We start from the raw sequence: 72,089 nt of genomic DNA on the forward strand, positions 1-72,089 counted from the left end.
GTACACTCCTGTCATGTCTCCCCTCACTTGCTTTTTCCCTGAGTTAAACAGTCCTAGATGTTGTGGTGGAGTTGCTCCAGCCATTGATCATTTTGGTTTTCCTCCTCCGCACTTTTTCCAGATCTACAATCTCATCTTCCAGGTGTGGTGACCAGAGCCTCACATGGTGACAATTCCTAACATGGAATTTGCCTTTTTCACAGCAGCTGCACACTGGGTTGGCATTTTCGTTGAGCTGTCCCACCCAGAATCAACACACAGCCAGCCCCCAACAGATTATTCCTCCAGGAATGTGGCCCTTCACAAGACAGAAAAAAGGGATGTGCAGCCCTGATATAGCTAGCTAGTCATTCTGGAGAAGTCTAGAAAGACTAAAATGATGGGGGTGGGGGATGAAGATGACATCCTCTGCTAAATTTGTGGTTTAACTATTTTTAATTAATGCTATTCACATAATGCTGTTTAAAAGTTGGTTGGTTGAAGTTTGTTTATATCCCACCTTTTTGCAATACACACACAGGGGGAGGGGGAGAGAGAGAGAGAGAGAGAGAGAGAGAGCATAAGGCAGCTAACAATACTTCATAAAAAAAGAAACAAGGCCAATGTTTGCGATGTCAGGGCACAAAGGCCAAATTCACTGAAGAGAAAACCACTGACAACAACACCATTTTGCCCTCAATAACCCCCTGTCCCCGAAGAACTGAGGCTACAGGACAGTGGATTACCACCAACTGTGGAAGCTTCATTTGAAGGAACAGCATGAAGTCATTACTGTCTACTAAAAACAGATGCAAAGAGGACGACTTGAGGGCTTGCAAGCTTCCCAGACTGGGTGAAAATTTCACTACATATTCACAGTTTGGGGTGACTATATATACCATTGGTTAAAAACAGATGAAGAGAGCTATACTCCAGTATTCCTAAGGTTACTCTGGGGAATCCCTAAATGGGAGGAAGAAAAGGATGCTGAACTGTGTCGATGCCTCAAACATGCAGTGCGGCAGTGTGCACCTCAGGAAGATGAACAAGGTATCTCCAATGGCTTGTAGAAGACAGAGCTGGACAAGTCCCAAATATTTTGCTAGTGGAAAAAAGTTGTAGTGCGTAGAGAGGCACACCTCAGGATGGCTTGCAGTGCTATCTGGATCATGGGGTTTATGTTTGAACTGGGGAATGCACTGTGGAATGCAGCACACAATGTGCTGCTGTGAATCCATGCTGTGGGCTGTGAATCCATTCTGGGTTGTAGTCAGAACCAACCAGAACTCTAAAGGAGCTATCCAAGGTGCTGAACCCTATCTCCAAAATAGGTCCAGCACCATTAGAGTTCTGGCTGGTTCTGACTAAAACCCAGAATAGAATCACAGCCCCACCAAAATTGGAGCCTCCAGCCTCCACTGACAGAAACCCAGTAGTGCACCCAGCCAGTTCACTCTAGCACGGGGAGGGGGGGGTGTCCACTAGATGTTGTTGGACTTCAACTCCCACCAGCCCCTGCCAGCATGGCAAATGTTCAAGGGAAGATGAGAATTGTAATCCAACAGCATCTGGAGGGCCAAAGTTTCCCCACCTCTGTTCTAGGATGTTTGGCCATGCCACAGACGGAGTCTGGCATTGGTTGCAGTACACAGTGCTAGAGCTGTGACTCAGCACCTTTGTGACATCACAGTGGGTGCTGGACACACCTCTCAGGCTTAGGTGCAGCTCATCATGAACCCTGAGGCACACCCCAGCTTCCCTTGTGGGGAGGCACAGGATGCCACCACACATTGTTTAAAATCCTTTACATTTACTAGCTATAGACTGACATGGTTCAGGTGTCAGAAACTCACAATAATGCCTGCTAAATTGATATCCTTTGAAGATAACCAAAGTGTGAAGCTTACTGGAACCTCAAGTTACCCATCCACAGGGATGTTTCAGGATCCACAAATAATACTGAACATTCCTTCATAGCTGTCCTTCCCTGAAGTAACCAAAAAGAATATGATCAATGGGCAACATTCTGTCATTAGACAACAGTGTGTGTGTGTGTGTGCGGGGGTCCTTTTCATACTGAAAAACTGTATTCCTAAAGAATTCTATGGAACAATTGATAATTATAAATGATCTACCTGACTTGGTCCTAATATTGCCTCATATGAATACATAAAATAAATATATATGAATACATGCTGAGTAAGAGAAGAATCAGAAGGGGAGGGGCTCTGGTTGATCTCAGAACAGATATGGAAGTCTTCAGGTGAGAAAGGCTGATGTAGATGTTTATTTACAAAAGAAAGCTAGAGAAAGACATCAGTAAATATATTCCAATGGGATCTTCTGCAACTTATCTGACCTATAAGCTCACATTCAGTAATAATATATAGTACAAACAGAGCTTATATACATCATAATCCCCACTCTACAACCGAGAGAAATAAGTGTTTTTTATTTATCCAGACTCTCTTGGATAGCCTCCCAGAGCCAAACAATAGGAGCTTTCCACTGTATTTGTTATGGCAATAATGAGCAGGTAGCAGGCAGATCTATGTGGCTTTTTCCCAAGTGTGTTTTACAACGGGTGCCATTCTTTTTACTTTGTTCTTTAAGAATACCAGAACTGCCTTATTTGATTGAAACAAGGTCCGTCTAGTCCAGCATTTTGTGTCCAAACAGTATCAGCCAGCCATAGCTAGACTGAAACTCACCAGCAGGGCACAACAGTGATGGGTGGCCCTTTCTGTTTCTGGACTTCCGCTCAGCATGGCAAGCTCAACAGTTTTGTCGCACAGTCAACAGGGAAACTCTAAATCAGCTGTGATGAACCCAAAGCTTTTTGTGGAAGAGCTATTAGAATCTCAGGAAGCCCATCTGCCTCTCGGAGTTTCCCTGAAACTGTACCTTCTGCTTTGGCTGTCGTTCCTCCTCCATGCGTGACTGGGGGCATCACATTGTGGTATTGGAACAGTGGGCTTCCATTAAAGTGGAGCATGCTCAGTTTGTTCTAGAATCAGGTGAGACATCAGACTGCAAACAATTCCCAAGGTTTCTTAGGAAGGAGATTGGGGGCCCATCTACATGGAGACGGTTTCTGAGGCGATTCTGTTTAAATTCGGTTTTTCATGAAATCGGGTTTGCTTCTCCCGTGCCAAATGTAGCCAGTAAAGCAGTGCATATATTTCTTTAAAAAAAAAAAAAAACACTTTCATGGGGCAAAAGGCACCTGAAGCTGCGTTATTTGGGTGTTGGGTAGAGAGAGTCCCACGATTAGAACTGAATGTCAATGACTACATACGTAGATGGGGGCGGCGAATGAGTGGAGGTTTGCTCCCCTTCCCTCTCCCCCCACTTGTGCTCAGTGAAGTGCAATGGAGGATGAGTTACTTCCAAGTAGATATGTTAAGCCAACATCTCTCCTCCATGTCCACCCTCTCTCAGCAGGACTAGGGGTCATTTGGGGGCAATCAGCTTTTTAAATCAGTAAGGTTCTGATTCTGAGTAACTTTGCACTTCCATAAGAGTGAGTTTTAAAATGACAGACTTGTTCCCTGCCAGTCCCCCCACCCCCCGCAGTGAAGTGCAATGGAGGACAAGTTACTTCCAAGTAGGCATGACACCTCTCTTCCATGTCCACCCTTCCTCTGCAGAAGTAAGGGTCACTTTTTAAACTCATTTGCTGGTCTGGGGATTTAAGAAAGAGCAGGCAAAGGAATCCTCCAGACCTCGCTCTCTGTTCGTACTTGGTAAAGTGCAACTGAAGACAAATGAGATTTGAAGACAAATAAGCTGCCTTGAGTCCCAGTATTGGGGAACAGGTGGGATATAACTATAATAATAATAATAACAATAATAGTTCCTTCTGAGTAGACATGTTTAGCCCCATTCCTCCCTTGTCCACCCTTTCAAGATGGAACTTTCCACTGATCAGGCTGCTCCCCCCCCAGCCCACACTGAAAGCAGTTGAGGTCACATAGACTCCCAAACCACACTGAACCCATTGCAACAGGAAAATCCATCACAAAACAACTTTGCAATAAAGCGGTTTTTATTAAGCATGAAAAACCGTGCTTGCTCTGGAGAGGGATATATGTCATGTGCCATGATGATCTTGGAGGCGCAATAGAACCAGAGTAAATGTACCATGTGGATGGGGCCTGGGTGTGTTTTTTAACCTAGACTTATGTCTCTAAGGCTGCAATGCTATGCATGTTTAAACAGAAAAAACTCCTAAAACTCCTGGCATGCCCCACCCAGTCATGCTGGCTATGGAATGCTGGGAATTTTTTTCTGTCTAAACATGCATAGGATTGCAGCCTAAACCTCCAAGGTATGAGGTTTGCCGAAAATCCAGAAAAGTTTGCGCTGAACTTCTGGAACCATTCTAATAGAGCCCTGATCAGTAATAGCTACTTTTTTTTATAGTGGGTTTATGCATACATACAGTGCTGGGGGAATGGTTATTCCTTAACCACCCTCCCCCGACCTAGTGTTGTCCAGATGCTTTGGACTGCAGCTCTCATCAGCCCCAGCTAGCATGGGCAATGGTCAGGAATCCTGGGAGCGGTAGCTCAAAACATCTGGAGGGCACCAAGTTAGAAGATATTAGCACAACCTTTCCTAACCTGGGTTCCCTAGAAGCTGTTGGACTACAATTCCCATCATCCCTGACCATTCACTATGCAGGGTTGAGATGATGGGAACTGAAGTCCCATATCATCTGGGGACCCCAGGTTGGAAAAGCCTGGGTTAAGATCTTCTACCAAGGCCCTTCTCCAGTTACCCTAACCATCAGAGATAAAGTGAAAAGTGACCAGGGATAAGGCCTTTTCAGCTATGGTAACCTATTTATGGATAACTCACTCCCCAAAGAAGCATGCCTGGCACCTACTTTATTATCCTTTAGATGCCAAGCAAAAAGGTTTCTGTTCCCACAGACATTTTAACTATCTTTTATTTACTGTGTGGTGTGTTTTGGTCATTTTTGAGAGTTCTGAGTGCTTTTGTCTTCCAACTTGTTTCTGTCTTGTATTTATTCTTGATGGGTTAGATCCAGGATCTGCCTTCTGTGAGAGGAAGGGCTCCACTTGTGGGAAGTCCCTCCACCTGGTTTTGGGGGATCCCCCTCTCCCATGCTAAACAATTTATCCCATTTAGCAGGGTCTCCTGACCCTCTAAGGGCTGGAGGGGCTGCCATGGGAAGGAGGAGACAGGGAAGTCCAGTTCCATCAGTGCAGTTGATTCAGCATAAATCCTTATCCAACTCTTAATGTATATTGTAAGCCACCCCGAGTATATATTCTGAAGGGCCGAAAAGAAATCTTAAACAAAAAATGGAGATGAAAAGCATGATGTGTGCCCACACACTTCCTGTGGCTTTCTGACTGTCTGAATGTATAGCCTAAGGACCAAACCAGATGAGATGTGATTCACTCAAGCAGCAATTGTGTGAATGGTTTTAAACAGCAGGCCCAGTAGGCCCAGTCAAGTTTGGGACCCTGAGGTGTGGAGGCAGGGGGTGTTAGTCCTTTGTCCCCCGTTGCAGTCTCAGTCCAGATCAGGCTGCATATGGTTGTTATTTTTATTGAAATCAGTGTTTCCACTGGTACAAATTGGAGCTTTTCTTCTGATACAGAGGTGCAGACTGAGACCACAGTGCGGGGAAGAGGATTAAAGCCCCACCAGGGTCCCAATCCAGAATGTTTCTCTGATTTACTTTTTTCAAGCCATTCATTCAGTTGCTGAGCCCATGAATGGTGTCTTGTCTAGTTTGGCCCTAAGCCAAATAGAAACCCCGCTCATTTACAGATGTTCTGAAATTAATGGCCAAAGAACTGCTTTAGTGCAAAAACAATAGGTAGTTCAGGGGAGGAGAATGCGTACTGGAAACACAGCAATCTCCCATGGTGACTGGTAATAGATGACCATGTGTCGTCTTCCCACCTAATGAGCTAAAAAGAACATATTCTTTTCTCTTTTAGATACTATCACAGAATGCCTGGAAATAGTTTTCATAACAAAAACATAATAAATTAAATTTTTCTAAGATTCATGAACCATAGCATTCTGGGCACCTGACAAACTGAAGCATAAGAATGGTAAAGCACACAAACAGGTAAAATGTTACGAGTTAGTGGCAAATAAATATTTAAAAAGCAAGTCATTGTGCCTTCCCAAAAATGTTTTCACATTAAAAAAAAAACCCACCTCTTTTATTGCCTGATCTTAAGTGCTGCTTATCATATGACATCATACTCATGTCAAGTGTCACTTAAGAATGTGTATATGTCATCTCTTTTAATACCAAAATGGTCCCTGGGTTTTATGGCAGGGGGAAGATTACGCTTAGGGAGAGGAGTATGTTCTGAACTAAGTGAAATAGATTAGGGATGGACAGATAGATCAGATCTCTGGGTGATTTGCAGTAGATCACCAAGGGTTTCTGACTCCCAATTGTCTAACAATAGGAACAATTAAAAAGCTTTGTGCGCACACACATACACACACAAAGAAAATTGCGGGAAAAGAATGCTTGTGCCGAAGCCAGCCGAAGCCAGGGGTGGATTTTTATGTGAAAGGACTTGTGGAGTTGATCACAAATTTCTGAGCTGATCATGTGTTCAAAGGCACCCTGTTCCTTAATTCTAAGCATATGTCTGCTCTGCTCTCCTGAGACAGTATTTTGCACCTGGCTCAGGCAGGTAGACCTCAGGGTTCTAGTAAAACACAAAGTAGACCCTGCAAGCCTAAAGTGTGGCCATCCCTGAAATAGATGCATGTATGCTCATTCTTAAGGGACACTGACAGACATCTTAAGATGTGGAATTAAGAGTCATGTTGGTGAAATGTAATACTGGTAACTGTCCTATGAGTTTGCAGTGCAACATCCCAATGGCTGTTACATTGCAGATGCAGATAAATTTGTCAGTGCAACTATTTAAGACGTTAGTGCCAAATATACTGCAATGAGCCATATGGTCCTATTGTTCCCTTTGGCCCTGGCGTGACATAATCCAGTCCTCAAAAGTACCTAAATGGCTTGAGACTTTCACCCCATTTTGATTTATAACCAGAGGCTGGGAAAACTGAATCCATAACAGTTTTTCAACTATTTGTAACCAACCAGAAAGTGAAATCCTTGGGATTCCCCTTGCTATGAAGCCAGGGGACCGTCTATATGGGAGGTTTCCCTGATGCTGCTGTGGCATAAAGTCATTAGGGACACATGACATTGTGGCCACTCTGCAGCCATCCCAGAGTTTACATGTGGGGAAGCTGCATTTTTGCAGAGTACTTTTACTCCATTGTTTTCCTTTAATTCAGCTCCCCTGCAGTTTAGCTGCTGTGTGCCCATCCCTCTGCTTTAAATCTGCTATAATCTGGGTGTTCCTAGGGTTGTGTCTTTCATCTGGCCATGCCTTTGGTAACTAAATTGTGGTCATGGGATGCTCTCGTAGGGCGCCTTCAGATGCTGTACTGGATAATTAGGTTGTTTCTAGCTATCAAAATGGTGAATTAGTTACTCTCCATTCATAATAATGTAGTAGCAGGGGGGAGCCCGGACATGGGCCAGGAAACAAACATCTCTCATTGGTTGAGGAGCCCCTGCCCAGTTCATGACGTTCAGTCCTCCTCCCCCAACCCCACCTGGAAGTATGTTCCTTTCAAGTGCTGTGTGACCCCTGAAAACCAGATTTGAAAGGTACGGCACACTCGGCTTTTCTTGCTTCATGTGTCTGTGATAGACCAAAGCCAATTCCATGAAAATCCGAATACTACTCTGACATGCTTCTCATTCCATTGTTGTGAAGATCCACCCATGCCTGGGTAACGATAACAGCTTATGCTCCATGTCTTTTCCTTTCCTGCCCTAAACCTATCCATTTCTGCCTCTGCGGCCCATCATTCCCACCAGCACTCAAGCTTCTTATGGACATGTAACCTCCCAACCCCTTGCCTTGCCATTTCCCTAGTGCCTCCTTCCATGCCTTATTTGGCAAATGCTAATTTCCCCCAATACTTTCTCTGTATTAGGCCTTTTAGAACTAGCATACTGGCTTATATGTGCTTGGGCAGGGGTGGGTAATGTTTGGCCCATAGACCGCATGTGGCCCTCCATAGCCAATTGTGCAGGCCCCCATGCGTTCCATCCCACTGCTGCTTTTACTCCTGAAAAGCCTCATCTCTGCAGAAAGCACCAACCTGGACCACTGGGCTCCCAGAAGCTGTCCAAACAGCTGTTTGGAAGGCTGCTGGGAGCCTGATGCTGCAGAGAAAGAGGGCACATAAGGAATCCTTCCAGCACACCCCCTTCCCCTGGAGAATTGCTGCAGTGGGGACGAGGCTAAAGCTTCCTCCCCACTGTAGCGATCTTGAGCAGCATTGCTGGAATGGGGGAGGGGAGGCTTTCACTTTGCCCCATCCCAGCAATACTAATACTTATCACTGGGAAGGGGAAGGTTAAAGCCTCCCGCCACCCCAGCAATCTGCATTAGGATTGTGGGGGGGAGTGTGCGTGTGAGAGATGTGTGCACATATGTGTGAGCATGCATGTGTGCACATGCAAGTGTGCTGGCCCCAGTCAGCATCTCAACACCCTATGTGGCCCTCAGCCCAAGGAAAGTTGCCCACCCCTGTGATTTGGTAGATGGAGGGCGCAATCCTATGGGGATAGGCGGCCCGCCTCCGAACTCAGAAGCAACTGCCTATCCAATGCAGGGCAGGAGAAGCGCGGAGGGGATCGTCCCCTCCGCACTTCAGCTGCCCTGCATTTGTGACTAGACAGCCGACTTCTAGCCGTGGGAAGGCGCAGTGAGGAAGCGGCTGCCAGACGACACATAGGATGTGTCGTACTGGCATTTCCACCTTCCCTGCCCTGGAGTGCCCCCAGGAATGCCCTGTTTTTGCTGCTCCACACTCCTCTTCTGAACACGGAGCATGGGGCTGTTCCGAGCTGCCTGCGAAGCAGCTTGTGTGTGGGGGGGGAAGGTCAGTTCTCAGGGAACCAACCTCGGAGTGTGGGCTCCAAGATCGGTTCCTGGAAATCGACATACCCTGTGGCTGTCTAGCCACTGACTAGTGGCCATAGGATTGCTCCCTAAGCTGTTTTTCTGTTTTGTAATGTGAGTGTGTGTGTGTGTGTGTAGAACATAATCTGTAAAAATAAAGTCTGTACTTCGGGACTTTAATGGCTTTGAGCTAATTTCCCCACTTTGTTGCTGTTCCCCACTTTGTTGAAACACCCTCTGTACATCTGCTGCGCGTGCACTATGCTCTGGCAAAGGCCTCTCCTCCATTAGCTCTTACACACATATACATGTGTATTCAGGTGAGCCTTGAGCAAGGCTGTGCAGCAACATTACGAAGGAGCTGCCATGCTACTTTCTGGCTGCCCATATGGTGGCACTGATACATACCAGAGAACATTCCAGTAACTTCCTTATCTGGCAAACGAACATGTGCCACCTGGGTCCCTCTGCTGAAATTCTTAGGTCTGAGCCCCCTGGCACCGGACACTTCCTCCCCGGACATAAATATCAGCACAAACCATCTCCCAGCCGCATTGCAACTTTCCAAGGAGTTTTGGCAGCTGCAAAACTGTAACATACACATGCCAAAAATATCTCTGGCAAAATCAGAGAGATCTTGTAGATGAAAATTTGGCTGTTCACATCCCTTTGATTCAATGGGTATGGTCTTTATGGGGAAGCCTCAGGTCTGCTCCAGCAAACTTCTAATGGCATTGCCTTGTGTGCAGCAAGGACATTTTTACAAGTCTTAATTGGCAGTGTCTCTACAAACAGTGAATGTGTCCAATAAGTAGGAATGGGCTGACAGCTGGAGGGAATGTAATTAAATACATTCTTCTGTAGAACTGAGATTCATTCATCTGCCTTGGTGATCACTGCAAAACAATTTGGCAGATCTCTCCCTCCACCCCACCACCCCTCTCCCATTCTCCAAAATAATTAATCAGAACTTAGGATTCTATAAATAATTTCTACAAATCACCTTTAATTTGTTCAGGTTGTAGCTTATTCTTGCCAACACTCCACCTGTTGTTCTTCACTGATTATTTTTAATATGGTGAAGTTATTCAAGCTTTCCAGAAGATTTTGTTTCTGTATTTAGGGATATGGTTAATTGCACTTTTTTTATCTGTTTGCAAGCCTCTAAGAGATGCAGCTATGGGGCTGCGGTGGGGAAGCAGGACATGCTTCAGTGACCAGCAGACATTCAAATCTGGGTGAGGGAAGGCTAAAATCCAGGGTTGGCCCAACTGAACTGGTAAGATTTATTGACAGGTGGCAATGGTTTAGGGCACCAATGAAGCAGCGCACCATCTTAGAGATCTTGGGGCCATGATGGACAACTCTATGTGCCGCAGCAGCGAAAAAACAGAGAGCTTCGGCTATTGGGTGGTATAGAAATGTAATAAATAAATAAACAAACAAATAAATAAATAAGGCAAATTCTGCAATGGGGCTTGTCAGGAAAGGAGCTGAAAACAGAACAGCCACTATCATGAAGACTTCATGTGAATCTACAATGTGGCCAGATTTGGAATATCATGTACAGTGCTGGTCACCTTATCTCAAAAAGGATATTGTAATGCTGGAAAGGGTATAGAAAAAAAATGGAAAACAAAATGATCAAGGAGCACCTTCCCTAGGATGAAAAGTGAAAGCATTGGGGGGCTTTAGACTAGAAAAAGTGTCATATTGTTTCCCAATCTTGGGTACAGGATGCTGTATGACTACAGTGCCCATAATCCCCAGCCAGTGGTCACATGTGATGGGAGCTGTAGTCCAACAACACCTGTGGACCCAAGGTTGGGAGACCAATAACGTCATTCCACAAACTCAAATAGCACTAGTGGAGCCCTGCTGAATCTTTCCATTGCACAAATGGTTGTGCATTACACTTGTGCAACTGGCTGCACAAGAGGTTGTGCAAGTGGAATGTGCAACTGGTCACACAATGAATTATGGGTTGTGCAACCATGTTTGTACAAACATAACTTTAGTTGGATTCTCCTCTTGCACATAGTCTCGAATCTAGTTTCCCACTAGTGCAATGTCATTTGCGCTAATGGAATGATACACTTGGATGCTGCCCACTGTAAGTGGTTTATGAAAGGAGAGGGAGAACTTTTTCTTACTCTCCCATAATGCTAGAACTTGGGGTCATCTAATGAAATTGATGTAAAGTAGATTCAAGTCAGACAAAAAGAACTGCTTCTTCACAAAAAGTAAAATTAACATATGGAAGTTGGTAACCATAGTTTCCCAGGTGGGATGAAAACTGGTCAGTTAGAGGCTTTAACCGAGGCATGCTATGAGGGGAGGAGGGGAGGGTTGGTGTGTGCAGGCACAACACTAATTTATATCTTTGCTTATTAAGTCAAGATATATTGTTGCAACCTGGCTCATTGCCTTACTACTGGTCACATACAACCCCTTGCAGGACTATGTTTGTACTATGACTTCAGTGTAGCAGAATATAATGCTACAAAATGAAAATCCCATAGCCACAATCCAGCATGTAGTTAGGAGCAATTAAATCAATAATTTCAGTGCTGGGTAATGGTCCGTATTTCAATTTTTTTCTTTCTTTTTTTGGTTCTAAGATAGCTCTAAGAATAAAGTGAAAAGACTAATAAAAAATTCTGGCTGATTTAAAGGTAAGCATTTTGCTAGTAGCTTTCCCAATCTCACCTTAGGAAATACTGGCATGGTCATCTGTAAAATATTGTTCATGTCATGTCACAGACCAGTACACATTACATCATCTGCTTGCAAAAGACAAGTCCTATTTACATTTCCTGCACATCTTTCCTGCAATGGATTTTTTTACTGCTTTCTAAAATATTCTGAAGGACAGAACACAGAGGTCTTCATTAGGCTTCACCTTAGGGCATTCTTATAATAGAAGCCTGTCCATATAAATGCTTATCATAGGATATTATTGATTTTCACCACTTCTGAACTACCTGAATAAATATAATAGCAATGATTTATCTTGTACAATACTTATATAAGAGAGTCATGGCTCCTATTCAGTTATATACTCATGCCTTTTATCTCCATTCTATAGGTATACATCTAAAACATGCATGTATAGGTCTAATTCCCATGACTACTCTACCTTGAAAAGAAGTGGAGGTGTTGTGAGAATCAGGCCGACTGGTGGATCTGTATGGGTGGAGGTGCTGCAGCCTGGTAACTGGAGCTACCCATATAGTGCAATTGTATAGAAAGTCTCCTAAGAATTAAGTTCCACTGAGTACAGTCAGGCTTATTCCTGGGTAAGTGGGTATAGGATTGGAGCCTTAAAAGGAATATCCTAGAAGAAGTTATAAATAATTGAGATTAAATCTCTGCTTCCTGAATTCAAAGTATTAACAGGTTATCAAAAAGTGTCAGTTGTCTTATTGTATGAACCAAACCATCTTCTGAGTAATTAATTTAAGCTAATGGACGAATCCGATGTTCTAAAGATCAACACACCATAGGAACCTGGAATGTAAGATCTATGAGCCAGGGCAAATTGGATGTGGTTATTGGGGAGATGTCAAGATTAAATATAGACATTTTGGGTGTCAATGAACTGAAATGGACTGGAATGGGCCACTTCACATCAAATGACCACCAGATCTACTACTGTGGACAAGAGGACTACAGAAGAAATGGAGTAGCCTTCATAATTAATAATAAAGTGGCTAAAGCAGTGCTTGGATACAATCCAAAAAATGACAGAATGATCTCAGTTCGAATTCAGGGTAAGCCATTTAACATCACAGTGATCCAAATATACACCCCAACCACAGATGCTGAAAAAGCAGAAGTAGATCAGTTCTATGAGGATCTGCAGCACCTACTGGATAGTACGCCAAAAAAAGATGTTATTTTCATTACAGGAGACTGGAATGCTAAGGTGGGTAGTCAAATGACACCTGGAATTACAGGCAAGCATGGTCTGGGAGAACAAAATGAAGCAGGACATAGGCTGATAGAATTTTCCAAGACAACTCACTGTGCATAACAAACACTCTCTTCCAACAACCTAAGAGATGACTTTATACATGGACTTCACCAGACAGTCGACACCGAAATCAGATTGACTACATCCTTTGTAGCCAAAGGTGGCGGGCATCTATGCAGTCAGTAAAAACAAGACCTGGAGCTGACTGTAGTTCAAATCACGAACTTCTTATTGCACAATTTAGAATCAGACTAAAGAGAATAGGGAAGACCCACAGATCAGTTAGATATGAGCTCACGAATATTCCTAATGAATATGCAGTGGAGGTGAAGAATAGATTTAAGGGACTAGATTTAGTAGATAGGGTCCCGGAAGAACTATGGACAGAAGTTCGCAATATTGTTCAGGAGGCAGCAACAAAAAACGTCCCAAAGAAAAAGAAAACCAAGAAGGCAAGATGGCTGTCTGCTGAGACACTGGAAGCAGCCCAAGAAAGAAGGAAAGCAAAAGGCAACAGTGATAGGGGGAGATATGCCCAATTAAATGCAAAATTCCAGAGGTTAGCCAGAAGAGATAAGGAATTATTTTTAAACAAGCAATGCGCAGAAGCGGAAGAAGATAATAGAATAGGAAGGACAAGAGACCTCTTCCAGAAAATTAGAAACATTGGAGGTAAATTCCAGGCAAAAATGGATATGATCAAAAACAAAGATGGCAAGGACCTAACAGAAGCAGAAGAGATCAAGAAAAAGTGGCAAGAATATACAGAAGATCTGTATAGGAAGGATAATAATATTGGGGATAGATTTGACGGTGTGGTCAGTGAGCTAGAGCCAGACATCCTGAAGAGTGAGGTTGAATGGGCCTTAAGAAGCATTGCTAATAACAAGGCAGCAGGAGATGACGGTATCCCAGCTGAACTGTTTAAAATCTTGCAAGATGATGCTGTCAAGGTGATGCATGCCATATGCCAGCAAATTTGGAAAACACAAGAATGGCCAACAGATTGGAAAAAATCAACTTATATCCCCATACCAAAAAAGGGAAGCACCAAAGAATGTTCAAACTGTCGAACAGTGGCACTTATTTCACATGCCAGTAAGGTAATGCTCAAGATCTTGCAAGGTAGACTCCAGCAATTCATAGAACGAGAATTGCCAGATGTACAAGCTGGGTTTAGAAAAGGCAGAGGAACTAGAGACCAAATTGCCAATATCCGCTGGATAATGGAGAAAGCCAGGGAGTTTCAGAAAAACATCTGTTTCTGTTTTATTGACTATTCTAAAGCCTTTGACTGTGTGTATCATAACAAACTGTGGCAAGTTCTTGGTGGGCTGGGGATACCAAGTCATCTTGTCTGCCTCCTGAGGAATCTGTATAACGACCAAGTAGCAACCGTAAGAACAGACCATGGAACAACAGACTTGTTTAAGATTGGGAAAGGAGTACGGCAGGGTTGTATACTCTCACCCTACCTATTCAACATGTACGCAGAACACATCATGCGACGTGCTGGGCTTGATGAAGCCAAGGCTGGAGTTAAAATCGCTGGAAGAAACATTAACCATCTCCGATATGCAGATGATACCACTTTGATGGCTGAAAGCGAGGAGGAGCTGAGAAACCTCATGACGAGGGTGAAAGAAGAAAGTGCAAAAGCTGGGTTGCAGTTAAACCTCAAAAAAATCAAGATTATGGAAACCAGCTTGATTGATAACTGGCAAAGAGAGGGAGAAAACGTGGAGGCAGTGACAGACTTTGTCTTTCTAGGCGCAAAGATTACTGCAGATGCTGACTGCAGCCAGGAAATCAGAAGATGTTTACTTCTTGGGAGGACAGCAATGACAAATCTTGATAAAATAGTGAAGAGCAGAGACATCACACTGACAACAAACGTCCACATAGTTCAAGCAATGGTATTCCCCATAGTAACCTATTGCTGTGAGAGCTGGACCATAAGGAAGGCTGAGCGAAGGAAGATAGATGCTTTTGAACTGTGGTGCTGGAGGAAAATTCTGAGAGTGCCTTGGACTGCAAGAAGATCAAACCAGTCCATACTCCAGGAAATAAAGCCAGACTGCTGACTTGAGGGAATGATATTAAAGGCAAAACTGAAGTACTTTGGCCACATCATAAGAAGACAGGATACCCTGGAGAAGGTGCTGATGCTAGGGAAAGTGGAAGACCAAAGGAAGAGGGGCCAACCAAGGGCAGGATGGATGGATGATATTCTGGAGGTGACGGACTCGGCCTTGGGGGAGCTGGGGGTGGCGACGGCCGACAGGAAGCTCTGGCGTGGGCTGGTCCATGAAGTCACGAAGAGTCGGAAGCGACTGAATGAATAAACAACAACAACAAATGGAGGGAGCAATCCTATGGCTGCTAGGCGGTGGCTAGATGGCCATAGGATATCCTGTTTTCCAGAACCCGACCTCAGAGCCCGTGCTCCGAGGTCGGTTCCTGGAAAACTGACCTCCCCCCATGTCTGCGCTGCCTTGGAGGCAGTGTGGAGAAGCCCTGTCCTCCGTGCTCAGAAGAGGAGTGAGGAGCGGCTGAAAAGGGGCAGGGCTGGGGGCGTTCCAGGGCGGGGAGAGCGGATCTGCCTGTACAACACATCTTATGCATCATACAGCAGCCTCCTCTCCCACTTGGTCCCCCTGTGGCTAGACAGCCGAAAATGGCTGTCTAGCAGAAAAAGCAGGACAGGAGAGATGAGGAGGAAATGATTCCCCCCCCCCTATGCTTCTCCTGCCTTGCTTTGGATGGCAGTCACCTCCGAGTTTGGAGGTGGCCACCTATCTAGATAGGATTGCACCCTAAATAACTAATAGTTCCTTAGAAGTCTCATTAATTACAATTTCCAGAGAGGTAGCCATGTTAGTCTGTTGCAGCAAAAGCATTAAAGAGTCTTGTGGAATCTTAAGGACTAACACATTAATTCTGGCAAATGCTTTTGTGGACACCATCCACTTCATCAAATCCAAGTTCAATATGCTTCTACAAAGCTTGGGGATTGCAGCCTAACTCGGTTTAAGCCTACCTAAGAGTTGATTTCAACACATCTTTTTCCTACATGGAAGAATACCCTAGATGGGGGGGGGACAACTTGTGGCCTACAACTCCCATCAGCCCTAGCCAGCATAGCCAATGGTGAGGGAATGTGGCAGTTGTAGGCTAAAACATCTGGAGGACTACAAGTTGGCCACCCCTGCCCTAGACCAATAAATATGAAAACATCTTATGGCAAAATGTAATACAGTGGGATTTTTTTAAAGGAAAGATCTTTGATTTGCGCTTTCCTACTGTGCAGCTGTCCAGAACCAATCAAGTCAAGCAATTAGTATTCCATATACATCACAAGTGCTGGGCTTAAATCCCACAAAGTTTGGGTTTCCTGATTCAGCCATTCTGCTGCCAGTTCTTTATAATAATCAAGGTTACATTAAGTTTGGGAAGGGGAGTAATAAATTGTCAGCAGACAACTAAAATGAAGGAGCTCAATCCTGCTCTGCATCTAGAAATCATGCTACTATCCATCAAAATGTGGCTTATGCATGCTGTGCAGTTAAGATGGCATTGCCCCCCTGCCTATTAATCAGGCACAAGTACTTACCAGGCATTCTAAAAACAATATAGTAAAGGTACATATACATTTTAGGAGCTTACTTGTGTTCCCAGCAATTAAAGATAGCAGAATGATCAAAAGAACATGAGCAATAAGCAGAGTGATAGAAACTAGTCCGTGGGTGTGGGTGTGTGTACAATTAATGAACTTCTCATTAGAGACATAAACTCTCCTGTTGCATCAAACCTTTTGGGGTGGGTGGGTGTGGGACAAAAAAAAATGCATCTGGAACAGACTAATTTTGTATAGCGTAATAATTTTGCTAAATTTATACTGCAGAATTCCAGTTTTTGTGTGTTATAAAGTCTGTAAGTGGAAGATGGTAATGTCTGGACCCCCATAACATTCTATGAATAAGGCAAGATAAGGATGCTATAAAAGCCTCACCTGGAAGCATCCAGGGATTGAATAAGGACTGAGCCAAATGTTGATAACAAATTTATTTGGCATGAGGGGCCTTGGGGGGCCTACAGTGTTCACCAATCCCTCTCCCAAATGCTTACCTCTTTTGTGCTTCTGTCCTTGTGCCTGTATTTGTACTTGTATTTGCAGCCCCAACCAGCTGTTTGCAGCTTTGGTGTCCATGCTCATTTGATTGTTATTGTTTTCAAATTGGCCTTCTCCTACATGATGTTGGCACTGAAGGCAAATGAAGTTAGTTTGGAGTGAGGGAATTGATCTCTCTCTAAAATAGCTTTAACACATTTAATTACTGTAAATCTCACTGGTTGCATGACTACTTCAATATTCTGGGAAGAGAAAACCAATTTGAAGGAAGGAAGGAAGGAAGGAAGGAAGGAAGGAAGGAAGGAAGGACAGACAGAACATGAGGTCTTCAAAGGGGCTTTCTCTAGGATCACTGCCACTGAAATGATGGGATTTGCAGAGCTGCTGCCCAAATGTTACTATGGAAGAGCACCATCAAAGCAATGCATATCAGCAGGTAGCACATGAATGTGGTGTTGTGGGTGCCTCCTTTAAAGCCACATGTGCAAATAATGGACAAAAATAGAAGGCATACTTTGCGAGGGGTAAAATTGTTCTTTAAATGCATCCCCTCCTAGTTTGGTTCAGTCCAAGATTGAACCTGGGGCCTTCTACAATGGAAAGCATGTGCTTTCAAGTTGAGCTACAGCCCCTCCAGCCCATGAGGTATTTCAGAATTAGGAAACTAAGATCATTACCAAGAGACACAAAGACTGACATTATCAGTCTTCTGCCCTGTGTCAGCCTAGAACATAAATACTGTATGTAGTGAATACATCTCCTTGCCAGAAACAGCACTAATTTTGACCACAGCTTTAAGAATCTAAGGTCAGTGTTTGCACTGAGAAAGAAAGGGACATGAGATGGTTAGACCAGGTTCAGTTATGTCCACCTGAAAAGAAGTGACTGTTAATAGGTCCATCTGAAAAGAAGTGGAGTGGCACCCCAATCCACTCCACCTTTAGGTTGCCTAAGGCTGCAATCTCAAGCACATTAATAGGGAGCAAGTCCCACTGAACACAGCGCAGCTTACTTCTGTGTGAACATGCACAGGATTGCCACACAGGCATGCCCCATTGCCTAATGCCATGGTGCAATCCAGCCACCACTTGGGCTGGCATATGTGTGCCCAAGTGACTCCAGTCCTGCATGGATACCAAGTATAGTAGCTTAAAAAGTTTGAGAACCATAGATTCCAGGATCATAAAATCCTTTCTGGTGATGAGATTTGATTAAACTGGAGAACCATGATACTGAAAGTAGATCTTGTATTCAAAAATAGAGAAAATACCACACGACATGAACCTGGTGTCTTCCAGATGTTTGGAACTTCAACTCCCGTCAGACCCAGCCTGCATGGCCAATGGTCAGAAATGGTGGGAGCTGTGGTTCAAAACATCTGGAGAGCACTAGTTGGTCAAGGCTGACATAAATAGTCATGTTTCCTATCAAAAAATCATGGAAACTATGATCTGGAAAGGACTGGGCTCTCACTTCTTACTGCTTGAAGGGATGACATACATCAAATTTTACATGTGTGCTTGTTTCAGATTTTAGTGCCTTCATATTCAGATATTCAATAATCCCTTAATTGTAAATAACTTGCTCTTGATTGAGCCGTTACATCAGTGGAAACTCAGCACTGACCCATAATAATAATAAACAGAGGTGGCCATAGTAGTAAAACAGGTTTTGCTCTGAGCACTACAACAGAGCATGAATAGCAGAATCCACACAGTAATATTCTTTTTTGCAGTTCAGTAGCTCTGCTCCTTTTTCTGACATAAAATGGTCTTGCCAATCAGAAGAAGCAGGCTACAAATCAAAGCAATAAATAAAAATGAGACAAATTAAGCTGCTGCCCCCTTTTCAAGGAGAAATATGGAACATGTGCATTTTTGGAATCTCTCAAGAATGTGAGAAAAATTTCAGAGCCATGAAATATCACCTCCTTAGCAACCCCTTTTGTTCGGTTATTTTACAGCCAGCAGGAGGGATCTGTCAGAACATACTCAGAAAACTGATGACTGGGGGTGGAGGCAGGGTGGGGGCAGGGGGTTAGGGAGATCAAATAGTGGTGGGATCTCTTTGCATTATAAAAAGTTATTGTTCTAGTCACTGTTGCTACTCATTTCAGAATGCAAGTTTTGCAAGTATCCGAGATGGAGGACCTATGCAATGTTTGTCTAACCTCTAGTTTAGCATGTATATTTCTTCAAGTGAATAACAGTGATAATGAGGAGTGCAGACAATCACAGAGGAATTCCAGAAACATTTGAAGGAGAATATTTGAGAAGATCTTTATCTATTGCAAGGTTTAGTGATTTTCAGGCACAGTCTGAAGAATATGGGTAGCACTGGAGAAGCACCTTTAGCTAATAAAGCTAAAGGCCACAGCTCAATGGGAGAGAAGAGGCATGCATGCAAAAGGTTACAGGTTCAATCCCTGGCATCTCCAGGTAGGGCTGGGAAAGACTCCTGTCCAGAACCCTGGAGGGCTGCTGTCAGGGGTGAACAGAAAGTAGCTCTCCAGATGTTTTGGACTTCAACTCCTGGAACCCTTGCCAGCATGGCCAATGGTCAAGAATGTTGGGAATTGACATCCAAAACATCTGGAGATCTACCTTCTGCCCACCCCTGCTGTAGACAATACTGAGCTAGATGGACCTCTGGTCTGAGTATCATAAGGCAGCTTCCTATGTTCTATGTTAACTTTCTGAACAAATTACAGAGAAGAGGATTCTTCCAACACATCTGGAGGGCACCAGGTTGGGGAGGGCTGCTCTGTTGTTATACTCAGTTCACCTATCTCTTGAAACCATGTCTTGTGAGGGGGAGGGCCTTTGAAGGCCAAGGTGCCCTCATCCTTACCCACCTCCTTAGCCATGCTCTCTGCCACATTTAGTTTGCTCTCTCCGGATGACCAAATGACCTATTTAAAGAAATCCTTGCATTGCAATCTTATTTTAGTGTTTTTATTTAATGCCACCAGGGCCAGCCCTACCATTAGGCAGGGTGAGGCAGTCACCTCAGGCGGCAGATGCTGGGAGGCAGCAGCAAGGTGTTCAAGGAGAGTCCTGTGTGCATTGCAGCCTATTCTGCACCCTCGAAGTTACCCTGCTGCCTTCACATTCAGTGGAGAACATTGTCCCAATGTCAGTGATGAAGACAGATTCATCTGCCAGTCCATTCAGCTTTTGTACATGGAATGGGAGGGGGCACCATCTTGTCCTTTGCCTCAGGCAGAAAAATGTCTTGGGCCAGACCTGAATGCCACTGTTGCTTTTTAAAATTATTTTTAATGGGGATTAAGGTAAATAAATATTAAGACTTGAATCCTTCCACGAATGGAACAGAGTTTGCATTTCCCACCTCTGCACCGGATGAAAATCTCCTAGGAGTTGGGGGATCCTTGGGAATGGTTTGGTGGAGGCGGAGTTGGAAGAAATGAAATCCTCATTACATCAGTGGAGGAACAACTTAAGATCCAAGCCAAAGTTCTTGAACAGGTGGATAGAGTTAATTGTACACACCCAACCAGCAATTTGAGAGACTCATTTGTTTTTATAGAAGCTGTACAATGTGTAACAGCTAGGCATACTAATAGATCTGATTGGCATATTACACTGTATTTTCAGTTGCAAAGCAATGAAAATCCCATGGAAACAGAGAAAATGGGGCACTACACTAATAAAAGGATGGTGCCAAGGGAATTTCTTTTTCAGAGAGGAAAACTGTGTTTATATTCACGGTGGGCAATCCTCCCTTCTTTCACCCTAAAATATGTCATAGTTCACTATTAGCCATTTCCCAGAGGGTGGCAGCAGGATTCTCTCATCTGGCAGACATTCTCAGAGATAGTAACTTTTTTATGGGTACGGTTTGCAAAATTATGTAACTGATACAATTTACGGTTGTTGAGTGGCATTAGGCTCAGCTATCAAATGTATGTATCACCTCTTTTATTGCGGTGTGAAATGAAGTGCCCATTCTTCAACGAACAGCAACGCTTTGCCTTAACTGTCATCATGCAAGAAAACTCAATAATTAACTGCCCCTGGAGATTAGAAACTGGTCCACGTTCACTAGGACTGCAGAACCGAGCAGAAGTTTCGCATAACCGTAAGATGGCCATGTTCTATTTGTTTTATAATTTTTTTTGGCTAGACTTTTCTTTTTAAAGGAAGAAAAAAGAAAAGAAAAATGACCGGAGATTGGTCCCCCATGATGAAAAGTCACAGCTCATTCCCCTCTTTAAAAAATCCTGAGTGTTCACATTACAGAGGAAGCTGGGGGGAGAGGCATTCCCCCTAATCTGTTTAGCGTTCTCTCACTATTTTAGGGCAGTGTTTTCAAAACAGCAGATTGAGACCAAATGTGGGTCACTGGAACCTTGCAGGGACATTTGCCTCATTGCCAACTGTAGTTATGCAGGACAGTGGCTCAAGGAACTTATACACAATGGCTCTGGACATTAGTGATATGTGTAAATACCCAAAGTGTGTGCTTTCTATATTTGGACATGTTTTTAATGTCTAAAGCAAGGACTCATGCATCTCTCCTGTCCTGTGGAGAGTTGCATGTAGTCCAGCAGTAAGCACAGCACATGCATCTTCTGCAAGTCCCCATTAATGGCATGTACAAATATTTAAACTCTTTTAACTGAGTACAATCAAAAGTATTAAGTTGTCAAAGCTGGATATTCCCATAGGTAATGGGAAAACTGAGGAGGAAAAAATCTACCACATCACTTCATACCTTCCTATCTACTGTAATCCTGATAAACTCGATAGAACATAGGCCTGCCTACATGTAGCTTCCAACAAGGCCTACAGCAGGTAGATCAGCTGCATGTGAACAATGGCTGCCATGAACATTTGTACACCAGAAGCAAAAAAAAAAAGCCCAAATGGTTGCTCCTTTTATCCTCATTGCATCATTTTTAAAAAAAATGTAATGAGCAAATGCTCCAGTTGCAAAAAGGCAACCAATAATTAAAGTCCCCTTTCCATACCTTCAGGGAGCAGGAAGTGACACTTTTTTAGGGGCTGACCCTTGCCAACAGCCCATCTTCCAGGAAGTATAGCCCATGGTCCCAGAATCCAAATCTCTCTCGTCGGCACCACCTTCATAGCCAGTCATTCACCCAAAGTATTTTTCGTTCCCTTTCTATCCCTCTCCAGTAGTTAGAAGAGGGATAGAAAGGGAACGAAAAATACTCCTGAGGGACGTGTTGCACCTCACAAAGGATGGGAAGAATGTGTTTGGCCACAGCATGAAGAACTTCATCAGGAGGGCTTTAAACTGAATCCTACAGGGAAGGGAGATGTAATGTTGGGGGTAACAATGGACATAGGCGCATGCATTGCACAGCAACGGAGAGAACAGGTCTGATAGCGCCCAATAATAGTCTTCAGACACATGTAGGAAGAAAGCCAGACTATGAAGCACATGGCCTTCGATGTCTATATATTAATGCCCAGAGTATGGGAAACAAACAGAACGAACTTGAACTCTTAATACAGGAGGGAAATTATGACTTGATAGGTATAACTGAGACTTGGTAGGGTGACTCTCATGACTGGAATACAGCAATTGAAGGATATAACTTGTTCAAAAAGAACAGGAGGAACAGAAAGGGAGGTGGGGTTGCACTGTATGTGAAAATTACATATCGCGTACCCTGGATTTTAGGAAAGCTGATTTTAATAAACTCAGAACAATGATCAGTAAGGTCCCATGGCAAGCGACGCTAACAAGAAAAGGAGTCCAAGATGGGTGGGAGCTTTTAAAAAAGGAAATTCTCAAGGCACAATGACAAACAATTCCAGCAAGAAGAAAAGGTGGAAGACAACAGAAGACGCCGATGTGGCTTCATAAAAAGCTTACGGATGACCTGAAAACAAAAAAGGACACATATAGGAAGTGGAAAGAAGGCCAAGCAACAAAGGAAGAGTACAGGCAGGTAGCACAGAACTGCAGGGATAGTGTCAGGAAGGCTAAAGCTGAGAACGAGCTGAGGTTAGCGAGGGATGCTAAAAACAACAAAAAGGCTTTCTTCAGCTACGTGCATAGTAAAAGGCAGAGGAAAGAAATAGTGGTTCAGCTATTAAATAAGGATGGCAAAATGATAACAGATGACAAAGAAAAGGCAGAGATGCTCAATTCCTACTTTGGCTCAGTCTTCTCCAAAAAGAGGGTCTATGAGCCCCCTGGCAAAGGCGAAGTACAGGCTGAAGAGGCAGGATTGCAGCTTGAGATCGAAAGGCATATGGTCAAGGAACACCTCATTACTTTGAATGAGTTCAAATCTCCAGGGCCAGATGAACTGCATCCTAGAGTAATAAAGGAACTGGCAGAAGAACTCTCAGAACTGCTGTCTATTCTCTTTGAGAAATCATGGAGGACGAGGGAAGTGCCAGATGACTGGAGGAGGGCTAATGTGGTCCCTATCTTCAAAAAGGGTAAAAAGGAGGAACCTGGGAACTACAGACAAGTCAGTCTGACATCAATCCCTGGGAAACTTCTGGAGCAGGTGATAAAGCAATCCATCTGGAAGCACCTTGAAAACAATGCAGTGATTACTCAAAGCCAACATGGATTTGTCAAAAACAAGTCCTGCCAGACGAATCTGATCTCAGTTTTTGATCAAGTCACCTCCCTTGTGGACCGTGGGAATGCTGTAGACATCATATACCTCAACTTCAGCAAAACTTTTGAAAGTGCCCCATGATATCCTGATGAGCAAACTAGCTCAAAGTGGGCTAGATGAAACAACGATCCGGTGGATCCACAGTTGGCTACAGAATCGGATGCAAAGAGTGCTTATCAATGGGACCTTCTCAAACTGGGGAGAGGTAATGAGTAGGGTACTGCAGGGCTCAGTCCTGGGCCTAGTGCTCTTCAACATTTTTATTAATGACTTGGAGGAGGAGGTGCAGGGAATGCTGATCAAATTTGCAGATGACACAAAATTGGGCGGGATAGCTAATACTTTGGAAGACAGAAGCAAAATTCAAAGTGATCTAGATAGACTGGAGCGCTGGGCAGAAAACAACAGAATGACATTTAATAGGGAAAAATGCCAAGTTCTGCACCTAGAAAAAAGAAACCAAATGCACCATTACAAGATGGGGGATACATGGCTCAACAACACGGCAAGCGAGAAGGATCTTGGAATTGTTGTCGATCACAAGCTGAATATGAGCCAGCAATGTGATGTCGCTGCAAAAAAGGCAAATGTTATTTGGGGCTGCATTAATAGAAGCATAGCTTCCAAATCCTGCGAAGTACTAGTTCCCCTCTACTCAGTACTGTTAGGCCTCATCTGGAGTACTGTGTCCAGTTCTGGGCACCACACTTTCAGAAGGATGCAGACAAACTGGAGAGGGTTCAGAGGAGGGCAACAAAGATGATCAGGGGACTGGAAACAAAGCCCTATGAAGAGAGACTGAAAGAACTGGGCATGTTAAGCCTTGAGAAGAGAAGACTGAGGGGAGATATGATAGCGCTCTTCAAGTACTTGAAAGGTTGTCACAGACAGGAAGGCCAGGATTTCTTCTCGATCATCCCAGAGTGCAGGACATGGAATCATGGGCTCAAGTTACAGGAAGCCAGATTCCAGCTGAACATCAGGAAAAACTTCCTGACTGTTAGAGCAATACGACAATGGAACCAATTACCTAGGGAGGTGGTGGGCTCTCCCACACCGGAGGCGTTCAAGTTGAGGCTGGACAGCCATCTGTCAGGGATGCTCTGACTTGGATTCCTGCATTAAGCAGGGGGTTGGACTCAATGGCCTTGTAGGCCCCTTCCAACCCTACTATTCTATGATTCTATGATCAGCAATGGTGTGCTGTGGCCATATGAGGACACAGGAAGCATGTAATTAAAGGAGCAGTAGCATCTTTAAAAGGAAGGGGCAAGGAGAAACCTATAATTTTTAAAGGGTCAGTTGCAGGGAGAAGCTTCAATAGTACTTGGCAATTCCACACTAGACAAGGTGGTAGTATAATTGCATTGTAAGATGTTGTTTTTTAACTGCTACAAATTAGGTGTGAAACAACATGTGAGGACAACACAGAGAACACTGGAATGCAACTTGTGGCAATGTCATTATCTGGATGTTCCATAAAAAATGAGTAAATCAAGGATGCCCATTTCACACTTAATGGCAAGCATGGAAAGAGCCAGACACAGAGTATGGAGACAGGGGAACAGCAACCCCTCTGGAATCTATTACTTGAAGTAAAAAAAGCCCTTCAATTTGTAAGCCAAATGTTGGGTTTTAGAAGGACATGCTGGAGTATTACAGAAGTCACCTGGATACCCACAGCCTCCTCAGCCCCTCTCCCCCCAAAATCTGACACTTGTCTGAGAAGCACAATTGTCTCTTCCAGTTGAACATCAGCTTCTAGAAAACTAGCAGCAATTTGTTTGTTTTTAGAGTAGCACAAATGCTAAAAACCCCATACAAATACTACCTGTCACACCTATCGCTATGAAAGTGCTTAAATAACAACCTCTCCGGCATTCCAGATCTACAGGATGCAAGGCAGATGCACTCACTTAAGTGGAACTCATAAAAGGCCGTTTTAACCATGAAATGTTCATATAATTGTCATAATTCTTTTATGTGCAATAGGACTAAAGCAGCATAGGTATTCTTACTGCATCCAAGTACAGTAGCTATTATGTCCTGCACTGTACAGGAATTCCATAAGTGTTAATTTCAGAGCAAGCTGTCAAAACATTGCAACACTATTGGATTACAAAGCTAGGCCAAAGTGTAACATTAAGGCAGTGTGAGTATGTCTGCTGGATATGGCCCACTCAGCGTTCAAGAAGGATGTTTTGCCTATAGCAGCTGCTCCTTCATGTCACAGCAGTGGTGTGTCTTGGCATGGATGGGAGTGCGTAGGCGCAACAGGTAGAATTTCGTTCTCCAAGGGAACCCATGAGTTTGACTAGAAGCAAGCTTTGCTTAGTTTCATCAGTAGTAGCCAAGCTGAATTGAGTGCTAAAACTAGAAGGCCTGTCTCGAAATGACAGGAAAGGCCTAAGGCTAACACAGATTGGGTGATTCTTCTTCTCTTTGCTTAAGCAGTTGCCAAGTAGCTAATCTTGTCCTTGAAGGAAAATGGTGGCAGTGATTGTTGCCAGCGATGTATTGCAAAAGCTTGTTTCAGTTCCTAGGCAACACATCTCAGGTATTTCAAATATAGAAATAATGCTGTTTGGATGAGATTATGGAAAAGCAGAACAAAGGAACTAAATTCACTTACCTGCTGCTGAAATCAATGGGACTTGATCAAAGAGTCCCTCATTGAAGTCCCATTGATTTCAATAACATTGCCAAGTACTAACTTTTCTCCAGATTGTTTCAATGAAATGATAACCCCAAAATCCCATGTGGATAAATTACACGATGATAGCAATTTCAAACCTTCAACTGTAGGTACAATCTACAATGCTACCCCCCCCCCCCGCACTCCTCAGTGCAGGCATATAAGCCTTGGCAACCTCCTCAGATATCACATAGGCCACAGCCATCTGTGCAACCAATTACTGCTTGTTCCTGGCCAGGACCACTGTGGTTACGCCAGTCACAAACCATCCCAGCCAGAAACAGCCTGGTTTGCACATAAAAACAACCCAGAGTATGGGTTGAATAGGGGTTGAATATGGGTTGTCATTATATGTGAACCCTGCACTATGGTTTAACTAGGGATGCTGGAGAAATCTGCTGTGGTGTGGACCCAAATGAGGCTGAATTCCCAGGAATCCAACCTCTGGAGGCCTCAGTGGACCAGCCCCCCACCACACTGCACATCCTTGGTTTTCACATGGGGCAACTCTCCATCTTTCTAAAAGCCATGATAGGCTAACGGTGGCTGCCATTAGCCAATTGCAGCAAATTATGGCTGTAATCAATGTATTTTACATCATTTGCATTTACTTCTACCTAAATTGCAGTGTAAACAGCTACAATTTAGGTAGAAGTAAGTCCTTTATGGCTGCAAATGGTGTAAAATACACCAATGACCGCTGTAATTTTCGCACGATAAATTGTGGGGAAATTCCCACAATAAATTGTGGAATAATGGCAGCTGCCATTAGCCTATCATGGCTTTTAGAAAGACAGAAAGCCACCCTGCAAACTCCGGTGGATGTGCCAGGGCTCTAGGGAAATCTGCGGGGCCCCAAATGGCCTGGATTTCCCTGTGGCAGACGCTCCCCAGACCAGACATAAGGGAGTTTGCCCATCCCTAGGTTTAACTATGGGCTGTTAACCATGAATAACCCAAAAGAGAACACATGCTTTGTTGCTGAGTTGTGAACTCTGGATTGTTCTTGGTTAACAATCCATAATTAAACCATGGTTCAGGGTTTACACATAACAACAACCCACAATTCAACAACAACCAACAGTTCAGTGACAATCCATACTCAGCCCATATTCTGAATCGTCATTACGTGCAAACCAGGTCATAGCGTTTACATGGCTTGTAAGCCACTGCAGTATCGCTCAGGTATGCCAAGTGTTTGCCAGTGCTCAGTTATCAGTGGTGGCATGGGGGCAGTGGGGAGTAGCATCAGTGCAGAGGAAAGGTTTTGTAGATTGTCCCCTCTTGATATTTGACGTGAAGATGAAATTTGATGCAGCAGGAAGAGCTGCTTAATGGAATTGTTAATGTTAACTGTGGCTGAAGGATGATGCACCACTGGAGATTTGCTCAGGAAAATAATTGGTTGAATTTACAAAGGGAATACACATCCTCTATTATGTGTTGCCTTTGCATTGCTTGCTTGCTTGCTTGATGGGGTGTGTGCGTGTATGCGCGTTTGTCTATACAATGTACTCTAACCTTTAGAACGTATTTTTTAGAACATAATCTTTAGAACACGTTTTTTGTGTATTTTATTGCTGTGAGCTGCATTGGGAGGCTTTTGCCCTGAAAGGCAGACAAGATTTTTTTAAAAAAATATATATATCTGAAATCAGTGTTACACAGTCACAACCATATCCAAAGCGCCATAGGAGCTTAGGGGTGTCCTATGCTGGGCACTCACCCTGAGTCCCAAGTACAAGGGAATGCCAAGCGGAGCTTGATGACTCAGCATTTGTTGAGTATACTGTCTGCATCAAGCTAGGAAGAAAACTGTAAACTGTGAAACTTTTTCAAAGTTCTACACTTTGGGTACTATCTACAACAATGAACTTCCATTAATTCATTTTAAAGTATGCTTCTTTTTCAATTTTTAGTTTGATACCATTCATTCTAGATAAAAATAAGTAGAACATGGTTTACTCTGGGGTGACATCTCCAAGCACTATAAGCTCTATAATACAATTGTTGTTCAGTCGTTCAGTCGTGTCCGACTCTTCGTGACCCCATGGACCATAGCACGCCAGGCCTTCCTGTCCTGCGCTCTCTCCCGGAGCGTGCTCAAGTTCATATTCATTGCATCCATGATGCTATCTAGCCATCTCATCCTCTGCCGTCCCCTTCTCCTTTTGCCTTCAGTCTTTCCCAGCATCAGGGTCTTTTCCAGGGAGTTTTCTCTTCGCATTAGGTGGCCAAAATATTGGAGCTTCAGCTTCAGGATCTGTCCTTCCAAGGAGCACTCAGGGTTGATTTCCTTTAGGATGGACTGATTTGACCTCCTTGCAGTCCAGGGCACTCGTAAGAGTCTTCTCCAGCACCACAGTTCGAAAGCATCAATTCTTCAGCGCTCAGCCTTCCTTATAGTCCAGCTCTCACAGCCATACATTACTACTGGGAAAACCATAGCTTTGATTAGACGGACCTTTGTCGGCAAGGTGATGTCTCTGCTTCTTACTATGCTGTCTAGGTTGGCCATACCTTTCCTCCCAAGGAGCAAGCGTCTTTTAATTTCATGGCTACAGTCACCGTCTGCGGTGATCTTGGAGACCAAGAAAGTAAAATCTGTCACTGCTTCCATTTCTTCCCCTTCTATATGCCAGGAAGTGATGGGGCCAGATGCCATGATCTTCGTTTTTTTAATGTTGAGTTTCAAACCAGCTTTTGCACTCTCCTCTTTCACCCTCAACAAGAGGCTCTTGAGATCCTCTTCGCTTCCTGCCATTAGGGTGGTATCGTCTGCATATCGGAGGTTGTTGATAATTCTCCCAGCAATCTTAATTCCGACCTCTGATTCATCCAACCCAGCATTTCTCATGATGTACTCTTCATATAAGTTAAATAAGCAGGGTGACAATATGCAGCCTTGTCGTACTCCTTTCCCAATTTTGAACCACTCAGTTGTTCCATGTCTGGTTCTTACTGTTGCTTCTTGACCCTGGTACAGGTTTCTCAGGAGACAGGTAAGGTGGTCTGGTACTCCCATCACTTTAAGAATTTGCCACAGTTTGTTGTGATCCACACAATCAAAGGCTTTAGCGTAGTCAATGAAGCAGAAATAGACGTTTTTCTGGAATTCTCTTGCTTTCTCTATGATGCAGCGAATGTTGGCGATTTGATCTCTAGTTCCTCTGCCTGTTCGAAACCCAGCTTGTACTTCCGGTAGTTCTCAGTTCACATACTGCTGAAGCCTAGCTTGTAGGATTTTGAGCATCACCTTGCTGGCATGTGAAATGAGCGCAATGGTGCGGTAGTTTTAACACTCTTTGGCGTTGCCCTTCTTTGGAATTGGAATGTAAACTGACCTTTTCCAGTCTTGTGGCCACTGTTGAGTGTTCCAGATTTGTTGGCATATTGAATGCAGCACTTGAACAGCATCATCTTTTAGGATTTTAAATAGCTCGGCTGGAATACTGTCATCTCCACTAGCTTTGTTGTTACTAATGCTTCCTAAGGCCCACTTGACTTCACTCTCGAGGATGTCTGGCTCAAGTTCAGTGACCGCACTATCATGGCCATCAGGGACATTCAGATCTTTCCTGTATAGTTCTTCTGTGTATTCTTGCCACCTCTTCTTAATCTCATCTGCTTCTGTTAGGTCCCTGCCTTCTTTGTCCTTTATCATGCCCGTCTTTGCACAAAACGTTCCCTTGAGATCTCCAATTTTCTTGAAGAGATCTCTAGTCTTTCCCATTCTGTTGTTTTCCTCGATTTCTTTGCATTGTTCATTTAAGAAGGCCTTCTTGTCTCTCCTTGCTATTCTCTGGAACTCTGCATTCAGTTGGGTATATCTTCCCCTTTCTCCCTTGCTTTTCGCTTCCCTTCTTTCCTCAGCTACTTGTAAAGCCTCATCAGACAGCCACTTTGCTTTCTTGCATTTCTTTTTCTTTGGGATGGATTTCGTTGCTGCCTCCTGAACAATGTTACGGACCTCCGTCCATAGTTCCTCAGGCACTCTGTCTATCAGGTCTAATCCCTGAAATCTATTCCTCACCTCCACTATATATTCATAAGGGATATGATTTAGGTCATACCTGAACAGTTTAGTGGTTTTCCCGACGTTCTTCAATTTCAGCCAAAATTTTGCAAGAAGCAGCTCATGATCTGAGCCACAGTCAGCTCCAGGTCTTGTTTTTACTGACTGTATGGAGCTTCTCCATCTTTGGCTGCAAAGGACATAATCAATCTGATTTCGATATTGACCATCTGGTGACGTCCATGTGTAGAGTCGCCTCTTGTGCTGTTGGAAAAGAGTGTTTGCTATGATCAGCATGTTCTCTTGGCAAAACTCTATTAGCTTTTGTCCTGCTTCATTTTGTACACCAAGGCCATGCCTGCCTGTTATCCCGGTGATTTCTTGACTTCCTACTTTAGCATTCCAATCCCCTATGATGAAGAGGACATCTTTTTTTGGTGTGAGTTCTAGAAGGTGTTGTAGGTCTTCATAGAACCGATCAACCTCAGCTTCTTCAGCCTCAGTGGTTGGGGCATAGACTTGAATTACTGTGATGTTGAATGGTTTGCCTTGGATTCGTACTGAGATCATTCTATCATTTTTAAGATTGTACCCCAATACTGCTTTTCCCACCCTTTTGTTGACTATGAGTGCTACTCCATTTCTTCTAAGGGATTCTTGCCCACAATAGTAGATACGATGGTCACCTGAATTAAATTCGCCCATACCTGTCCATTTTAGTTCGCTGATTCCCAAGATGTCGATGTTCAATCTTGCCATCTCATGTTTGACCACCTCCAGCTTACCTTGATTCATTGATCTGACATTCCAGGTTCGTAAACAATATTGTTCTTTACAGCATCGGATTTTCTTTTCACCGCCAGACACATCCACAGCTGAGTGTCCTTTCGGCTTTGGCCCAGCCGCTTCACTCTTTCTGGCGCTACTTGGAAATACCCTCTGCTCTTCCCCAGTAGCATATTGGACACCTTCCGACCTGAGGGGCTCATCTTCCGGCATCATCTCTTTTAGCCTTGTGATACGTTCCATGGGGTTTTCTTGGCAAGAATACTGGAGTGGGTTGCCATTTCCTTCTCCAGTGGATCACATTTTGTCAGAACTCTCTGCCATGACCTGTCCGTCTTGGGTGGCCCTGCACGGCATAGCTTATGGCTTCACTGAGTTACGCAAGCCCCTTCGCCACAACAAGGCAGTGATCCATGAAGGGGCTATAATACAATATAAGGGCACAATCCTGTGGGTTGCACCCTCGATGCTCATAAGCCCCCAAACTTGGAGATTTCCAGTCATCCGATGCAAGGTGGGAGGAGCAGGGAGGTGATATTCACCTCCCCGTCCTCCTGTCCTGCATTTTTGCTAGGCAGGCTTTTTTGCCCATCTAGCTGGAGCACTTCAGAGGGGGAGGGAAGGAGGCTGGAGAGGCCTCAGGATAGCTCATATCCCAGCCTCTCCAGTCCCCTCCCCTCCCCGCCCACCGAAACGTCCCCTTTCCCCCCTTTCTGAGGTTGCGTTCCCGACCTCAGAGAGGCAGCCGGCATGGTTCTTTCTGCACTGGCTGCAAAGGGGAAGGGGGTGTCACACCTCTGATTCCCAGCTCCAAGGTAGGAGCACTGTGTCTAACCTTGGAGCTGGGAATCTGAAATATCCTTTGGCCCTTCAGATGCTGTTCAGGAGCCGTGGGATTTCTCCCTAAATAGGTTTTTTAAAGATAGCTATAAGCTGATGGTGGGGTGCTGTTTATCCTAGGGTCAGCCCTGCATGGGAGCTTTGATGTACACACAGAACTCCTGCATGAACAACGGCCTACCACACAGTTCAGTGTCCAAGACAGCACACAGTGGGGGTATACACGCTGTTCACTGTACTGATGTTATTGGGAAGCTAGATGACCCACTGGCGGACAACATAGTACATAAAGGTTTCCTGCCCAATTTAAATGTGTAGCATACTCTGGAATAACCAACTTTTTTTCCTCAGTACCTGCAGATTTGGTCATTCTGGTACCACAGTCATTCATATAAATTGGTAAATATTGCATTGTTTCACCAAAACAGCTGCTGTCATCAGGAAAGTGTCATTGAAATGTACATATTCTGTTTGCATTAATTTGGGTTTCCCTAAATTAGGAGTGGGCAACATATGGCCAATGGGCCATAGGCAACCCTCTGGGTCTTTGGTGCAGCCCCCGCTGCCACACTGCCACCCTCCCTGCCCCCCAGCTTAAAAGTGACAAGTTTAGCTCAGGCTAAGTTAAAGAAGGAAACGAAATATTTGGGGCCTGGTGAGGAATTTACACATGAGACAGGTGAATGAGACTTCCCCTGTGGGTTACAACTTCAACTGTTTACCTGGGGAACTTGGAGGTGATTACTTTTATTTATTTATCATTTACAAGTGGGATCTGCAGCCAAATGTTGCCATGTGGAGTGCTCCTGTTCAGGGTTCCAGCCAGTCTTTTCTAGGATACTCCATTCCATTATCCCTCCCTTCTGGTTTTCTGATCCCGCTCCCCTTTAACAGTCAGCATTCCATGGCCATTGAGCATCCTCAGTCCTCTTTGGGTTGTTGCTATTTCTCTCCCCTTAATTTTTATTTCTACTTCCCCCAAAGCTTGCTAATTCCTCCCTCTTGTTCATGGGTGATGCCTTTTTGGCTACATATCCACACTCAGAAACTGAGATCATGATTAGTACATAGGGTACAGTGTCATCAGTGTACATGGTGCTTTATGAAGTACACGAGGTCAGACGTAAGCTATCAAAAGAGCTTACAAGCTAAAAATGTAACACAGGGAGGGTAGGGAAATGGAGGAAAGGAAAAACAGAGGAAGAACATGCATTTATTTCAGTGCACAGTGGAGTAACTAAGCACACCTGACTAATGCTAGTGATTGGGATTGTGAGGTGCATCTTTGAAGGGTTGGTTTGGCCCATGGACAAGGATTTGGACTAGACAGCTTTTTGGCTCCCTTTGACACTCCTTACTGATGACTTGTATGCTCAGATTCAGTATATACTTCCAAATAGCAGAGGCTGGGACCAAACAACTAAGGATGAATGAATGAATGAGTCAGTCTGACTTTCTCTCACATTCACATGTTTTAAACCTCAAATTCTTTCTACCCCATTTCTGAATTCTGAAAAGATTTAGAAACTTTTGGTAAGTTCTTATCAAAATAAAAATGAAAACCAAACTGAAATTAAATCCTCACCTATCTACACCGGCCAAATTCAGTCAGCACAGCTATTCCCAGTATGGAGAGGAGCATAGATCATAGAATAGAATCATAGGGTTGGAAGGGGCCTACAAGACCATCAAGTCCAACCCCCTGCTCATTGCAGGAAGCCTGATTCCTAGGCAGTCTCCCATCCAAGATACTCACCAGGGCTGACCCTGCTTCGCTTCCGAGATCAGACGAGATCAGGCACATCCAGCCCTTTGCTCACCATGTTGTAGCTGCCTGCTTTGCAGCAGTTAAAGCTGAGGACCCTATCAGGAAAGGAAAGTGGCAACTCTAACTCAACACCACAAACGTGGCTGAAGACACAGGGATTCAAACCCAGACTTTTAAGACTCAAGCACTCAGTGCCCTTTGCCGAGCAACCTGTGGCCCTCCAGCTGTTTTGTCCCACTAGCCAGCATAGCCAGTGGTTTGGACTGAAGGGACTTGTAGGCCAAAACATCTGGAAGGCCACTAGTTGCCCACCCCAGCTTAAATATACAAATCTGTCACTTTTGCTTTCTTCCATTTGTTTCTCTCTCTTCTTCTTAAAAAAATAATAATAATATTGAGTTCTTTCGGTCCTGTTTATGAAGAAATTTGCAAATTTTAGTAAGCTCATAGCAAAAAACCTGAACCAAATTAAAATTTCACCCATCCCTACAAGCAACAGGGGAGGGTTTTAAATCCTACTTGTCAGCTCCCCAGAAACATCTGCCTGTCCAGATGTTTGGTGCCTCATTGGAAACAAGATGCTGGACTCCATGGCCCTTTCTTCCTTCCAATACTGCTGGGTTCTTCTTACGTTTTTACTCTTTGTGTTCATTTAGGATTAGTCTGTCAGTCAGTTACTCCAGGTAAGTATTTGGTTTCAGTAAGGCTCTAAAGAGATCCATTTGCAGACCCCTCTCTCTGGAAATTTGCTTCCAACACACAGAATCCTCTACATAAACAATTCCAAGGAGGAACTATTGTAGCCATATCTTTGTGATGTTTTTCCTCCCTGGGCAGGGGAGGATGGCTAACAATAATACAAAGGGATTTCAGAAACTGATTAACAACTTTTCTGCTCTTAATGAAATCTAATTTATTTAGTTCCAGTAGGTGTAGATCGCAAAGGAAACATTTCCAGGCTGTGTAATTTTAATTTCAGATTGCTACTGTGAATCTGAAACCTTCAATTAAAGTATTAAATATACTCCTTCTTCGGGCTGTTTCTATCTTCACTGCAATCCAAACAAATCTGCCCCAAGGCTTATCATAGCAAAGACATTTCCCACCAACACCCCAATGTTAAGTCAGTCAAACAGCCAGAGATACTATGGCTCAGATGCTGGAGTTAATGCACGCCTTAGGCAGGTGAAGAGCACCGGAGCATTCAAGAGTGAAAAGTCAGAGTAAAGGTGATAAATTACCATAAGTGAAACCTAATGCAAGGCAAAGCTTGGCGTAGGAACAACAACCGTGATTGGATGTCACCGCCAGTTCTTAAGAAGAACTGATAATTCTCTTCTCAGTTTGGGGTACACCATTTAATTACACGAGGTGGTCATTCTTCTTTGGAAATGTGTTGTGTCTTGGTTTTATCATCCATAACAAGAGACCTCCCCCCTCCCCCAATTTTCAAGAATTCCTATTCAGTTTTAATGTTCCATTTTGGCATATTGATCTGCACATTTGTTAATTAAGCCAACGTCCTTAGATTTACTGCCTCCTATGTGCAGGCTGACATCCCGGCGATTTGTAATCCAGCCCTATGAGCCGCTGCAGTGAGACAGTGACTCCCTGTATTTGGCAAAAGGGTTGTAGCGCTGAGGCCCGCAACCCCTGCACTGAATCATAGTAACATTGGCAGGTCAGGCTGCATGTCTCTCTGGCTGGAATCAATAGCACTGAGGGGTAAGCTGCACATTACACACAAATCCACATGTTTAAACCCCAATGGCTGCTCTTGTGGCAAAACAAAAGCAGTTTTGGGGCAGGGCAATTTCCTGCACAGAAGTGGTGATGAGCACGGTGCTTAACCCTTTTTGTGCCTGCTACTTATCCCCTGCAACTGTTCCCACCCACCAGCTGCTTTGCCCCTGCAATTGCAGATCCATCTTTGTGAAAGCAAACGTGTATTTGAAACCTGGGGACTGGGGAAGCAGTTGAGATGGGGGACTTACAGAAAAGTGGGGGAGGGTTAAGCACACCCTTTCTGTACTCCTCCTCCATTAAAAGTCACCTCCCTTGGCAAACTGCTCTCCCCGCCCACCCCACCCCACCTCCCCGCCGCCACCGCTACATGAAGCAGCCTTTGGGTATCACATCTAAACACCTGGGTTGGATCTTGACTTAGGCATAATAGTCCTCTTAAAATCTAGCCATGACTGACAAGCCCCGTTGTTTTCAAGTGGTTCTACTCTAAATAAGACTACGTTGGGATCCAACCCATTTGTGTGTAATGTGCAGTTTGGCCCTCAGTCTTCCCAATTTTGGCAGGTGGGGTCAGGGGGTGAGATATCCACCTTGATTCAGAAATCCTAAAGAGCAAAATGAACCATAGAGATGAAGTAAATGACGAGCTAGAGCAGTGGTCTCCAAAGAGGGGCGCACGCACCCCAGGGGTGCACAAGATGATCTGTTGGGATGCATGCACCCCCTGATAATTGAGCAGCCTCTTGTTGCCCTGATCAGCTGCCCTTTTGTGCAGTAATAGGGGTGGCGGTGACAGAGGCAGCAGGATGGGATGGGAGCCAAGAGGGAAGTTCCCTGGCATTTCTCTCTTGGCTCTAGTCCTATCCTGCCTCTGCTGCGGCCACCAAGAGCAACTGCGCCAGTCTCTGCCAGGCACAGCAGAGGAATCTGCAGCACTGGAGCAGCTGCCATCCTACCGAAGGAGAGTGGGAAGGAGATGAACCCTTCCCACTCTCCTTTGGCAGAATGAAACCGAGAAGGAAGTCAGTGCTGTGGCAGCTATGACAGCCATTAAACCTAAGTATCAAAATAAACTCAGAACCAGACCTTCAAATTGCTGTATCACAAAGTGTTAAACCAAGATTCTCAAAAATAATGAAGCATACTCAATCACATTGCTCTCTCTAAAAAATATTATTAATAATTTTTTTTTTTAGTGAGAGCAAAAAGGGATTGCTCTCACTAAATTACTTTTTTTAAAATATTGATTATTTCATCTTTATCTCATCCTTTTAAAATTTCTATTGATTTCTATTTTTGTGTCTGTTTGATAATGTATATAATATATTAGTACAGTAGTACATGTATATAAGTTATAAATAAATAAATATACATATATTGGGGGTGCATGCTCAAACATTTTTTACTGATAGGGGTGCATGATCAAAAATGTTTGGAGACCACTAAGCTAAAGTACCAATATCCTTCCCAGCTATGCAAATGTCTAACAGACAATGCACCTAAGGGTGCACTTCTATGCAAACACCCTACAACTCCCAGCATGCCCCAGCCAGCCATGCCTACAATAAACTGGCTGGGGAATGCAGGGAGTGGTAGGATTTTTTTTCCTCTCTAAACATGCTTAGGATTGTGCCCTAACTTTATTTTGGAGATGGCACACAGAGAGGCAGCTTAGTAGCTCATCAATTGGGCAATATTTCCTGCATTCTAGAGCGGACACCGGGCTTGCAGGATCTCTTTTGTTTTTTTATTTGAACCCAGAAGTCCACAGGTGCAAAATGAAGCCAGCTGCTTGGGAGCAGAAATACACAAAGAACTAAGAAACAAGGTGCCTCTGAACACGTGTTCAGCCTAGGAGTTTATTTAAGGGGTTTTTTTTATAACATCCTTCCTCCGCAAAATTCCCAGGGCAGTTTGCATTAAAAGAAAATGCAAACACAATTAAAAATACAAACAAAATGGATCCAAGCAGTCATTAAAAAATGCAAGAATTTAAAAAGTGGCAAGATCTTAAAAAGCAAACAGCATGACTAAAGTTGTGTCTAAACGGCCTGGTTTTTAGTGCCAGAACTGAGATCGCAGTCCTTGCATGCAAAAATTATGGTTTTCCCAAAACTTTCTTCATTTCAGACATACGGGGTAGGGGGAGAGCCTTTTTTGCTGTTGGCATTGCTAAATTGAGAGTCTATTGCTGACCTGTTGCAAATAACCCAGATATCTACCAGTAGATCCGGGTCTACCTTTTGCCCAGCCCTATTCTAGACAGGATGTGATCAAGAGCCTATATCACCTCAGCATTAGTTATTCTGCACTATGACACAAGTTCTTAGCAAAGGCCCATTAATTCAGCATCCTATTTCCCATAGTAGCCAACCAGATGCCGCTGAGGGGCCCACAAGCACAACATGAGGGCAATAGTCTCTACTGATGTTGTGTAGCAAGCAACTGGCATTCAGAGACATGCTGCCTTGAGGTAGTATATAGGGGCTGATAACCACATCCTCCATGAATTTGTCTAACCCCATTTTGAAGTGAGTTCAGTTGGTGGCCATAACTACATCCCATGGAAGTGAATTCCATAATTTAGTTATATGCTGTTTGAAGAATAGGGATGGATGAAAGTCCCTTACCTGATCCTGAAGCTTGCTTCGCGGTGGGGGGGAGGCGCTCCGTCCTCCCCCTGAAATTCTGGCTGGGGGGAGGCGCCCTGTCCCTCCAGCCGCGAAACCTCCTCTCCTGCCGGGACGCAAATGGCGGTGGCCGTAGCTGCTGCCGTTTGTGTCCCTGTAGTCAGCCGTGATAGGCTACGTACATGTTTACGTAGCCTATCACGGCTGACTTTGAAAGGAAAAAAAAAGTGCGTACGCAAATGGCGGTGACCATGGGCGCCGCCATTTGTGTACGCGCTTTCCCCCCCCCTTTCTTTCAAAGTCAGCCGTGATAGGCTACGTAAACATTTACGTAGCCTATCACGGTGTTTTTTAAAAAACTAGCCGTGATAGGCTACATAAATCTTTACGTAGCCTATCACGTTTGTTTGTTGTTGTTGTTTTTTTACTTGGAAATGGCGGCGGTGGCAGCCGGTCCCAAGACCGGCCGCCACAGCCACTGCCGCTGAACCGCCGCCAGAGCCGCCACCGCCAGGGACATTCGAGCAAGGTAAGTCCCATCCCGGGGGGTGGGGGGTGGGGGGGCAGACCATTTCTCCACCAATTTCGGGGGGCCGAATGCGCTGGCATTCGGCCTCCCTGAGATTCGTGGATAAATTCTCTGACATCCCTAAGAACTGCCTTTTGTGCGTCCTCAATCTCCCACCATTGAGATTCTTTGGATGTCCTAGGTTCTAATATCATGAGAGAGGGAGAAAAACTTTTCTCTGTCCGCACCATGCATACTTCTATAAACCCCTATCATGACCCCCACCCCACCTTTACTCACCTTTTTTCTAAACTAAAAAGCCCCAAACATTGTAACTTTTCTTCATAGGACTTGATCCAGCCCCCTGATCAGCTTGGTTACACTTTTCTGCACCCTTTCCCACTCTGACTGCAATATCCTTTTCAAGAGGTAGTGACCAGAACTATTATCTAGATTGTGACAGTAAAATTATTAAAATGAAAAAGTCTGAAAATAAGAGGCATCCGATGTGTCTGTTTAACTGGGAACATGAGTCAGCAGAAGCTAATCTACAAATGTGTGAATGTTCATACCCTTACTGAAGTGTGCCCAACGATACGGACCCTTAGACCTATACTATGTTTTAAAATCTGCATAGACCTGCAGTGACTCTACTTCTCAAATGTGTCAGAGGAAAATTTTCTTTTCGGGGCCTGATTTTAATAATAACAGCAGCAGCAGCAGCAACACATTTATATTGCGCCTTTCCTCCAAGTAGCTCAAGGCAGCGTACATGGATCTCCCCACACCCCATTTATCCTCATAACAACCCTGTGAGGTAGGTTAGGCTGACAGATTAATGATGACTGGCCTGAGGTCACCCGGTCAACTTCACAGTGGAGTGGGGATTTGAACCCAGCTGTCTCCATGCTGGTCCAACAGTATAACTGCTACGCCACACCCTGGCTCACGTTTGTGTTTTTAAGACCAAAAGAGACCAGCCCTCACAATTAAACGGTTTGTGTACATTTCGGAGTGTCTGTGCACGCACATGCATGCATGTGCTAACAGGTTCCCCCAAGCTGGTGCCCTCCAGATGTGCCAAACTACAACTCCATAAGAACATTAAGAAGAGCCCTGCTGGATCAGCCCAAGGGTCCATCTAGCCCAGCATTCTGTTCACACAGTGGCCAACCAGCTGTCAACCAGGAACCCACAAGCAGGGCATGAGCGCAACAGCACCCTCCCACCCATGTTCGCCAGCAACTGGTGTACATAGGCTCACTGCCTCTGATACCGGAGGTAGCACATAGTCATCAGGACCAGTAGCCATTGATCACCTTCTCTCTCAGGAATTTGTCCAACCCCCTTTTAAAGCCATCCAAATTGGTGGCCACCACCGCATCTTGCAGTTGCGAATTCCAGAGTTTAGCTATGCGGGTGTGAAGAAGGGCCTCCTTTGATCTGTCCTGAATCTCCCACCGATCAGCTTCATGGGAGGGCCCCGGGTTCTGGGACTATGAGAGGGGGAGAAAAACGTCTCCCTAGCCACATTCTCCACGCCATGCATGGTTTTGTACACCTCGGTCATGTCTCCCCATGAGGATGCTGGGAGTCGTGGTGCGACACATCTGGAGAGCACCAGCTTGCGCGGGAAGCGGGGCGTGCACAGTTCTGAAGGTGCCTCGGGCAGAGCGAGCGCTGCCTTGCCTCGTCCCCGGCTGTCCCTCGGGGCTCCCGCCCCTCCTTGGAAAGCCGGAGGGCGCGCGGGGAGGAAGCCGCTCTTTGGCGCCCGCTGCCCACAGAAGCGAGTGGGCCGAGAGGGCGGGTCTGCGGCTCCCCGACCCGAGGCCAGCGGCTCTGCGTTCCGCTCGGGGCAGGAGGACTCCTCTCGCTCGGGGGCGCCTGTCCTTCTCTCGGCAGCCGGCGTGTCTGTGGCCTGCGGGTCGGTTTCGCTGCTCTGCAGAGCGCGGGCGGGAGGAGCGCGGCCCGCTGGGCATCAATCGGGAGGTGTTTCGCTTGATTTCAGGACAGATGTCTTCTCTCTCGAAAAGGAAAGGCGTGGAGAAATCCTGCCTCTAATCCGCCCGGCTACAGGACAGCGGGATCCGACAAGCCCTCATCCATAGCAACTTTTTAAAGGTCTAATTTTACCTTGCATTGGCACTTTCCCACCCCACCTCCGCTATAAAGTTGAGACAAGAATGCAGCAACAAGTATCCAGGGTAACGTGAAAGAAGAAAGTTGTTTGTGCTTTGCACACTCAGAACATGAAATAAGGTACCAAGTAAGAACCGGCATAAGCACCAACACTGAAATCAGAATCGGATTCTTTTTACAAGAACAGGAGCGTTGCAATCCTATAGTTGTCTATTCGGGAGTAAGCCCGACTGAATTAGTGGGGATAGGATTGGTTCCGAAGGCTGCTATACCCCCTCACCTGGGAGCAGGTTTCATCACTGAACTCAATGCGGCTGACTTCTGAGCTGGCTGACATGCATAGGATTGCGCAGTCTGGCTTCGATCCTGAGCCTAATGTAGCGAGGGTACGTTCCACTGAACTCAGCGGGATTGGCTTCCAAGTAAAGCAAAAAGCCTAAGATGTGGCTGTGTGACCCTTTATCCCTGACGCTCTCTACAAACGCCACTGTACACAAATGTCGCATTTCAGAAGTTGGAAAACGATTATCCAAGTCCAACCTACAATTAGAGAAAGAAATTGCTGCGCCAGCAAACCTCCGCTGCCTTTTCCCGTTGGGCGAGCGCTGGCAAACCCCTTCGTAAACCTAAGATCTGTGCGTAGTTGTGCAGAACTTGTGCCTACTTTGGAACCTGGATACAACGCACTCGACTTGTGGAGATCAGGGGTGGACACAGATGTTTGCGGATATTGTAACACTTATCCGCGAACCCAACAGCGCATGGGATTGCAGTCTTGCAATACAAACCTAGGCACGCTTTGCCAGGGGTAAGCACCACTGAATTCACTGCGGCTTGCTTTTGAGTAAACATGCCTGGTACCAATCTCACTGTCCAATCCTGTACATCAGGGGAAGGCCATTTCTGGCCCCCCAGATGATTTGGCTTACAACTCCCACCAGCCCTAGCCAGCAGGGCCAATGGTGAGGAATCATGGGAGTTGTAAACCAAACCGTCTGGAAGGCCAGAAGTTGCTTACCCCCACCATACATAAGTCAGACTGAACTTAATGGATCTGGTTTCTGAGTAGATATACATAGGGCTGCTCTGTAAATCTTACAGATTTAAATGGAGCCTAGACACAACTACCCCTTCATGGATCACTGCCTTGTTGTGGTGAAGGGGCTTGCGTAACTCAGCGAAGCCATAAGCTATGCCATGCAGGGCCACCCAAAACGGACAGGTCATGGCAGAGAGTTCTGACAAAATGTGGTCCACTGGAGAAGGAAATGGCAACCCACTCCAGTATTCTTGCCAAGAAAACCCCATGGAATGTATCACAAGGCTAAAAGATATGACGCCGGAAGATGAGCCCCTCAGGTCGGAAGGTGTCCAATATACTACTGGGGAAGAGCAGAGGGAAGTTCCAAGTAGCGCCAGAAAGAGTGAAGTGGCTGGGCCAAAGCCGAAAGGACACTCAGCTGTGGATGTGTCTGGCGGTGAAAAGAAAATCCGATGCTGTAAAGAACAATACTGTTTAGGAACCTGGAATGTAAGATCAATGAATCAAGGTAAGCTGGAGGTGGTCAAACATGAGATGGCAAGATTGAACATCGACATCTTGGGAATCAGCGAACTAAAATGGACAGGCATGGGCGAATTTAATTCAGGTGACCATCATATCTACTATTGTGGGCAAGAATCCCTTAGAAGAAACGGAGTAGCACTCATAGTTAACAAAAGGGTGGGAAAAGCAGTACTGGCGTACAATCTTAAAAATGATAGAATGATCTCAGTACGAATCCAAGGCAAACCATTCAACATCACAGTAATTCAAGTCTATGCCCCAACCACTGAGGCCGAAGAAGCTGAGGTTGATCGGTTCTATGAAGACCTCTAGAAGTAACACCAAAAAAAGATGTCCTCTTCATCATAGGGGACTGGAATGCTAAAGTAGGAAGTCAAGAAATCACTGGGATAACAGGCAGGCATGGCCTTGGTGTACAAAATGAAGCAGGACAAAAGCTAATAGAGTTTTGCCAAGAGAACACGCTGATCATAGCAAACACTCTTTTCCAACAGCACAAGAGACGACTCTACACATGGACATCACCAGATGGTCAATATCGAAATCAGATTGATTATGTCCTTTGCAGCCAAAGATGGAGAAACTCCATACAGTCAGTAAAAACAAGACCTGGAGCTGACTGTGGCTCAGATCATGAGCTGCTTCTTGCAAAATTTCGGCTGAAATTGAAGAACGTCGGGAAAACCACTAAACCATTCAGGTATGACCTAAATCATATCCCTGATGAATATACAGTGGAGGCGAGGAATAGATTTCAGGGATTAGACCTGATAGACAGAGTGCCTGAGGAACTATGGACGGAGGTCCGTAACATTGTTCAGGAGGCAGCAACGAAATCCATCCCAAAGAAAAAGAAATGCAAGGAAGCCAAGTGGCTGTCTGATGAGGCTTTACAAGTAGCTGAGGAAAGAAGGGAAGCAAAAAGCAAGGGAGAAAGGGGAAGATATATCCAACTGAATGCAGAGTTCCAGAGAATAGCAAGGAGAGACAAGAAGGCCTTCTTAAATGAACAATGCAAGGAAATCGAGGAAAACAACAGAATGGGAAAGACTAGAGATCTCTTCAAGAAAATTGGAGCTCTCAAGGGAACGTTTTGTGCAAAGACGGGCATGATAAAGGACAAAGAAGGCAGGGACCTAACAGAAGCAGATGAGATTAAGAAGAGGTGGAAAGAATACACAGAAGAACTATACAGGAAAGATCTTAATGTCCTTGATAGCCATGATAGTAATGTCCTTGATAGGCATGATAGTGCGGTCACTGAACTTGAGCCGGACATCCTCGAGAGTGAAGTCAAGTGGGCCTTAGGAAGCATTAGTAACAACAAAGCTAGCGGAGATGACAGTATTCCAGCTGAGCTATTTAAAATCCTAAAAGATGATGCTGTTAAAGTGCTGCACTCAATATGCCAACAAATTTGGAACACTCAGCAATGGCCGCAAGACTGGAAAAGGTCAGTTTACATTCCAGTTCCAAAGAAGGGCAACGCCAAAGAGTGTTCAAACTACCGCACAATTGCGCTCATTTCACATGCCAGCAAGGTGATGCTCAAAATCCTACAAGCTAGGCTTCAGCAGTATGCGAACCGAGAACTACCGGAAGTACAAGCTGGGTTTCGAAGAGGCAGAGGAACTAGAGATCAAATCGCCAACATTCGCTGCATCATGGAGAAAGCAAGAGAATTCCAGAAAAACGTCTATTTCTGCTTCATTGACTACGCTAAAGCCTTTGATTGTGTGGATCACAACAAACTGTGGCAAATTCTTAAAGTGATGGGAGTACCAGACCACCTTACCTGTCTCCTGAGAAACCTGTACCAGGGTCAAGAAGCAACAGTAAGAACTGGACATGGAACAACCGAGTGGTTCAAAATCGGGAAAGGAGTACGACAAGGCTGCATATTGTCACCCTGCTTATTTAATTTATATGCAGAGTACATCATGAGAAATGTCGGGTTGGATGAATCAGAGGTCGGAATTAAGATTGCAGGGAGAATTATCAACAACCTCCGATATGCAGACGATACCACCCTAATGGCAGAAAGTGAAGAGGATCTAAAGAGCCTCTTGTTGAGGGTGAAAGAGGAGAGTGCAAAAGCTGGTTTGAAACTCAACATTAAAAAAACTAAGATCATGGCATCTGGCCCCATCACTTCCTGGCATATAGAAGGGGAAGAAATGGAAGCAGTGACAGATTTTACTTTCTTGGTCTCCAAGATCACCTCAGACGGTGACTGTAGCCATGAAATTAAAAGACGCTTGCTCCTTGGGAGGAAAGCTATGGCAAACCTAGACAGCATAGTAAGAAGCAGAGACATCATCTTGCCAACAAAGGTCCGTATAATCAAAGCTATGGTTTTCCCAGTAGCAACGTATGGCTGTGAGAGCTGGACTATAAGGAAGGCTGAGCGCTGAAGAATTGATGCTTTCGAACTGTGGTGCTGGAGAAGACTCTTACGAGTGCCCTGGACTGCAAGGAGGTCCAATCAGTCCATTCTAAAGGAAATCAACCCTGAGTGCTCATTGGAAGGACAGATCCTGAAGCTGAAGCTCCAATATTTTGGCCACCTAATGCGAAGAGAAAACTCTCTGGAAAAGACCCTGATGCTGGGAAAGACTGAAGGCAAAAGGAGAAGGGGATGGCAGAGGATGAGATGGCTAGATAGCATCACCGATGCAATGAATATGAACCTGAGCACACTCTGGGAGAGTGCGCAGGACAGGAAGGCCTGGCGTGCTATGGTCCATGGGGTCACGAAGAGTCGGACACGACTGAACGACTGAACAACAACAAGACACAACTAAGCGTGCATGAGACTGCAGTCCTTCAATGCAATCCTATACATATCTGCTCAGAGGTAAGCCTCATTGAATTCTATGGGACCTACTCCCAGGTAGCATGAATAGGATTGCAATTTTACTGAGCTAAGAAGATAGAAGTTCAACACTGGTTGGGGTTTATTTTCCTTTTGGCACCTTAACCCCAAACACCTCAAGAGGGATTCAGTGGCACAGAACTCAAAGCAGCCCTAAAATAAATTTTCTAAAAGTCATGTTAGGGGGTGGGCGAGGAGGGTGATACAAAACAGATGATATTTTTAGGCCAGCATTGCCAGGTCAGTTGAATTGCTCATGCAAGAACCAGTGGAGGTTGGTGGCTCTGATGTTAGTGGGGCTGTGATCTGCTCTGGGTTTCAGTCAGAACTCTAAAGGACCTATCTAAGGTTCTGAACCCATTTGGGAGATTGGGTTCTGCACTTAGGATAGGTCTTTTAGCGTTCTGACAGGTTTCCCTTATCAACCTGCCCGGTCACTCAGGTCATTGGAGGGCATGCTCCTGGTGGTTCCACATGGACCTATGGCCCAGCTGGAGTCCACCAGGAGAAGAGCCTTCAGTGTGGCGGCCCCCTTTCTTTGGAACTCCCTGCCCCTGGAGGTCATGCAGGCACTAACACTGTGTTGTTTCCAGGGCCTCCTGAAAACAGCACAGTTCCAGGAGGCATTTCTTAATTGACCAGTCAAGGTTGTATTGGTATTCTGTTTTTTAAAATAGCATAATTTTAATCTGGTGTTTTAATCTTTTTCTCCTTTTACTGTTTTATGTCTTGTGTTCACTGCTCTGAAATCTGTTCTGGATATGGAGAGGTCTATAAATATTGTAACTAAAGAAATAAAATAAACCCAAAGCGGATTTACTGCCCCGCTGGAATCGGAGCCACCGGCCTCCACTGGCAAGAACCAGCTTTTCTTCGCCCTCGATTCGGTACTTAAAAAAAAAAAAAAAAAATCCACTTGGCAGTGGGGGGACAGGACAGGCGAAGACGCCAGCCACGAGCGAAGGCCGCCGCAGCCACTTCGGTGTAGTCCTCACTTCTTCTGTGCGCGTTGCCAAGGTGGAGCGTAGACGTCGCCGAGGGACCCGCGGGCCGTGCTTCGGGGGCGCTGCGGCCTCAGAGATCAGTCGGCCAAGCGCCGCGTCCGCGCTCAGGGGCCATGAGCAGCAGGACAAGCAGGCCCTGAGCGTCGCTCGCCGCCCGCCCGGCTCCCCGCCTTAATGCGGGCCGGTGCGGCAAGCCGCGCCAGCGGAGCTGACAAGCGACCGGTGGGGGAGCCGGCAGACCGGGCCTCGGGAGCGAGACACCTGGCCAGGCCTCAGAGGCGCCGGCGTCGCTCGAAGCCTTGGCATCCAAGGTTAGTCCTACGTGGAGGAGACCCATTGAAATGAATGGGACTTAAGTCAGGTGCAAATAACTTGGGTCCCATTCGTTTCAATGGGTCTGCTCTGCATAGGACTAATATTGGATACGACCCATTGTCTACTGGAGCCAGGGCTAAGGCCGCTGATTTCAATCTGGATCAAAATGCCGCCCTGATCGCTAACACCACTCGCATCCCTGTGGCCACGTGCTTGCTCCGGGTGGTTTCCTCTTCCGCACAGCCCTCTGATCCGAAGTACTTGGCCCTTAAATCGAGGGGCCGCCCGCCCTAGCACACCTGCGCTCCGAAGGGATTATCCCCGGCGCCTTTGCGGCTTCAACAGCAAGACCGGCAGCTTGTCCTTCCGCTGGGAACCAGCGAGGCTACACTTCCCGTTTACTTCAGCAAGTCCCATGAAGAACGGCACACCGCATCGCCTCCAGTTCAGTGGCCTCTCGGCTCGCTTACTTCTCCCGTAGGGCTCTCACTGGAGTAAATGGGACGACTTTGGAGAGTTTCACCTAGGGGCTCTCCTCCTAAACATACCTGCAGGCTTACTTGGGTGTCAGCCCCCAATTGAAATGAATAGGGTTCCTTCCTATGGGCACACTGGCTAAGGAATCCGTTTAGGGGCCTCAGTGGGACTTACAGTGCAACCCCCTACGTGTTTATTCAGAAGTAAGTCCCATTTAATTCAACGGATATTGCCCCGTGTGTTTGGGATTAAGACCCCGATCCTAAACCCCCTGGACTTGGAAATCGTCCCTCTGGGTTCCAGCGGAATCTGCCGAGGAACTGCGTTGTGATGACCGATGTCCTCACAAGGGCATCGCTTCTACTCCCGGGTTTATTTTCCTCCTGAACGACGAAGTCTTTCGCGTCAGGCAGACTTTTTCCAGGCCCCCGCAACTTTCGCCGTTTGGACGGAAAGGGCTTGTTCTCCTCCGCCGCCTCCTCCGGGTTTCTCTCCCTCTCACGCACGCACGCTCTCTTTTCCCCTCTCCCATAAAAGCGGTTCGCATTCAGGAAACGAGTAATTAAAGGACTCCTCAGCAGGGATCCGGGTTAATTTTGGACGCTCGATTAAATCCCGAATTCTTCGTAGAAATTATTGTCCAGTTCCCTGGGCGGACACAAAGATGATCTTTTGTGTCTGCCCAGATAAAAGAGTTATTATTTACAAACTTGCCGATCGGCCGAGATTTGGGTGCTCAGCACGCGAACCTGCCCGGCGCAATACAGCGTGAAAACAGGAGCCGGAGATTTTCCTCCCCACAAACAGGGACGGGCAGGCGCGTCTCCTCTTGGCCGCGCCGAAGTCCGTCATTCCGGTGTCCGGGAGGAGAACTAAGGCAGCGAACGAAGGCTGCCTGCGATCCGTGGCAGATGGCTTGGGAAGAAAAACCCCGCCGAGGTCAGAGGGATTACCTACTTCCTCCAAAGTCACCTCACTACTTTCGTGCGATCTACTTTCCCGTAACATCCCTCCCGCCTTACTCGAAAGTAAAGGTGAAAAACCAACGGGACTTCCTTTCCAGTTAAGGGTTTGGGGCCGCTGTTAGTCCTACTTAGAGTAGACCCATGGGAATGAATGGGATTTAAGTGAAACTAAAGTTGGAGAGAACCCAAGGTATCTAAGGTCAGGGTGGAATAAGTACCTTTTCGGCTAAATCCCCTTAAAATTAATGTGCTTTGCACCATTAATATACCTCTAACTCACTTCCCAGGAAATGTGCGCACAAGGAAATTAAGGCTGCAAGCTGATTACGCTGCATTTATTTGTGCATAAATACCACTGAAACCAGTGGGACTTACTTCGAAGCAAGCATGCACTGGAATAGGCTGCAAGGCTGAAATCGGAGGCACAGTTTCTACGCAGAGAGTCCCATTGAACGGAACAGGGTTTACTTCTGAGTAAACACACTCAGACTCAGCCTGAACTGCTGCACCCTTACTTGAGAGTAAGTCTCCTTGAACACAGTGAGGCTTAGTTATTTCCAAGCAAATTTACACAGGATCAGGCTGCGCTGGGCAGGTGCGATCCTAGACACTCTTGACTTAGTTCCAACTTCTCGCTGTAGAAGATCGCCACCTTCCTTGGTTTCAGTTTGAAAATTTATTTACCTATCTGCCCTGCAAATACACACACACACATACACACACACACACACATTCTTCAAAGCCAAAACTGGCCTAAATCAAGATATAACACCTTTCTTACTTTGCAGTTTGCAAATGAGAAAAAAAATGTGAATATTTTGTTCATGAACATTTACTTCATTTCTAGCACATCCATATCCTAAAATATCAATTGTGAGCCAGTCCTATTGATCTCAACAGAAATTACTGCCAAGTAATTTGAGGGCCAGAGTGAGAATCATAATTTTACAGTCCTTTCTTATACTTCTGAACTATTTCTACAATTGTTTATCTGGAGGAAGAATAAACAGTATGTTCTAACTTGGCAAGAAGTCTTTAAATGTAAACCTTTAATTCCCATTTAAATTATCTGCTCACCTGATCATCTCCAATTAGGGCTTAATTTTTCAATCCAGTGGTGCTAGAATTCACGCCTATTTGAAGTCACAGCTTGTTGCATCGGATATATTTATCTCTAATCCCAGATATACAGGAACTGTGTCTATTCAGCAGTAAAACACTAGCCAGAGCCAATGCATGTTTACTCAGAAATAACTCTGACTGTATTCCATGAGCCTTAGTCCCAAGTAAATGTGGCTATAGCTGAAGCCCAAAGGCACTCCACAGATGCTTCAAGGAACCCTTTTTTTGTTATTCACATTTTCTAAAACTGTATCCTCACATCAAACCTGTTTTGGTGGTTCTAGGCACTGGTGATCCCCAGTTCAGTTTAAGCCCTGATCAGTTGGGGTGGGGGTGGGGGGATTAATATACCTCCCCAAATAAGAAAAACACAACAGTTAGGTATTGAGTTAGAAGTTAAGACAAATTAAGGGGCAGCATTTTATTTTGTTCATTGCATAGATCAATAACACAGCAGTAATGTACACCTGAATTAGAAACTCTAAAAAGGAACCTCTGATATTTTAAAAAATATAACAATGTCCTTCGACCAGACGCAAACAGTTATTATATACATGTTCCAAAATATTCCTATGCTGCATGAGTTAAAAATTAAGGATCTACAGCCATGATGCATAGTACTGTACTGAGATTGTAAACAAAGCTACTAAGTGAGAGAGAGCTGGATCCTCAAATGAAAGCATGTTATTTTTTTGCACAGGTAAAATCTCAGCACAGATCTTTGAAAGAAAGTGCCATTGACTGAAGCCAGTGGGACTTGCTTTCAAGTAAACATGTTGAGGATTAGGTTGCCAGTGGGGTTATGGATTGTTTCACCTGCTCAGGAGCACTTTTCATCCACATGTGGTTGCTTCATTTAATTTGTAGTAAAGCTGCTGTTGCAAGGCACAGAAACACACTGTCCTACAGGGCAAACTCAAAGCATTGAGAGGTGGAAAATGCAAATGGAACCTCCTGCCATTAACTGACAGATGGTACAACCCACACATGGAAGTTCTCCTTTGCAAGCCAACATGCAAAAGAACTTTCCGGGATCCAAATGGAGGCAGTGAGACACCACTCTTGCTTGCATCACAGTCACTACATCAGAAGAACCCACAACTGAGTTGCATCCTGATCTAAGTGGGTCTCACCAGCAGTACACCCAGCATTTCTTTGTGTTTGGTTGTGTTTATAAGAGAAAAGGAGAGAGACAGACAGAGAGGAAAAAGGGAGCCAGAGGGAGGGATAAACACAGAAGGAAAAAATAAATGGAGGATGAGAGGAGTGAAATAAGAAAAAGAAAAGTGAAAAAATGAGAAAGACAGAGAGGCAGAAGAACAATTGACACTAGGTAAAAGAATTTAAAAGTGGTCTCATGCTGCACATTGGGGCTAAAGATGGGTACAAGAACTGAAGACCACCAGCATATTGGACATAAGGCAAAATGTCTAGGCACTGAACAAAGGCTGCTTATGGGGTTGTACTTCAAAAAAAGGCTATTTTGCCATCTCTTTAAACTTCTGTCCCTTCTCTGCTATAAATCAGATTGTTCATGTTGAAAGTGCTCAGGACAGGAGTGCTGAGCCAGCTGGACTGTCCACCAGCACCCGCATAGTAATTCATCCTGGAATGGGGAGGAGAACCGAGTTCGAATCCTGAAGGTGGGTTGCTGTTAGAAGCAGAGCAAGAGCTCAAGCTAGGCCCATTCTGCCTTCCAGGTGTGAATTCAGAGCCCGGCCCGCCAGAAAGCTGCCTGGGAAAGCCATTTCGGCTATGGGCCACGGCATTCATGGTGGAGATAAATGTGGAGAAACAATGGCTGGAGTTCAGGCTGCGGGGTTTGCAGTCATTCATCATACTTGGAGAGCACCGCAGTTCAGCAGAGCCCAAGTTGCGGGGCTCTGGGGCTTGTTGGACAACGCCCCTGCTGCTTTTGTCCTCCGCTTTGTGAGGGGCTCCAGGCCCATTAGGTGGGTCAGGTCTCCTTTTCCTCTTCCTTCGGAAGTTGCCATTATCAAACATCTTCTCACAGTTTGGATCCAGTGTCCAATAATTGCCTTTACCTACGAACCAACCAAGAACATCTGGCTTTAGCAGGGGCAGGCAGAGACAATGTTGAAAATGAGGTGGGTTTTTCTTTTCTTTTAGTCATCTGACTTTGTTGTTCTTAAACCACCACCACCCCAACACACGCGCGCAGACGCACACACATGCACGCACACACACACACTGGTTTCAATGGCATGGAAATTAACATGCCCAATCCTGTGGTCTGTCAGGATTGGCAACCCAACATATCCCTGACATCACCATCCTAAAATGTCCCATTTGAAACCTACAAATGCCTGTGGAGCTGCTTTCCATGGGCATCCCAGGTGTCTCCAGGGTGGGTATGCTGCTCTACCAGAGAGTTCTTCTCTGTTGGTAGAGGGGTACTTCTAACCCTAATCCTCCCTCAGGTATCCATCTGAGGGCATTAGGATTGCTCTTTAACCAGGGGCTTAGTAGAGCTAGGGTTCACAGGGACACAGCACACAGGCACTTTTTTATTAGTAGGGACACTGATGTCATCTGCACCGCTCAGACTTCCCTCTTCCCTCTGAGCTTTGCTGCAATCGCCACAGTGGCTGGGGGGTCAGGGAGGGAATGGATGTTCCCAACAACAATACATTGTTCCCTGTTGTAATGCAAAGTATTTGGGGGTGGTTTAGTTTTGAATGGGCCATTGAAACCCAGCAGCTTTATAAAAGATCTGCTCCTGATGGAGAGGAAAAAAGCAAAAACTTGTTTGCTGATATGGATCAACACAACTGCCTGAATTTTGGGACTTTCCTCAGGGGCGTGGATATAGGGACTGTTGTGATGAGCAGGTGCACTTCAGAATTTACCACTGCACCACTGTCTGTAACTTTGTCTGGATCAATCCAATATATGTAATGCAGAGGTGTAAAGTTGCTGTTCCCAAATGACCACTTATCCCCAAAGCACTGGAGTCAACTTAGCAGGCTTACCCCCGAGAGAGGACCTCCAACTTCAGTTGGACTTGAGGGACATTCCTCTGGAACATTTGATTTGGAAACTTTAGTATGGCACTGGACCCAAACATAGAAGGAAATCCCTCTGAAATCAATAGGATTTTATTTCCAAATAAATATCTTTAATTACTAAACTTTATCAAATAAACATGGTGCTGTCCCTTGTGAAGCGGGTTACACCTGATAGATGCTATCGTTAAACATCTCTGGTTCCAATGTTCAATTGAATTGGTTTGGTTATCCTTTCCTATCCTGAAGGCTCAAGGTGAATTACAGATGTTGCCTCAATAGAGGCAAAGTCTTTAAGATGATTCCGCTAAAATAGAAGCCATTTGCACTTTATATTTATACCTGCTCAAATACTGGAAGTAGGTTTTAATTGGGACATCTTGCAGCATAATGCATTTAGAATGGAGTTACCAGGCCATGCCATCTCCAATAAACACATTCAAACTATCACATATACTGAGGCATAACCAAGCACAACCTGCTATGTTCATGCTAGCAGTTTTCTGCTGAAATACTACTACTAATAAGAGAAATAATAGCAACAAAACCAACAAAATACTAATACTATTTATAATATTTGTGCAGTGCTTTCATAATACTTTCCATGCATTATCTAACTATAATCTTTACAACAATTCTGTTATTATTTCCATACTGCAGATGTACGGGCTGGGGCTCAGAAAGGGTGACTTGCAGAAGGCGACCCCGTGAGTGCATAGCAGAGGCAAGATTCAAACTGAGGACTTCTTGATCCACAGTCCCTTGGGCACTGCACTATATGGTATACCAGCTCAGGTTTACTTCTGAGATGACCACCCAAAATGCCTCTATGCATGTGCAATTACACTTTACACCAGTGGTACATTTTAACGTTGGCCTACCCCTTGGAAGGTCCATCAGTAGTTATAAGGTGCCTGGGGGAGACAGTGCTAGAAACACAGTGCAGGAGTGGCTGGAGTTAAGGAGGTTTTCATCCTATGCATCCTGGGCACAGTGGGGCTTACGTCTGAGTGAACAGGCATAAGATTGCATTACAGCCATGGTTGTTACTTCCCTCCGTCTAGATTACAAACGTAAACCATCTATTGTCCAGACTTGATATTTTAGAAATGGCCCTTTCTCACTCTCTTTACCAAACAAACAGCATGCCTATATGCACACAAATAAAGAGGATGAGCCTCAAAGGCACTTTTAGGCTTTGCATCCTATGGTGTCAAGGAATTACCTTTATCCAGCTGTACAGAATAAATTGGGTATATAGCACCCTTTCCCAAAGTAGTAGCCTTCATGCTCTGTTACTCAGTTTATGGGAATATGATACAGCTACGACTTCCTTCTCAGCAAATGTGGGGGAAATCAGGGTGGAACGGCCAAACTTTACTCCTCACCCAGTGTGAGCACCAGAGTATTTACTATGGAAGCTAAGATGAGAGTAGATTAATGCTCTTTGAAAGGGGTAGGCAGAAAGGCCTTTGGACTGCAGGCTTGCACTCACGTCTTGAACAAGGTGAGTGCTCAAGTGGAATGTCACCACTGACTTCCGTGGAAGACGACCATCACTGACTTCAAAGAAAGTGCAAGTGATTCTTCTGACAGTGACATTCCACTATGCAAGGGCATGAAGAAAAATCCAGCGAGCCAACAGCCATCTCCGTGATCCTGGTGACGCATTTTCGAGACCGAGTTCCCCGCAACAGCACAAGCCAACCAGCACAGTCCTGTGTTTATTTACTCAGAAGTCCCACAATATCCAGTGGGGCTCTCTCCTTAGTGCATTAGACTTGCAGCCACCTTTAGATGGAGGAATTGAGCAGTGTGGTTTCTGCCCTGAACTGCGAGTCAGTGTGAGTTAAGACCACAGCAGGACATCCCAGGCCCAAGCGGGTGGCCGGCTTTCAGTAGGAATTACTTCCATGATTGGAGGTGGGGGGAGCACAGTCTTGTCTTCCTTTGGGCTGGGTCATTTTCATGCTCCCCTAAAGGAGACTGCCTTACCAATAGGCTCTGGAATGGGGTTGGGTGGGGCTGTTTAAGGAATATTTTTTAAATCCCCACCCTTTCAAAGCATACTTATCAAGAAGTGCTGTTATTGTTATAAAGCAACTAAAACTTCTAGGTGCTGTTCAAAATTAACAGATCCTCAGGCTTAGAGCCAGGGATGTTGCTAGGCCCAGACCAATGGGACCCTAGGCCCGGATCTATTTCCCAGGGCCCCAGATCTATTCCACAGAGCCCTGGGTGTCCATTGGTGCCAAGGGAAGCTTCCCCCCCCCTTTTCTTTTCTTCTTAGGGCTCAATCCTATGCATGTTTAGACAGAAAAAAAAGTCCTACAACTCCCAACATTCTCCAGGCTGGGGACTGATGGGATTTGTAGGACTTCTTTTCTGTCTAACCATGCATAGGATTGCTCCTTTAGCTTAATTTCCACGCAGGTGGGGTGGGGGCGATTTTCAAGGGGGACCACGGCTGGGGAGGGAAGGGTTAACTCTCCCCTCCCCACAGGCTGCCACCCCCCACCCCAAACTCTGCCTGCGTGGCAATTAAGCTTATGAGGGAAATCGTTTTCCAGTGGACGGGGATGATGTGGGACAGGGAGCAAATGACTGGAAGCACTTTTATTGGAGGTGACTGGGCTGCCAAATGAACTGGCTGGCTTTGCCAGCGCCCGCAAAGAACCAAGGGGAGGTATGGCGGGCGGGCGGGCGGGCGCCCCCGCTGATCGGATCCAGTCAGCCGAGCCCCCCGCGCCCCTTACCCGGATCGTCCTCGTTCCGGGGCACCTTCTTGAAGCAGTCGTTGAGGGAGAGGTTGTGCCGGATGGAATTCTGCCAGCCGGCCTTGCTCTTCTTGTAGAAGGGGAAGTTGCCGGCCACGTACTGGTAGATCTGGCTCAAGGTGAGCTTCTTGCCCGGCGCGCTCTGGATGGCCATGGCGATGAGCGCCGAGTAGGAGTAGGGCGGGCGCACCAGCTTGAGGAAGTCCGGCTGCTGCCCGGCGGCCAGCGAGAGCCAGCTGAGCTCGGGCCCCGCCGACGGGGCGGCCAGCAGCTGCCTGGCGCCGGCCCCGTACGCCGCGGGCAGGAAGGGCCCGCCCGCCCCGCTGGGCCCGCCCGCCAGGTAGGGGCTCGACGGCACGGCCGCGCCGTTGAGCCACAGGTAGGGGCCGCCGCCGCCCGAGTCCCCGAGGCCGAACCCCCCCGGGTGGGCCGGGGATCTCTGCGCGGGGGGCGCCTGGAAGAGGCTCCGGCTGTCGCAGTACGCGTCCGCCACGTCCAGCAGGTCGTGCGCGCTGGGGGGCTGCTGCCCCTCCGGAGCGCTCATCCTAAGCAGCCCCGGACCTCGACGGAGCCGCGAGCGGAGGAGCCACTGAGCCCATGGCCGGACCCGCGCCAGCCGCACGCAGCCCGCGGACGGGGAAGGAGCGGGGCAGCGCCGCCTACTCTCCAGCCTGCATCGCCCCCCTCCACGACATAGACCCCCCCCCCGCCGCGGCCCTCGACGTCCCTCCCGCGCCACCCCCTCCCCCCGCCCGCGGCGCCGCGCTCGACGCTGACCCCATCCCCGAGCGCCAGCCTCCTCTCCACCCCTCCTCCGGAAGGCTGGGCACAGATGGCCCCCTCCTTACATCCCAGCCTCGTCGGCAGAGCTTCCCCCTCCCGCAAGCTTCCGAGAATCGCGGGGAGACCAACATCGTTCCACGTTAGGAAGGGAGCCCTGGTGGGTTGACATAGATCTCGGCTGGAGACTGGCTGCGACAATCCCCCCTCCCTTCCACCCCCATCCTCCCCCAACAGAGGAGGGGATTCCGCTGTTGCGTTTGTCCCTGTTGCTGGTATTCAGAGATATACTGCCTCTACATATGGAGGTTCCATTTAGCTCTCCTGGCTAATAGTGGTTGGTAGGATTTGTCTAATTATTTTTTCCTCTTGGATGGTCCTGAATTAAGGCATTAAGGGACAGAAAAAAAGTTTTACAACTCCCAGCATTCCCCAGCCAGCCATGCTGCGAGTTGTAGGGGAATGCTGGGACTTGTAGAACTTTTTTTTTTTTTTTTCTGTCTAAGCATGCATAGGATTGTGCCCTAAGAAGTTCTGTCTTTGGTCTGCCCCAAATGTCATGCCCAACAGTTTCCCTGAATGACTCTGAGTTCTAGCAGGGGTAGGGTGGGGGAGATGGGAGGCGATGGCAACGACATAAATATCATGTCTAAGTAAATGCTGTGAAGAGAGTAAAATACGGAAGACCGCAGTCCTTAACGTACTTCCTAGGAACTGCGTAGATCTATGCCTGAGTCAGTATGATGGGTTGTGGTTGCTTCCAGGTGGAGGGCTCTTCGCAGTACCAGTCAAATGGCTCTGCACAGCTCTTCTGTCCTTTCTTTAGCAGATTTAACAGGCAATGGCACCACAAAAGCCTCATCTGGAAGTGTGGGGGCCAGCGGCCAGGTGATGTTTGGACCACCGCTGCTTCCATCTTTTTTCTTACTGCAGAAAATCTACTAAGGAAAAATAAAAAGACGGGATTACAGTGCGAGGGCTTCTGACTGGTAGTGCGAGGAACCCTCTTCCTGGAAGGATTCTCAGAATCAGGTTGTCAAAGTAAATTACACACGCGCACACAGACACACACCATCTTCTGGCAAGGTTCCTGGCTTTTTAATAGCTGCGTGACAAACAGAAATTCAAGATGTGCTCATCTGTGCTCATCTTCACCTGCTTTACTTCTGCCTGTTGTACAGGTGTTAAAAGCCATTTGACATGGCATGCAAATCTTGTCGCAATATCCATCCATCGCTAGATGGGCAGTGGTGCAGTGGAGCCAGGGCCATCATGTACGTAACAATACAGGTGTAGTGGGCCATTTGCAGCCCCCATTTGTCCAACATTTAATTTCCAGAAGAAGAAGTGTCACCATTTTAAAAGAAAATGGCGACTCCCTCGAAGATGGCAATGGCTGTGGCCGCTCCGCCTGGGTCCAGGTTAGGAGCAGGGGGCTGGCACAGCTGATGCAGGGCTTGCATGGGGGGGGGGCATGGCAGGGGGACAATTTGGGTGTCTGAATCTTGCTTTGGACTCAGAGTCCAAAGCAGGTCGGACCTGGTCCGAATCGGGCTGAGGTGGGTCAGGGCTGATTTAGAAGCTCTGATTTGGCCTCCAAAGCAGGTTGGGGCATCCCTGCACAGCCCTAATAAAATAGCACTATTCAAGTAATAGGTTAGTGTTGCTTAATGGTTCTTAAATTAATTATGGTTACTTACCTTTTCTAAACGGAGTCTTTCCCAGTGAAATAAAAGCTCAATAGCTTTTCCTTCAAATTAGATTTCCCAGATTTCAGATTTCCCAGATTTCTCAGAGGCTCGATTTCTACCCCACATACAGGAACAGGTCTGGGAATTTTCCTAAACTTTGTTACAAATAGGAACAGATGCTGTACACCGGTCTTCCTCTGCCTCCTGTTCTTCCTGCTTCTTCTGGCTTCTAGGATGATTGAGATGGTTCAGGGACTACTTCAGAGTGATGTTCACTCTGGGCAGATGTTAAATAAGAACCTAAAATATGTTATATATATATATATATATATGTATATATATATATCTTAGTTTGTTCATAAAAATATCATGTGTGGTATAAATGTAAAAGTATAGTTTATGCAGATAAGAATTACAAATTTACCAAGTTTACTTTTAAAAGTTTTTAAATTCAATAATTTAGGAGCAAACCAAGTTATAGATAATATAACTTTAGGAACATAAAGGCTGCTTTATGTTCCTGAAGCAGCTTCCCCCAACCTGGTGCCCTCCAGAAGTTTTGGACTACAATTCCCAGCTTTCCTGACCATTGCCCATACTGCCTGAGCCTGGTGGAAGTTGAAGTCCAAAATATGTGGAGGGAAAACCATTTGGGGAAGGTTGTCCTAAAGTAACAAATTGACTTTAGATCTGTAAAGAACTCCTAAAAATTAAGCATTGCTCATTTTTCTGTTTTCCTCAAAATTTCCAATTTATTTTTTGAAAAAATGGGGGAAATGTTTTTTCCCACAGTTTCAAAATTTCCAGAGATTGTACATCTCTAGCTATGGGGACACTCATGATGAGCACCTATGGTTCAAAATTTAGCACTGCACCACTGCACACTCATACAGCGAATTATTTAAGCAAACTACCAGAGCCTAGCTTACGAACTTGTTTACAAAAAGAGTTCATATAAGCATGTGCAGAGTGCCTACACAGAGTGCCTGAGCCACCCCAGATAGATCTCAACCTTTTAGGGGGAAGGATAGAAGATGATAAATTCTGGAAAAAGAGTGATGTGAAGTGTGTCAGCCCTAAAAACTTTCTCGCTCCCCAATGTATGCTCAGTAATGAGGGAAATGTACTCTGTACATGCGTAATGGCATAATTCTTTATTATTCCTATGCCGCAGGGGGTAAATTCTAGGCTGAGGAACAGGTTCTAGTGCTACATGCACAAATTAAGCCATGGGATCTGCTTATCTTGAAGGGAGACTCCCAGAATTACAGTGATATAAGATCAGGAGTAGCCTGAAATGTATTTTAGGGTGCAGGCATGGGCTAGCCTATCGCGTGAAAAACCACAGATGCAAATGGTGTAGCAGATGCTATTTGCTGCTGTAAAGCCCTTGTTGTTGTTCAGTCGTTAAGTCGTGTCCGACTTTTGGTGACCCCATGGACCATAGCACACCAGGCCTTCCTGTCCTCCGCTCTCTCCTGGAGCTTGCTCAGTTTCATATTCATTGCATCGGTGATGCTATCTAGCCATCTCATCCTCTGTCGTCCCCTTCTCCTTTTGCCTTCCATCTTTCCCAGCATCAGGGTCTTTTCCAGTGAGTTTTCTCTTCGCATTAGGTGGCCAAAATATTTGAGCTTCAGTATCTGTCCTTCCAATGAGCACTCAGGGTTGATTTTCTTTAGGATGGACTGATTTGACCTCCTTGCGGTCCAGGGGACTCGTAAGAGTCTTCTCCAGCACCACAGTTCGAAAGCATCGATTCTTTGGCGCTCAGCCTTCCTTATAGTCCAGCTCTCACAGCCATACATTACTACTGGGAAAACCATAGCTTTGATTAGACGGACCTTTATCGGCAAGGTGAAGTCTCTGCTTCTTATTATGCTGTCTAGGTTTGCCATAGCTTTCCTCCCAAGGAGCAAGCGTCTTTTAATTTCATGACTACAGTCACCATCTGCGGTGAGCATGGAGCCCAAGAAAATAAAATCTGTCACTGCTTCCATTTCTTCCCCTTCTATATGGCAGGAAGTGATGGGGCCAGATGCCATGATCTTCATTTTTTTAATGTTGAGTTTCAAACCAGCTTTTGCACTCTTCACTTTCACCCTCAACAAGAGGCTCTTTAGATCCTCTTCACTTTCTGCCATTAGGGTGGTATCGTCTGCGTATCTGAGGTTGTTGATAATTCTCCCGGCAATCTTAATTCCGACCTCTGATTCATCCAATCCAGCGTTTCTCATGATGTACTCTGCATAAAAGTTAAATAAGCAGGGTGACAATATAGAGCCTTGTCGTACTCCTTTCCCAATTTTGAACCAATTGGTTGTTCCATGTCTGGTTCTTACTGTTGCTTCTTGGCCCTCGTACAGGTTTCTCAGGAGACAGGTAAGGTGGTCTGATATTCCCATCTCTTTCAGAATTTGCCACAGTTTGTTGTGATCCACACAATCAAAGGCTTTAGCGTAGTCAATGAAGCAGAAATAGATATTTTTCTGGAATTCTCTTGCTTTCTCCATGATCCAGCAAATGTTGGCAATTTGATCTCTAGTTCCTCTGCCTCTTCGAAGCCCAGCTTGTACTTCTGGTAGTTCTCGGTTCACATACTGATGAAGCCTAGCTTGTAGGATTTTAGGGGTGGACGAAAGTCACTTACCTGTCGTCGAAGCTTGTTCGCGGTGGGGGGGAGGCGCTTCGCTGCTCCCCCCGCAAAGTTCAGGCCGGGGGGGAGGCTTCCCGCCTCGCCCTGGCCGAAATTCAGGCCGGGGAGGAGGCTTCCCGCCTCGCCCGGCCGCGAACTCCAAAGTTTGTTTGTTTTTTTTTTAAAACGCCCCCGTGATAGGCTACGTGACGATTAATGTAGCCTATCACGCCTAGATCTGCAAAGTCAGCCGTGATAGGCTACGTTAATCATCACGTAGCCTATCACAGGTGACTTTAAAAAAAAAAAAGTGCGTACGCTAATGGCGGCCCCCATAGGGAGCCGCCATTCGCGTTCCTTATTTGGTCGCCGTAGTCTACGTAAATCTTTACGTAGACTACAGCGACCAAATAAGGAACGGGAATGGCGGCTCCCTATGGGGGCCGCCATTATCCGTACGCGCTTTTTTTTTTTTAAGTCACCCGTGATAGGCTACGTGACGATTTACGTAGCCTATCATGGCTGACTTTGCAAATCTAGCCGTGATAGGCTACGTTAATCGTCACGTAGCCTATCACGGGGGCGTTTTTTGTTTTGTTTAATTGGAATGGCGGCGGCAGCAGCCGGTTGAAAGACCGGCTGCCGCTCCCACCCCGCACAAAGACACCCGCTGAACCGCCGGCCAGACCCGCCACCAGGAGGGACATTCGGCAAAGGTAAGTCCCGTCCCGGGGGGGGGTGTGGGGGGCAGGGGGGTGCGGAGTATTTCTCCCCGAAACTTGTTCGGGGGGCCGAACACGTTGGCGCTCGCCCCCCCGAAGTTTCGGGGAGAAATTCTCCGCCATCCCTATAGGATTTTGAGCATAACCTTGCTGGCATGTGAAATGAGCACAATTGTACGGTAGTTTGAACACTCTTTGGTGTTGCCCTTCTTTGGAATTGGAATGTAAACTGACCTCTTCCAGTCTTGTGGTCACTGTTGAGTGTTCCAAATTTGTTGGCATATTGAGTGCAGCACTTTAACAGCATCATCTTTTAGGATTTTAAATAGCTCAGCTGGAATACTGTCATCTCCACTAGCTTTGTTGTTAGTAATGCTTCCTAAGGCCCACTTGACTTCACTCTCGAGGATGTCCGGCTCAAGTTCAGTGGCCGCACTATCATGGCTATCAGGGACATTCAGATCTTTCCTGTATAGTTCTTCTGTGTATTCTTGCCACCTCTTCTTAATCTCACCTGCTTCTGTTAGGTCCCTGCCTTCTTTGTCCTTTATCATGCCCATCATTGCACAAAATGTTCCCTTGATATCTCCGATTTTCTTGAAGAGATCTCTAGTCTTTCCCATTCTGTTGTTTTCCTCAATTTCTTTGCATTGTTCATTTGAGAAGGCCTTCTTGTCTCTCCTTGCTATTCTCTGGAACTCTGCATTCAGTTGAATATATCTTCCCCTTTCTCCCTTGATTTTTGCTTCCCTTCTTTCCTCAGCTACTTGTAAAGCCTCATCAGACAGCCACTTGGCTTTCTTGCATTTCTTTTTCTTTGGAATGGATTGAGTTGCTGCCTCCTGAACAATGTTACAGACCTCTGTCCATAGTTCCTCAGGCACTCTGTCTATCAGGTCTAATCCCTGAAATCTATTCCTCACCTCCACTGTATAGTCATAAGGGATATGATTTAGGTCATACCTGAATGGTTTAGTGGTTTTCCCTATGTTCTTCAATTTAAGCTGAAATTTTGCAAGAAGCAGCTCATGATCTGAGCGACACACAGCTCCAGGTCTTGTTTTTATTGACTGTATAGAGCTTCTCCATCTTTGGCTGCAAAGGACATAATCAATCTGATTTTGATATTGACCATCTGGTGATGTCCATGTGTAGAGTCGTCTCTTGTGCTGTTGGAAAAGGGTGTTTGCTATGATCAGCGTGTTCTCTTGACACAAAACTCTATTAGCCTTTGTCCTGCTTCATTCTGTACACCAAGGCCATGCTTGCCTGTTATCCTGGTGATTTCTTGACTTCCTACTTTAGCATTCCAATCCCCTATAATGAAGAGGACATCTTTTTTTTGGTGTTAGTTCTAGAAGGTGTTGTAGGTCTTCATAGAACTGATCAACCTCAGCTTCTTCGGCATCAGTGGTTGGGGCATAGACTTGAATTACTGTGATGTTGAATGGTTTGCCTTGGATTCGTACTGAGATCATTCTATCATTTTTGAGATTGTACCCCAGTACTGCTTTCCCCACCCTTTCATTCACTATGAGTGCTACTCCATTTCTTCTAAGGGATTCTTGCCCACAGTAGTAGATATAATGGTCACCTGAATTAAATTCACCCATGCTTGCCCATTTTAGTCCGCTGATTCCCAAGATGTCAATGTTCAATCTTGCCATCTCATGTTTGACCACCTCCAGCTTACCTTGATTCATTGATCTACGTTCCAGGTTCCTAAACAATATTGTTCTTTACAGCATCAGACTTTCTTTTCACCACCAGACACATCCACAGCTGAGTGTCCTTTCGGCTTTGGCCCAGCCACTTCACTCTTTCTGGCACTACTTGGAACTTCCCTCTGCTCTTCCCCAGTAGTATATTGGACACCTTCCGACCTGAGGGGCTCATGTTCCGGCGTCATCTCTTTTAGCCTTGTGATACGTTCCATGGGGCTTTCTTGGCAAGAATACTGGAGTGGATTGCCATTTCCTTCTCCAGTGGACCACATTTTGTCAGAACTCTCCGCCATGACCTGTCCATCTTGGGTGGCCCTGCACGGCATAGCTTATGGCTTCACTGAGTTACACAAGCCCCTTCGCCACAACAAGGCAGTGATCCATGAAAGGGTGTAAAGCCCTTAGTTTAAGCTAAATGCAGCCATTTACGGCTGTATTTAGCTTAATCTAAGAGCTTTACGGCCACAAATGGCGTAGTGGATACCATTTGCATCCGGAGTCAGCCTCAGCCAGCGATAAGGCATGGCAATGGCAGCCATATTGGTGGCACTGCGGAGCCGGCTGACGGCTCTGTGGAGCCGCTGTGAGGAGGATCTGGCTCTGCATGGGTCCGGAGGGAGGCTGAGGTGAGTAGTGACGTTCTGCCATGGACTCCGGAGGCAGGATTCTTCAGAATCCGGCCTCATTGGGTTCCATGACAGAATTCTCCGCCATCCCTAGCTGCGCCTGCCCCATCTGTCTCTGCTTTGCATTTCCAGCCACACGGGCAAGGCTCAGGACAGGGCAGTTGGTGTTCTATGGAAATACAGATGGGGCTGTGAAACCGACAGTAGCAGCGGTGCAATTCATTGAGGTTTAGAATGGGATATTGTGAGAGAGAGACAGATACACACACACACACACACTTTAAGATTGCTGGTTTTAGCTCTCCCAGGAGGCCCAAGTGGAACCTCTTTCCATCTCTCTCTTAATGTTGGCCTTGGAGCTGAGACAGTGTGTGCCATGCAGCTCAGCGGAAGTGAAGTGTTTTCTCATGTATTGTAGAAATAAAGAAACCTCTTGTGGAGGTACCTGAATCTATAGTGTGTTGCCTGTAGAGCAGAAGGGCCACTACAGGGGTGAAAGTCATGGAAAGAACAGAGGGTGGAAAGACATTGTCTGGACATCAGGTCTACCCAATGAGGAACAACAGAGGGGTAGGCCTGGAATGCAAATTTCTCATAGGCTCCATCTACCTGTCTTGGTAGACCTGGTGCCCAGGCCTTATTGCTGCTCAGGCACCAGATCAGATCTACCAGAAATGGTAGACCTGTTCCATGATGCTATCAGGGTGTTTTAAATATGTGCAACCATACACAAAATGTTCCATTCAAGGAAAAATATGCAATTCCAAAACAACTTTGCTGTAGTTCAAAATTCGAGCCATGAAAAAGTTCTATTTTTAGCCAATATAAAAAGTAGCTGATATCATTGTGGATAAAGTGAGTATCTAGGCTTCTCTAGAACCCTAAATCCCAATCAAGCATACTCATTCTCCTCCCACTGCTAAAGTCAGTCCCCACAGACTCCACTGAAACTCTCTAGAGCTGCCTTCTCCAACCTGGTGCCCTTCAGATGTTTTGGACTTCAACTCCAATCAGCACCAGACAGCATGGCCAATAGTCCAGAATGCCGGGGTTGTAGTCCAAAACATCTGGAGGACATCAGGTTGGGGAAGACTGTTCTAGAGAGTGTTCACCAATGTTTCCAAGATGAAGGAACCCATTCTAGGATGAGACATGTGAAGTTGTCAATGTTATGCTAAGGCCAGTGATGCCATAAGATATATTTTATGATAGTCTAAAGACTTAAGTACTGTGTTTGTGCATCTAGGTTTTCCCCCCTCTTGTTCCTTTGTGTGTGTTTTTAATATCTCACTCCAAACAAAGCTTTTTTGGAGTTCATGATGCTTCTTGACTAATAACACTCTTCTGAATTAGTACTGTTCAATTCCCAGGATCTTCTACTACTCTGTGTAGGCTTCTAAATGTCATGGAATGTGACGCTAAGCAACAGAGAGCACACACAAGGGAAGAGCATGGGTGTGTTGTAGCAGTGTGTGCTATGCACAAGAATTACAACCACAAACTGCTGTGAAGCTTCCCCCCACCCCGGAAAAATTCCAGCAGACTCCATGGGTGCAGAAACATACAACATTTAGGTCCGCATTTCCTCTACTGATGGAGCTCTGTTTTGAACTTTCGAGCAATGGGAACTAGTTTCCAACATCAGCATCATGACCATGCTGCGAAGGTGAACCTTTGATAGTTGCACAGCAGAAGAATGGATACCAGAGAGTGCAGGTACTCATGTAGGAGCAGGTGCCAAACCAGATATGACATGGAAGAGCCATGATTAAGATCTCCCCCACTAGTTAAAAATTAAATTAAGAGCCACGGGATGTGGTGGGGAACTTGATCAGAACTGTAGTTCTTTAAACCCCTTTTCTCATGCTACTTTCCAGATGAACCCCTTCTGCCACCAAAAGCTGCTCTTTGGCCCATGGGTAAAACATTCAAGTACCTGTATAGTAGCTGCAGATTTTCCACTTTGGGCCAAATAGCAAAATTGGGGAGATGGCTTTAGTCTGTAAAATGGCACAAGGGGAACCCCAAGTGCGGTGCTCCTGATTCTACTTGCACCCACTTCATCTGTTGACTGTTTTTACTTTTAATTTAATTTGTGCTGGAGACTCCTGTGATCTCCCACATCATGCTTAGTTTAGGGGTGTACGAAACCCCGCTTACCTGGCCCCGCTGGGTTCTGCAGCTGGGGAGAGGTGATCCGTTCCTCTCCCTAGAATCTTTGACGCGGGGGAGGTGATCCATTCCTCCCCCCCCCCCCGAATCCTGCCTGGCTGGCTCCATTCCATGGCCAGGCTGCGGAGCCGCCAGCCAGGCCAACCCTCAGTGGGGCCTCCAGCCACAGCCGGGCTGCTGCGGACACAAATGGCGTCCTGTGTAGGGGACACCATTTGCGTCCATATGGTAGCCTGTGATAGGCTACATAAATATTTACATAGCCTATCACGGCTAAAGCAGGGACGCAAATGCCGTAGCCGCCATTTGCGTCCCTGTATTTTGCCATGATAGGCTAGGTAAATATTTACGTAGCCTATCATGGCAAAAAAAAAAAAAAAACAGCGGACGCAAATGGCGGTGGCTACAGTGGCCGCCATTTGCGTTCCCTTTCTTTTTGCCGTTTTACCTACGTAAATATTTACGTAGGCTATTACAGCAAAAAAAAAGGAACACAAATGGCATAGTGGCCACCATTTGCATTCCCTTTTTTTTTTCTGTAATAGCCTATGTAAATATTTACGACATTTGCGTGCCTGCAGAAGCTGTGATAGGCTATGTAAGTATTTACGTAGCCTATCACGGCTACATGGAAGAAGCAGACGCGGCCACCATTTGCAAGTCTGCACGGACATCAGCAGGTAGGTACTCCGCTCCAGGCCCATTTCGTGGGATGGGGGAGCGGGCGGGCTTCGTTCCGACACGGATTTCGGGGGGCTGAATGCACTGGCATTCGGCCTTACCGAGATCTGTGGCGGAATTCTCTGACATCCCTATGGGGACCACCAATTTGGATGGCTTAAAAGGGGGCTTAGACAAATTCTTGGAGGAGAAGGCTATCAATGGCTACTAGCCTTGATGGCTATGTGCTTCTTCCAGTATCAGAGGCCATATGCCTATGTGCACCAGTTGCTGGGGAACATGTGTGGGAGGGTGTGCTGATGCACTTGTTTTGAGTCCTGCTTGCTTTTGAGCCTTGTGCTGCGGAGACATGTCCTTGTTACTTCCGAGGAGTCGTGCAGAGGCTTGCCCTGCTTTCTTGTTAGTAGACATGATGCTTATGCTTACGTCTGAGTTCAAACGCTCTTTGAACATGTTTCTAAGTGATTCAAGCATGTTTCCTTCTGAGCCTTGTGATGTGGAGGTTTGTACTGTGTAATCCTGAGTCGACCTGCAGGGACTTAGTGTTTGGGATGCTTTTTGAAATACTGCAGGCTGATTCAGCCCTGTTTACTTCTGAGTAGACACACAGAGGCTTGTCTGATTATTTGTGAATAGACCTGCTGCTCATGCTCACTTGTGAGTAGAGATGCGTCCTGCTATAAATTGGTAACAATGGAATTTGGATTTTTCAGCCCCACCCACTACTGGAATAAAGCCCCCAAAGCTTCTCTGAAATGGAATTCAGCCCTCAGGCTGAAAAAGTTCGTCACTCTGGCTCTAAGCAACACAGATTCCCAACTGACATTTGCCATGAGACACAATGAGATCACACATCCAAAATGGGCACTTGTTATTTAAGGGTGCACTTATGTTGGTATGATATACCGGATTTGGTGTATCATGTGGAAATGATCATATAATTTGATTCCCGGTACTACTTAACACTTCTGTTGTGTCCTTCTCACCCATTTACTTTGTTCCAGCATGACTAACCAGTTCTTTGTAACACACCTGTTTTCTGGTGGGAAGTACTACCTTCCAGGTTACATTTTCTAGACTTACACAGTGTGTGTTTCTGGATGCAGGCTTCTGTCAAATGAAACTTGAACACTTAGTGAAAGCTCAATTCTGTGCATGATTGGACTGAAATAAGTCCTACAACCCCCAGCATTCCCCAGCCAGCATGGGGTGTGTGGCTAGCTGGGGAAGCTGGGAGTTGTAGTCCAACATATCTGGAAGGCACCAGGTTGGCAAAGGTCACTTTAGTACTTTGTGACTACTCTTCTTTTTTTCACCAAACAGTGAAAAGAAAGCAATCTGCTCTGTTGGTCTTTGATACTGGATATTTCCCAGCAGATGTCATATGTTCACATTCCTTTCTGGGTTTATACTGGCCACATAGTTGTTTGTCTAAACTTTTAAAAAAACAAGAAAATAAAAGTGGCTGCAAAACCCACTTGCCAATCTCCTGGAATAGGGGTGAGCATTGCTTCAGTCCAAAACCCAAATAACAAGGTGAAGCAGGCTGATGCGGAGGTGGCTCATTGCGATCAGAAGCAGATCAAAATAGCAATGCGGCACCCCCAAAGTGAAGTGTCTCCTCAACGAGGCGCCTTGTCCGCCTCATCGATGCGTAGCTCTTCTGAGCAGTCCAGACAGGCTGTCTCCAAAATGTATCAACTTGTGAAGATCACTCAGAGGGAGAGAAGGAGGAGGGAGGGGGAAGGGGAGGAGAGGGGTAGGTGCCAAATGTATCAATTTGAGAGAGATCCGGCCACTGGGAGGGGCAGAAGATGAGGAGGGAGGGGGGAGGTGGAAAGGAGGAGACAGAGGAGGAGGAGGGAGGGAGCTTTGCTGTGAGTTGGCCTCCACTTGCTCATCGTGGGAGAGGTGTTGTTACTGGAGAGGAGAGGACTCTGAACATTATTTGGCTAGGGCAATGGTCTCCAAAGTGGGGTGCATGCACCCCAGGGTTTGTGCAAGACGATCCATTGGGTTGTGCAAGCCACCTGATAATTGAGCAGCCTCCAGCTGCCCTGATGAGCTGCCATTGTGTGCAATGATGGTGGCAGTGGCGGCAGCAGGATAGGATGGGAGCCAAGAGGGAATCTCCCTGGCATTTGTCTCTCGGCTCCAGTCCTATCCTGCTTCTGCTGCAGCCACCAAGAGCAACTGTGCCAGTCTCTGCCAGGCACAGCAGAGGAATCTGCAGCACCGGAGCAGCTGCCATCCTGCCGAAGGAGAGCGGGAAGGAGATGAACCGTTCCCGCTCTCCTTTGGCAGAATGAAGCCAAGAAGGAAGAGTGTGTAATGACTGAAAGAACTGGGCATGATTAGTCTTGAGAAGAGAAGACTGAGGGGAGATATGGTAGCGCTCTTCAAGTATGTGAAAGGTTGTCACAGAGAGTAAGGCCAGGATCTCTTCTCGATCATCCCAGAGTGCAGGACACGGAATAATGGGCTCAAGTTGCAGGAAGCCAGATTCCGGCTGAACATCAGGAAAAACTTCCTGACTGTTAGAGCAATACGACAATGGAACCAATTGCCTAGGGAGGTGGTGGGCTCTCCCACACTGGAGGCATTCAAGATGAGGCTGGACAGCCACCTGTCAGGGATGCTCTGACTTGGATTCCTGTAGTGAGCAGGGGGTTGGACTTGATGGTCTTGTAGGCCCCTTCCAACCCTACTATTCTATGATTTTATGACAGCTATGTTAGTGTCTCCCCACCCCACCCTTCTGTAATAGGTTTACTGTTCATTCTTGTCATTTGTTCATTTAATAATCCAGAAAATTTAACTGTAGCTGCTTATCTTCCCCCCTTTTCAATTCTCTCTCAACCTTCAGTTTGCCTTTACTTTAATTCTGCCCTGTCTGTCTGTCTGTCTTTCTGTCTGTCCGTCCATCCATCCATCCATCCATCCATCTAATCTTTCCTTTCCTTGTTCTTGGCTCCCCTCCACCACCCCCTTCTCAATTCCTGTATTCCTTCCCTTCCCAGTTTTGATCTCTTTTCCAAAACACAAACGAGCAAAAAACACCCTTTCTCTTCTGCTAGGATGATAGTTAGACACCCCCCCCACACATACTGCTTGTAGTTTAGTGTTTGCTTTTCTCTTACCTTGTGCTTGTGTGTGTGCATGCACGCACGCATGCGCACTTTTGCTGTGTGGACAAGCACACAGTGTGTGTCAAATAACTACGCACATTCCACATTTCCAAAAGCAGTGGGCAAAGTGCTACACACATTAACAGCTATTATTTAAATAATATAATACCACACTGTGTGTTGCAAAACAGGCAAGCCCAATATGAGGCATCTTCAGGGTCTTGGCAGGGGCACAGGTGGGCGAGGTGGTGCTGTGCCCACCTGGCAGGGTCGCTGTGTTGCTTCCTGCTTGTCAGTCCAGCAGACAACGGTCATTGCTCTTCGTTCAAGTCAATGTGCCCACCTGGCAGGGTTGCTGTCTTTGTTTGCTTCCTGCCAGCCAGTGTTTTCCCAGGCAACTCAGGCAAAGAGACCCTGATGTTATTGACTGTGAATAGGAAAGTAGTACTATTTGCACTTCAAAGAAACCTACAGCAGAGTTTAGGGATAGTGACCTCCTCACCACTTCAACACCTAACTTGATTATCCCTTTATGAACTTTGGTTTGAGTTTCTGAGAACAGCACATTTAACTGTGCCTAGCAGAAAAACTTCTGGGCCAAACTGTCTGAGATTTGGCAAGTGGGATGCCCTCCAGGGGGGGCTGTGTGTTCCCCAGATGTCATACACTTCTGTGCAAGCAGTGAAAAGTTACAGCTCTTTGCTTTGAGAGATTTCCTTGAAAAACTCAAATTTCACTTTGCACAAACACTAGTGGGCCAAATTGCCTGAAATTTGGTAGGTGGACATCCCTCCAGGCGGGCTGAGAGTTCCCCAAATTTCATGTATGTATCATGAAAACTGAAAACATTATGGCTGTTTGTGTTTTCCTATGAAAGTCAATGGGAAACCACCGAAAACTAGTAATGTGGATGTCTGAAACTCAATTCGGATCCAAGTCAAAGCGGACGGGGTCTAAATCAGTCCAAAGCAAAGCAGGGCTGGTTGGGAAGGTCTGAAGTGGCATCTGAAGCAAAGCAGTGGGTATCCTGGAACATCCGAGAATGTTATTCTTTGTCACCTTCCTTTGTTGGAGAACTAAGGCATGTCGGAGGATGTCTTGGATGAGCAAAGAAGTTTAGTACGAATATGTTAAAGATGTAGGGGGGGCTGGGAGAGATCAGGATCCAAGGATATGTTTCATATATGCCTTTCTCTAGACTGCCATCTGCTGGCAGAAGAATATGTAACATGACTTGCAAGCAAATCTTTGAGATGTGAAGAGGAATGTATTAGTATCTGTACCACCTGTATTAATAACAACAACAACAACAACAACATTTATATACTGTCCAACAGCTGAGGCTCTCTGGGCAGTTCACAACAATTAAAGCCATAAAATAGCAACATTATAAAACATAAGACTTCAAAAGTTAAACGTAGCATGTAAAACCAAAGTAAAACCCAACAGCAGTTGCAAGCCAGGGTGAAAAAATGCATTTTAGGAGGTGCCTGAAAGATGCCACATTTTCTTCCTCCAGAACTGCATGGGGTAGGGTTTCCAGAGGGTGGGTGCCGCTACAGAGAAGGGCTGCCATTGGGGTTCTTCATGAGAACATTCCTTTCATTTTGGAATAACCAGTAGTCCATTTACAATGCAATGCTATAATATCTTCTCAACAACAAAAAGCCCCATTGAGTTCAGTGGGACTTACTCCCAGGTAAGTGTATATAGGATTACAACTTTAAATTTCAAAATGCATGTCAAGAGGTCACTGTTTTGCCCCAGCTCTTAGAAAGAGAAATATCATTAAGGGTGCAATCCTATGAATGCTTAGACAGAAAAAAGTCCTACAATTCACAGCATTGCTGGCTGGGAATACTGGGAATTGTAGGTCCTTCTTCCAGCCAAACATGCATTGGATTGCACCTTTACATGAGGCGAGGAAAGGATATTTAGAAAAGAAATTCTGTTTCTCAGATTAGGTTCCAATTGTGGAATGTCATGGAAAAGCACCTAGCTACAGTCAATTGCACATACCATCTCAAAAAGCCTCCAAGCGGGATAGATGTGAGTGGGGTGGGCATCATATGCTTACAGACAATGCATGCTTCCTCTTTGCTCTTCTTTGTGAAATATATATGACTCCCACAGGGACTGCAGAAGGCAAATAAACTTACAGAAAAAAATAAGCCCCTTGGTCTGACTAAAGTACTACCCTAAATGAAAAAAAGGCTTATTTCTCCCATCTCATAGAGTGTGCACAAGTTTTTTTCTTTTAACACTCTTGTGTTTATTTTTCTTTAAATGTTATTGAACAAACAACCACTCTTTTAAAAAGCAAGGTACTAAGAGGGGTAAGTAGGCAGGACTTTTTATAACATGCAACTAAGGGGATCAAGGGATGAGAAAAAGAGGGAAGGAGTTAGGAACCAAGAAAATAGAAAGATGTGGTCATGAATCTGGGTTACCTGTGCAAAATCTGTTAATATTAATGCTTCAATATCTTTATAGGCTGTGGACAATAATAAACATTCTTGGAGACCAGTTTATATAATCTAAGAACTTCCTCTAGGGGTGTGCTTTTGTTTCATAAGGCATGAAAAATTGAATAGAATGGGACCCATTTGGTTCAATTTTCATTTGTTACCAAACAAATGTCATGTGTAACAAATGGAGTTTGTTTTCATGATCCCATTCATACCCATTAGCCACTCATGGCAGGGGGTGGGGGGGGGGATGCCGACACCTTCTCTGGTGGCTAATTTCAGTGGCTGCCACCTCGTCGCCACATCCCTGAGTGCTCAGAACATTGTATCACTCTAGGGCATTCTAGGGGAGAATGAAGGCTGACAGTGGGGGCTGACATTTTTTGTGGCAGTTGCCATTTTCTCCCAGAATGCCCTGGAAAGAGGCAATACCTGGGGAAATCAAATGGCAACAGCTAGGAAGCAGTTGCCAAAATCAGCT

General features: G+C 45.7%; 1 protein-coding gene across 1 annotated transcript; it reads right to left on the reverse strand.

Moving 5' to 3' along the window:
• Positions 1-49,593: 49,593 nt before the first annotated feature.
• FOXI2 (forkhead box I2) lies at positions 49,594-55,625 on the reverse strand. The gene is made up of 2 exons (XM_084841946.1): positions 54,961-55,625; positions 49,594-51,223 (listed from the first exon to the last, which is right to left on the reverse strand). The coding sequence occupies exons 1-2, from the start codon at positions 55,523-55,525 to the stop codon at positions 50,673-50,675; spliced, it is 1,116 nt and encodes a 371-aa protein (XP_084698072.1). The 5' UTR covers positions 55,526-55,625; the 3' UTR covers positions 49,594-50,672.
• Between the last annotated feature and the right edge of the window lie 16,464 nt (positions 55,626-72,089).

Source organism: Heloderma suspectum, chromosome 3, assembly GCF_057233095.1.
Source record: "Heloderma suspectum isolate Gila_16-S chromosome 3, 16-S_ref, whole genome shotgun sequence".
Taxonomy (NCBI): Eukaryota; Metazoa; Chordata; class Lepidosauria; order Squamata; family Helodermatidae; genus Heloderma; species Heloderma suspectum.

Coding starts and splice junctions, on each gene's coding strand:
- FOXI2 (XM_084841946.1), bottom strand. CDS start 55,525: ATGAGCGCTCCGGAGGGGCAGCAGCCCCCCAGCGCGCACGACCTGCTG. Junction 51,224..54,960: donor CCGGAACGAGGACGATCCGG/GTAAGGGGCGCG, acceptor GTTGGTTCGTAG/GTAAAGGCAATTATTGGACA.